Source organism: Pyrgilauda ruficollis, unplaced genomic scaffold, assembly GCF_017590135.1.
Source record: "Pyrgilauda ruficollis isolate IOZ18807 unplaced genomic scaffold, ASM1759013v1 scaffold127, whole genome shotgun sequence".
NCBI classification, from domain to species: Eukaryota; Metazoa; Chordata; class Aves; order Passeriformes; family Passeridae; genus Pyrgilauda; species Pyrgilauda ruficollis.
The window spans coordinates 254088-314317 of NW_024511099.1; the positions used below are offsets into that span (position 1 = coordinate 254088).

General features: G+C 54.6%; 2 protein-coding genes and 1 long non-coding RNA gene across 13 annotated transcripts; 2 read left to right on the forward strand and 1 right to left on the reverse strand.

Moving 5' to 3' along the window:
* Window positions 1-8840: 8840 nt before the first annotated feature.
* On the forward strand, window positions 8841-34938 carry ZNF512B (zinc finger protein 512B). Of its 5 annotated transcripts, XM_041458365.1 has the most exons (16): window positions 8841-9213; window positions 10196-10275; window positions 11029-11157; window positions 11508-11680; window positions 11845-12098; window positions 12868-12939; window positions 14523-14657; window positions 15980-16104; window positions 18508-18600; window positions 19401-19499; window positions 20195-20482; window positions 21054-21245; window positions 27488-27589; window positions 28576-28638; window positions 30633-30731; window positions 31082-34938. In XM_041458365.1, exons 1-16 carry the CDS (start codon window positions 9093-9095, stop codon window positions 31373-31375), a joined length of 2319 nt encoding a protein of 772 aa, XP_041314299.1. In that variant the 5' UTR covers window positions 8841-9092; the 3' UTR covers window positions 31376-34938. The 5 variants fall into 5 exon arrangements, with proteins under 5 accessions (XP_041314299.1, XP_041314301.1, XP_041314300.1 ...); XM_041458367.1 differs by lacking the exon at window positions 20195-20482 and having other exon boundaries at window positions 9093-9213; XM_041458366.1 differs by lacking the exon at window positions 19401-19499 and having other exon boundaries at window positions 9093-9213.
* A 1053-nt stretch (window positions 34939-35991) lies between these two features.
* Window positions 35992-58327, forward strand: UCKL1 (uridine-cytidine kinase 1 like 1). 7 transcript variants are annotated; one of them, XM_041458372.1, is made up of 15 exons: window positions 35992-36091; window positions 43723-43916; window positions 44437-44543; window positions 44936-45106; window positions 45349-45420; window positions 46899-47088; window positions 47904-47965; window positions 49235-49251; window positions 55343-55441; window positions 55781-55874; window positions 56158-56220; window positions 56533-56655; window positions 56973-57080; window positions 57248-57404; window positions 57956-58327. In XM_041458372.1, the coding sequence occupies exons 1-15, from the start codon at window positions 36042-36044 to the stop codon at window positions 58030-58032; spliced, it is 1584 nt and encodes a 527-aa protein (XP_041314306.1). In that variant the 5' UTR covers window positions 35992-36041; the 3' UTR covers window positions 58033-58327. The 7 variants fall into 7 exon arrangements, with proteins under 7 accessions (XP_041314306.1, XP_041314304.1, XP_041314307.1 ...); XM_041458370.1 differs by lacking the exon at window positions 49235-49251 and adding an exon at window positions 52990-53009; XM_041458373.1 differs by lacking the exon at window positions 49235-49251 and adding an exon at window positions 52990-53009 and having other exon boundaries at window positions 36027-36091; window positions 43726-43916.
* Window positions 38041-39286, reverse strand: LOC121348631. The gene is made up of 2 exons (XR_005954380.1): window positions 39193-39286; window positions 38041-38374 (listed from the first exon to the last, which is right to left on the reverse strand). It is a non-coding gene; the product is annotated as an uncharacterized LOC121348631 (long non-coding RNA).
* Window positions 58328-60230: the final 1903 nt, after the last annotated feature.

Sequence of the window (60230 nt, forward strand, 5' to 3'; positions counted from 1 at the left end):
GCACAGGCTGCCCCGAGTAGCTGTGGCTGTGTCATCCCTGGAAGGGCTGCCTGGGTGCTGCCCCAAGTCAGAGCATCCCAGGGAAGAGTGAGGTGCCAGCATGTGGCACGGACACAGTGAAACAGCCTCTCCTGGGATGCTCCAAGAGCCACATCCCAGCTCTGGCACACCTCTCTGCCTCATCCCATAGCCCTGGTCCCTACCCCACTGCCTGGTGCTGGAGGACAAGACAGGGCTTGGGAGCACACACAGAGTCCTGCAGCAATGGCAGCAGAAGTCTTCTGCTCCAGTATGTTCTTGCTGCACATCCAGGACTAATCAATCTTGATTTATTGCTAATGAACTTGAAAACAGTGTTGGGATGGATCAGGTGCCACTCAGGGTGAGATGGATAATATAATTAAGATTTCCTCAAAGGTCCCGTTTTTCTTACCTTGTTAATTAAGCTGATGTGGGGCCCTCCATGCAGAATACGTAATGAGAGGCTGTCAAGACAGAGCTGCCTGTTAATGGGAGGTGATGCAGGAGGAAATGCTGGCCTTGACCGCAGGGCTGGAGACATTTGGGCAGCTCTTTGGTGGCTTGGGTGCCCAGAGCAGCCAGGAGCTGATCTCTACTGAGAACTCACCACATGCTTTCCACAAATCCATTTGGAGCCCACAGGGCAGAGCGTGCAGGCACAGGTGGAGGTGGATGCGCTCATCCCTGTTTGGGATAGGCTGAGCATTGTGGCAGAGCACACCAAAGCACAGCCCAGGGTGTGGGGACAGGGCATTTCCTGCAGCAATCCATGAGCAGCCCTGTGGCCTCAAGCAGCAGCTCTCACCAGGGCCGGAGCCTGTGGTGTGAGGAGGAGGGGAAGCTGCTCCACTCCCCATGGCCCAGGCACGTTTTTGGTACTTGCACTGGTGGTGACTTATGACAATGAATTAATGGCCTCTTAATAAGGGTGACACTTTCCTTAATTAGAAAGTATCAGAGCAGGGATAATTGCTTCATTTCATTTTGTTCCCCTATACTACTTCCTTCATTTTTGATCCTCATTCTCAGCTGCTGGATGCCCTCTGAATGCTCTGCTTCCCCAGAGCCAAAACACTCCCAGGGGCTGTGGGCATGGCACAGAGACAGGAAAGATGAAGAGAAGTGAGTGTGAGTATGGCTGTGGAGCTTTCACTGGGACAAGGATGGAGAGGGGTGGGTACAGCTGCAGCTGCAGTGCTGCTGCTTCCACCAGGGTGGTCCCAGGCTTGCAGCAGTGCCAGGTGCTGGCAGCACCTGGGCAGGGTCAGAGCAGGGACCTGCCTGTTTGCACTGGAGTTGGTGGCACATGGGACTGCCTTGCAAGGCTGGAGTAAGGGGGAGGCAGCATCCACAGCCTGGAAGCCACCAGAGGGAAGACAGCAAGAGGTGGGAGTCAGGCCCAAGGAAGGCAACAGAACTGAGATAAAAGAATTGATCCAAAACAAGTATCAATTGGGTTGACCAGAGCTGTTCCCCACCTGGATGCAGTAGGTTTGCTGCAAAGCCAGTTGAATGTCCACAGCATTTCAGTTGGGCCTTTTTTGGAAAGGCAAGTTTGGGGTTTGGTTTTGGCACAACACTCCCAAGCAGCACATTTGCACAGGCTGTTACTGGGGCAAATCCTTCACACCCCCCACAGAAAATTAACCTCTTCACTTCCCATCAGAGGAGGCATTTTCTAAAACAAGGAAGGATTTGATGAAGCCACATAACTTCATCACCAGCTGCATCCCCATGGCTCCCACTGCCTCTGTGGGGCTGATGGGTCCCCATGGGACATGCCCCCATGTCACCACAACCCTGTAAATCATAAACAGCAGCCTCAGGGCTGGTGGGAGCTTTACAGCTCCAGCTCCTCCTTGAGGCAGGAGCTTTTCCCCCCCTTAGCCTTCCCTCTTTGCACTGCAACCATTTTGCTTTGTCGCCATATCTAAAATTGAATCTGTTTGGATTTTCTCTCGCTCTTCTTTTTTTTTTTTTTTTTTTTTCCCTTTTGCTTATATTTGCTGAGTGCATTCAAGCACAGGGAGGGGGAAAAATAATAAAAAATCCATCAGCATAATTCCTGGCTGTCGGAGTGATGGCAGGCTCGGGTTTCCAATCAGCGGCCCGGGCTGCGGAGCAGGAGCGGGAGGAGGCTGGGGTTGGCCCGGATGCTGCCGCACAAACCAGCTGCAAATCCCTCTTTGTTCGGGAATCACTCTCTTCCAGCCGGACCAGCCTCTGCACAGCCTGTCCTGTGGATGTGTGAGCATGCGGCTGCTCCAAGGGGCTTTGTCCCCCTGCCACTCCAAGGATAAAGGGGATGCAGCAGCTGGCTGTGATCCTTTATCCCAGGATAAAGCCTGGGGAGACAGGGAATGCAGAGTCTCCCATCCTGGGTCTGGGCATCAGTCATGCTCTTTCCCTCACCTGTCTCTGTGCCTGATGCACAAGGCTCAGCAGACATGGGGTGAAGTCCCTGAAGTCCCAGTGCTCCCAGTCCCATGCATTAAGCATCTCACCATTCCACCAGTGAGATGCTGGCCCTGCACAGCCCCCCATGCACAGCCATTAGTGGGAGTATTTGGGATGCCTCCAGAGCAGCGACACGTGGAAGAGGCTCTGCAGACCCAGCACACATTTTATTCTAACAGATTTAAGGGTCTGAAGGGTGCTGCTGCAGCCCATGGATCAGACACTGGCACGGCCCCAGAGAAGCTGTGGCTGCCCCACTCCTGGAATGTTCAAGGCCAGGCTGGATGGACTTTGAGCAGCCTGGTGTGGTGGAAGGTGTCTAATTGCGATTCTAAAATGTGCTTTTAAGTGACTTTTTAAAGTGTAAATGCCTCATCAGCCAGGCCCATTCTGGGCAAGGGGCATTGTCCTGCCTCCAGATCCCAACATCCCAAGAGGATCTGCATTCAGAAAACCAGATTATTTCCTGCCTTGTTAAAGGGTGGTTTTTACATTTGTGGAGCTTTGAACTCTTGTCCAAATGTCTTTACAAGCCAGAACTGACCCTTGTCGGGGATACCCAAACTGCTGCTGGTTGGGGTGGAGGTCTCTCTGTTGGCTGCATCCTGGCAGGCACAGGACAGCTCCAGGGAGATCTGCTCAGCAGCAGCACGAGAGGCTGGAGAAGCAATGTCAGAACTGCATGGAGGGTGGCAGCACTTCGCTGATACAGGCTGTGTAATTGTTTTTTCCCTCATCACCTCTTCCTGGGGTCCGTATCAATTTAATTTACATGCTCAATGGCTTGGACTGTTTCATCCCTGCTGCCAAGCACCTTCTCCAGCAACTTGCAGTTGCAGTGTGTGCCTGGGTACTGCTCCTGGGCCTCCTCCTGCCTTGAGTGATGGGAAGGGTGGGGACAGTGGGGACAGTGGGAGCAGTGACCAGGGGGCCAGAGCACTGGGCAATCACCATGTGGCCCCCTCCACAGCATCATGCCGGTTTGCAAGGATCAGCTCTCCTCCACAACCCACCTCTGCAACAAAGCCACAGTGCAAGAGGAGATGTGATGGTTTCCTGTGAGCCCATGGAGGAAGGCAGCACCACTGCCCCTGTTGCTCTTCTTCCTCCTCCTCCTCCTCCTGCCTTTCCCAGCACAGCTCTGCCACAAAGCATCTGCTTAACATTTGCTGCTCTTTTCAAGTCCATCCCTTGGCCCACTCTGCTCAGTAGAGCCTGAAAATAACAACAGTGGGTGCCTTTATGTTGCATAATTTCAGGGGTTTGTTCCTCACCCAGCCTGTAGCTGCCTGCTCTCCCTGCCCCTGTCTAACCCAGCACGGCCAAGCTCCCCTATCTCCCTTCACCCTCATCCCCTTCCTGGAGATGCAAAACTGTCCTTTGTGGGTGCAGAAAATGGACATGGTGGCACATGGAACAGCTGTCAGGATGAGCAATGGGCACCGTTTACAGCGAGGAGGGGACCTCGAAGGTGCTGAAGGTGCTGCCTGGTCTCACGAGCACGTGGAGCTGCCCGACAGCCACCCCCAGGCAGCCGAGCTCTCCCGGGAGGCAGCTCCTCGCCGCCTGGGAAGCGAGGCCGCCTCGGATATGCCTCATTTTATACAAAGAAGGTGGGCTGTGCCTGTCCCTCCCACCCTGCTGAGCACCCTCCGCTCCACCGATAATCATACCTAGCAATTACACCGAGCTTTCCCTGCTCTCTGCAGACGTTAATTAAGCTCTTTTCCCCGCAATGGAGACAAAGAGGGGAAAACCGCGGGGAAACTCCCGGCTTGGGTTGGGCTTTTTTTTTTTTTTGCACAACTGTGCCACAGGGCCTCCCAGTTCCCGGCAGCACCGCAGGATCACGCACTGGTAATGGCAAGCAGAGCGGCCCTGACAGCAATGGTTGCTCTGGGTTCTGCTCGCACCTGGCAAAATTAATGTGGTTTTCCCTAATTTCTGGGCTGCTGGTGGATCCTGGTGTGGCTATGCATTCCTGCAGCCGGTAACCAAGGCTGCCTGTGCCCTGTAGCCCCTCCCCAGGTGCCACCAGCTCTGCAGGGGTGACATCCCAAGCCTGGGAGCTGGGAAAGTGCCCCATGGACATTGTAACAGGCTCGCAGCCAGCATCACTCCCAGGGGTTGGGGTGGTTTTACAAGGGGACCTGGAGCACTCTGGGTTTAGATGTACTGATGAATAGGGAGGGCATCGTACCCGCACCTTTGCAGGCAGGATGATGGACAGGACACCCTGGAAAGAACAGTGACATCCAGGACGCTGCCAACCTTGGAAGGTAGAATGATGGGCAGGACACCCTGGAGGAAAGGATAAGGGGCAGGGCACCTTGCCGAGGAGAACGACAAGCAGGTCATCCAGAGAGAACAGGGTAAGGGGAAAGGCGTCCTGCCTACGACCTGCAGGGCAGGACCGCAGGGAGGGCTCCCTGGAGGGGAGGATGACAGGCAGGGCACTCAGCACCTACACCCTGGAGGGCAGGACAACAGGGAAGGTACCCTGGAGGGGAGGATGACAGGGAGGGCACCTTGGAGGGGAGGATGACAGGCAGGGCACTCAGCACCTACACCCTGGAGGGCAGGACGGCGGGCAGGACAGCTGCCCGTACCCCGGAGGGTGTGACGGAGGCCAAACAGCCTGGGGGTGCGGAGGGCAGCTCGGCACCCTGCCCGCATCCCGCAGAGGCAGCGCAGCGCAGCCCTGCCCGCACCGGGCTCCGGCCGCACCTGCCCAGGTCAGCCCGGTCCGGGGGGCGCTGCCCCGTCCCGCCCTCCCGGGGCGGCGCCCCCGCCCGTCCTCCCGGTGCCGATCCCGGTGCCGGTCCCGTCGCCATTTTGCCGCTCGCTCTTCCCCTCCCGGAGCGCGGCCGGGCCGGGCCGGGCCCTCCGTCCCCTCCCTGCCGGGCCCGGCCCGCGGGGAAGCCCCGGCCGCCTCACGGGGATGGGGCGCGGGCCCGCGGGGTGACAGGCCCGGGCGGCGCTGCCCGCGGGGTGACAGCGGGGAGGGGCAGCGAGGGGACGCGGGTGGCACGGCCGGGCCCGGAGGTGACAGGGCAGAGGTCTCCCTGCTCGGGCGGTGACAGCGGCACCGGGCAGGGCAGAGCTCCCCGCGCCCAGGAGGTGACAGCGGCACCGGGCAGAGCTCCCCGCACCCACTGACCCCGGGACAGGGGGCACCCCAGTCCCCGCGGCTCGGTGCGGACCCATTGTCTGCAGGCATGTGCGGGCGCTTTTCCCTTCGTGTCGGTGCCCGGGGACAGAGAGGGGAGGGACGGGATAAGGCGCCTCGAACAGAAACTTTACACCCTCAAAAGCCTCGTCTGCGCCTGGTCAGAGCCATGTGCGGCAGGAGCGGTGTGTGCGTGCCTCGGGTGAGGATCTCGCTCCTGGAGAGCCTCGATGGGTGTCACTCGGTTTGGGTGATAGCAGAGGGATGTGCCGTGTCCCTCTGGGGCTGCCCGGCTGCCAGCCGTGCCCAGGGAGGCAGCGGCTGTTAGGGCTTCACCCACCACATGCTTCCCTCCCAGGGAAACCTCCAGCGAGGGCGATTCTTGGAGAGGAAGCCTCTCCCTCCACTGCCTTGTCTTCATTCCCTGCAAGTTTTTCCCAGCATCTCTGGTTCTGCCAGGAGTTCACGGGAGGGAGCACAGCTCCTCCGACAGCTACAGGGATGGCAGTGCCCTTTGGCATCCATCATCTGTGCTGGTCTCATTGCACCTCTCCTGGTACATGCCTTGTCCTGGGACAGGCAGCTCCCTTGGCTTTTGGTGTTCCATACCTCTGGAGCTGTTGGTAAATTATTGATGATTAGGTAGAGCAGATTGACAGGTGACCGGGCAGTTGTCATGCAGCAAAGTCCATCCATAGTGATGGGACTGGGGTGGGAATCCTGGCAGGAAAACTTGGGGTCATGATCTGCAGGTAACTTTCCCCTGGTAAGGGCATTGTGAGAGGGTCACAGCCATCCCTGACTACTTATGTGCTCCTTCAGGCCTTATCCAAATTAATGGACAGGCATTTCTGCGTGGAATTATTTCCACTTTCCCAATTTCCTGCTGCGCAGGGCTGCCAGTGGCTTGGGAACAGTGTCACTGGCACTGGCACTTTCATTCCCAAATGTCACTTCCCCCTTCCCACAGCCATGGGTTTCCTCCTTACCTTTGATCCCAGCAGTGCCAGCTTGGCCTTCACTCATCATGTTTTGGTGCCTGCATTCACAGGAGGGTTTTTTTTCCAGAAGTGGAGTGGGATGTTTCAAAAATGTTGCCATAAAGTTCTATAAAGTTACCTACCAAGAGCTGGAGACCTCAAGATGCTACATGGCCCAGCCTTCCCACACTTCATCCCACCCCTGGCTCGTGGCCAGAACCTGTGCATGCTTTCTCTTCCCATTACCAGCTGCAAAAGAGTTTTCAACAAAACCTTAAGGAAAGTGTGGAAGAGCACAGGCTGTTGCCTATTTTCAGTGTGTGTTACTCAAAACTGAGTGAGAAGTTTGAACGTTACCAAAAAGCCCCACAATGGGCTGATTTTTGCTCTGTATCTCCAGGACAATTCCTCTGTGATCCCTGGGGTTGTTTCAGTGTCCGGGCAGCAGATTTTGGCTCTTGCTGACAGGTTTATGAGATTTTTATTTTTCATTTGGTTAAAAAATAATGGGAAAAATGCAAAGGAGTATTTGGTGTGGAAAAACAGAAGGTTCAGAACCGCTTAAGCTGGGCAGAGAGGATTCCTTTGAGGGGACAGATGTGCTCAGGGGATGAGAGGTGTCCAGCTGCTGAAGCAGGGCTGAGCTGAGCACTTGGGATGTTTTGGGAAGGGAGAGCTGGGGTGATGCTCAGTGGTGTGCAGTGTCATGAGATGCAGGAGGAGAGCACCAGAGATGTCAACAGGGTCTGTCCTGGCTGTCACTCTTTGTGTGTCACCTCGAGCTGGGCAACAAGGCAGGCAAGGAGATTCTGTGCTCCATCCCCTGTTGTGTTTTGGCACTAGCCCTGGCTGCACAGAGGTGTCAGTTGTGTGGGTTTCCCCTCGGTGTTCACCCCATTGTAAGCTCAGAAATCTTGTCTTCAGCTTTCACTTCACTTTTTCTTGAGTCTTTTTTTCCCCTTTTTCCTTTGAGCAGCTTGAGTGAGGGTTGCTCAGAGGTGCCAGGTCACAGCATGGGAAGGAAGGGGACTGGAACATTTGTCCCTGGAGGACTGGGGACAGTAGCAGTGCCCACACTGGTGGGAGTGGAGCAGTGATTTGGGAAGGAACCACAGGGACCCCTCTCTGTGCCTGCTCCAGAAAGGAGCTGCTGTCAGGCAGGCTACAAACTCCTACCCAGCTCTCCCACCAAAAGAGCCCAAATTAGTCGAATCAGCGATCCCCATGTTCAGCACCAAATGCCACAGAACCAGTTGCCAAGCTGGAATTTCTCACTTGATCTGATTAACCTTTGTGCCCATGCAAACAACCACATATGTGTCACCAGCCAAGCACATGCTGGAAGCTTTTGCCAGCTCTTGGAGCATGTGGGCTGCATCCCACATGGAAAGTCCCTGATCCTACACGGAAAGTCCCTGGGGACACCTCAGAAAGAACTTCTGGACCTTCGTGTCCCACATGTTGGTGGCATGGTTGGCAGTCTGGCCACATCCTCCATCCTCCAGGCATGAGGACATACAGGATGAGTGTGGATGCTTTTGGAAATCAGCTCCTTCGAGTTAAATGATGCTAAACATGTGGGAGGAATTGCAGGTTATGAGTCAAATCCATGTTTTAAAAAACGCATGGGTGAACATCAGCATCCCGTCCCAGCCAAGGTCTCAAGGTCATGGTGGTCCAAGGAATCCCTTCCCAAGGGCCTGATGTTCTCATTGTGGAGGCATGGAGGACTTCTTTTCCCCAAATCCGTATATGGATATCCATATCCATCTCCGAGAGCAGCCCCCATCCTCAGATGTGCCTTTGCTTGTGCTCTCAGGAGGGGAAGAAGGAACTTGAAGCTGGAGGCAGAGCCAGCCATGTCGTGGGCTTCCTTTTGGCACTGCTGAATGGACGGGTGTCCTACTGCCCACTTCCATCAGGAGTGAGAGTGGGCCTTGTGTGATAATTCCTGACGTTCATTATTTATAGAGAAGCCAAATTGAATTATTAATACGGAAAATTCAGATAACATTAACAATTCTCAGTTTATAACAGTTTCCCATTAATAAGGAAAATTGGAAATTTATCATTACATCTGTTCATTAAAACTCACTTTTTTTTTTTTTTTTTGCTTTTGGTGTCTTAAATGAAAGCGGAGAAATAAACGAAGAGGAAAAGCCATTTATTCACTACTTCTCTGGGCAAAGTCAGCCCATAATTTTTAATAAAGTCTTTGCCATTGTATGTGAAGGGGAAGCCAGGCTGTAATGAAAGCAGCTTTCCAGCCATGTCTGTGGCGTTCCTCAACTGTAGAACAAATACTCGGAAGCACGTCCCGTTTCTTCTCTTTGTGGAAATCTTGAAGCTGCGTGATGGTTTTCTCATTTCCCTCCCTCCCTCCCCAGCAGCTCTCCTTGCTTTCACCATGTGTTGCTCCCAGCTCCGAGGAGTGAATTTTAACGCCTCCCCTGCTTCTTTCAGAGATGGCGGATTCTTATACCTGTAAAGGTGGAAGGAAAACTACAGGCTCTAACAAACCCACTGCCAGCAAAGAAAGCAGGACAGAGACGAGGATAAACCCACCATCAGAGCTGCCCAAGCTGGGTAAGGAGCTGAGGTGGACGGGGCAGAGAGGATGAGCCCAGAGGCAGGAGTTGGGGAGTGGCTGCCAAAACAAGTGGCCTGGGTCTCGATGTGTCTGCTCCTCACTTTGACTCACCAGTGAGGGCTGTGGTGGCCAAAAAGCCCCATCTCTGAGAGCTGGTTGCTGGGAGCAGGAGGGGAGGGATAGAGATGGTCTCTCCCTTTGGAGAGGCGTGTGTCTGGCTTAACGAGATGGGTGTCTCGCCGCCTATTTATCGTGTTGGTAGCTAAGTGTTACATCAAAGGATGGAAAGGCTTAAATGAGTTCAGGCCATCTGCTGCCTCCCGTGTCGCGGCCCCCGGGATGGAGGCTTGCTAGCATACAAGCCCCAGGGGACTCTCACACTAAGGGCTGTCATGCTGATGGATGGCTGATTTCTCTATCCAGGAATCTCCAGGCCCAAGGAGATTTTTCCTCCTGTCTCTTTATGCTGGGCAGATCCCCTCTATGAGAGAGGGTCCCACTGCCTTTACCTTGGTAAGGGCAGCTCTGGATGCCGAGGGGTGCCTGCACCCCTGGAGAGGGTTGGACCCCGGCGATGTAGCTCAGATGGGGCTTCCAAAATCAGTGGCTTTGTGGGGAAATGCGTGTGCCCTAAATGTTTCCCAGATGCCATTGTTACCTTGAGGGGATTAAAGCCATAATTGCAAACAGAGGAGGATAACTTATTGCTAAAGGGAATGAACTCCAGCTGTCCGCAATATGAACACGCCTCTGTTCAGGAGACCATTTTTCCCTGTGTCACATCTTATCAGCACTTCATTTGCAAGGGAGCTGCCATTGCCTTCCAGAGGGGCATCTCCATCCTTGCTAGGACAGAGAATGGCCAGCCTAGAGCTGAGGGCACAAGGCAGGCAGCAGGAAGATGGGGCTGGGCAGCAGAATTACTGAGACAGCGGCTCCTCCAGCATGGCTGGTGATGTGTGCTGTGTCTGTTTGCAGGAAATGCAACCAGTGACAAAACCGAAGGCAGGAAGAAAGGAAGACCCAAGGCTGAGAACCAGGCGCTGAAAGACATCCCTGTAAGACCTCACACACTCCCTGGGCCCTCCCTCCTTCACTCTGTCTGATGTACCCTGCGCTGTGCACTCCAGCCAGCCCATTCCACCATTAAACCTTCCTTCCCTGTGGTTTAGTCTTCAGAGCAGCCTTGTCTTGGGCTGAGCAAGATCTTGGTCCCTCAACCCCTACATGCAGGCATCCATTATCTTCCAAAACCCTGGTTAAGGAGCTGTACCCCTTTCCAGCCTCACTTTCCCAGGGCCATGTCCAGATGACTGGATCCTGTCACAGCCGTGTCAGGCTTGGCTAATGAGCCGGCAGCAATGGCAAGGGGGTGATTTATTCCCTGCAGAGTTGTGCAGTTTAATTCCTGCCTGGTACCATGGACAACACATGGAGCAGTTTGTCATGAGAGCAGGGGCATGGGGTGATTTACGGACTAGATGAAATATGGGGTGATTAAACCAGCTGGGTGACTTCAGGCCTGATTTATTCCCCAGCCTGGTAGGAAGTGTGTGTGTGCTCTGGGAAGCACAGCAAGGTAATGCCTCAGCAGGTATCATTAGCCTATGATGCAGCATCTGTCCCAGCAGCTCTCACTGGAGTGAGCACTGCTGCACTGAAACACACCCCTGGGGTCCACTTCATGACTGTGTGATGGAAAGGATGGTTGGGAATATCAGAGGTCCCATGTGCCCTCCCTTGGGATGCATCAGCACATACAGGCACAGGGTGATCTTCATTCAGCTATCTTTTGTTTCTCCTGTTCCCAGCTCCCCCTGATGAACCAGTGGAAGGACGAATTCAAAGCCCACTCTAGGGTGAAATGTCCCAATTCAGGCTGCTGGCTGGAGTTCCCCAGCATTTATGGCTTGAAATACCACTATCAGCGCTGCCAAGGGGTAAGGAGACTGGAGAACTGTCTGTCCTTTCCAGTGTCTGGCTCTTCCATTACCATCTGCAGGGTAAAGCTGCTCTCAGGCCTTAAACACCAGGAAAAACGTGAGGTTAAAATGTGGAAATGGGGAGGGCAGAGGTGGGCCAGGAGCGGTTTGTGAGGTGCGTGTAAGAGAAGGACTGAGATCTCTGCAGCTCAGTGTGAGGTCTGGCCCAGGGGGATCATGGACTTTGGGTAACCATTTGGAAGGGCAGAAGGGTATCACACGTGATTTATGTTCATGCCTGTGTCAGAAAAAGCCTCTCTCTTGTGATCTAACATCTGTGCTCACCTGCCTCTCCCTGTCCCACTCAGGGTGCGATCTCAGAGAAGCTGACATACTCATGCTCATACTGCGAAGCTGCCTTCACCTCCAAAACCCAGCTGGAGAAGCATCGGCTCTGGAATCACTTGGACCGGCCAGTGCCAACCAGCAAAGCAGAAAACAAAGTGCCCAAGGCCATTGGGAAAAGCAGTGGAAAGAAAAGGTACCAGGCTGTGGCTGGGCTGCATGGCAGTGGCACAGGGATGGTTGGGAGAAGGGGAACGTGCCTGCCTCCATTCCTGCAACCTGGGCTGGCGAGGGGGGAGAGGTGTCAGGACACTTGTCTAACAAGCCCTCTTTAAACAAGCCCTCTGTGCTTTGCCCTAGACCTGCTGAGAGTTCAGCTTGCCCCACCATCCATCCCAAACAGGCAAAGACGGAAAAAGCCGTGGCCCAGGAGCACGCGGAGAATGGCGAGTGCCTGGCGGAGAGCCGGGAGAGCAAGGAGTTCCAGATTGCAGCGGCTGAGGCGATGGCAGCTGCCACTCCCACGGCCAAATCCTCCAGTGGCAAGGACGTTGGGCAGCAGCGAGGCAGCCAGGCCTCACTGCAGGAGGAAGACCCCGAGAGGATGAAGCACAGTAAGATTAGAGCCCAGGGCTATGCTGGTTTAGAAGGTGTCCCATGGGAGGGGGATCTGCTGCAGCCAACGCTGCTGAGAGTGTCTCTGAATCCAAGGGATGGCCAAGCCTTGTTTCCAGACCTTGATAACTTGCTCTGCTCTCCAGTTTCTTGCAGCTTCACTGGGAGTTAAAATCTTGTTGTAGCTGTGGTGGAAATATTTCTAAAGGACCTGCGTGATGGTTGGATTCAGTGATCTTAGAGATCTTTCCAGCCTTAACAATCCTATGATAGGTTTGGAAATGAGTTGAATTCCCGGCAGCACAGCAAGCTGCTGTGTCAGCCTCTCTGTCCTCTCTCTGAGGTTAAACCAGGATGATTCTGGCAAACTCATCTTCCTGAAGGATTGGGACAGAATTAAAGGTCTCTATCTGTCCATGGCTACTGCTGAGTTGATGTAGGGCAGTGGTTGTCCCCATCATGGTTTCCACTGCTTGCAACACCAAAGCAAACCACCACAGCCATATGTGGGAACTGCTCAGCTTTTGCACTAGATACAGCCACCACTTTCACTCATTGAATTAATCTTGAATAACAGATTTATCCTGGCTTTGTGGAGTGGGAAGCAGCAGTCTGTTGGTGTTTAGTGAGTGGGTGCTTCATTTGACAGCCTTTGACCCACTCCTAACATGGAGTGTGTGCCCACCCCATGCCCCAGGACTGGTGAATCCCCCTGGCAGTACAGTTATTTGACCAAATCTCTCTCTCTGTTTCTCTCTTTTGAGTCAGGAAGGAAACAGAAAACTCCTAAGAAGTTTACGGGGGAGCAGCCGTCCATCTCGGGGACATTTGGACTGAAAGGTAATACAGGACAACTCTGGGCAGCTGTAGGTTGTACCTTCTCCCCGGGGCATTGCAGGGAAGTCCCTTCCCCAAGATCCCTCCCTGTGGTGGAGCCAGACCGAGCCTGAGGATCTCACACTGGAGAAGCTGGCACCTTTTACCACGCGAGAGTCATAAAGGGAGTGAAAAGCAGCAGCAGAGCTGGGACTGATAACAACCCTGTCTGCTCTGCTCCGGAGCCTGGCGCTGGGAAATGAGGGAAGAGAGGAAAGGATCCGGGTATGCTCATCTGTAACACAAGAGTAACGAGCTGCTGACACCAGCGAGATATGAGAAACATCATCTCCTCAGCATCCCACCATGCTGGGTGCCGCAGCATTCCCAGCAGCCGGGAGGGAACTCTGCTGCGTAGAAAGGCTCGTGACGCACCCATCCCTCAGCCTCCATCTCCTGGGCTGGTCGCCCACATTCAGGAGAATGAATCCAAGGAAGAGGAGACATGTTGCCGGGATGTTTGCTGAGAGGAGGCCCAGGAATTGGCTGCTGCAGCCTGACAAAGCAAGAGCAAGTGGGACTTTGGTCATGCTCCATAAATACACCCAAATGGGCTGGGAAGGAGGGGGAAATCCTGGAGCATCCCTGGAATGAGAGCAACTGGATTCAGGCTGACTATGAGATATGTTCAGCCAGAGAAATAGGAAGCAGATTTCCAGGCACTGCAGGAGGCAGCACCTTCCAGTATGAGGCACTCCGGGGAGAGGCACTAATGGCTTTGAAGGGATTGAACACTGACAAGCAGGCTGGATTTGGTCTCTGTGATTTCCTTTCCTCTGGCTCCTGGGAAGTCTGGGCTTGTTTCCCTTATCCTCCCCACAGAGGCGCTGCTGGAGACTGAACCATCTGCTGTGGGTTCCTGGAGAACAAGGTGTCCCCATGTCCCAGTGCCTCAGATGGAAGGTGAAGATGGGGCAGGTGTTTGCCTATGCTGCCCAAGCTGCATGTGGCAGTCACTGCCCAAAGACGGGAGTGCCCCAGCACGTCATGTAGTGCTGTCTCCATTCAAACCCTGGGTTTACAAGAATCACAGCCCCCAGGTTTAGGGGGATGTGGATCTGACCCTGGTACTCACCTCATTGCCTCCGGCACCTTCTGTGGAAATGCAGGCACAGGGCTGAGCTGCATGTGGATTTGGGGATCCAGGGGAGTTAAACAGCCTTTCCAGTGCAGGAACATCAGCAGGAACATCCCTTTTACACACTGAACTTGGCTGTTCCAATTCCCTCTTTCAGTTTCTTGCAAAACACCCTATTCCCTTCTCCCCAGCCTGTCTTCCTGGCTGGAGGCATCCTACCTCACTTTGCAATGGAGTTTCCATAGCTCATAAACTTGTGTTGGGGAAAATTATGCTGTTTGTAAAACACCACAAGCTGTTAGAATATTGCTTGTCATAATTATGGACCTGAGCCTACATGTACAGCCTTGGCAGACATGCAGCCAGCTCAGTGTCCCTGGTTTAGAGGGAGAGATTTTTTACCTGATAAATGTGAAGTGCTCTGAAGGCATTAAAGCAAGTAGTGAATAAAAATCCTCTTTCTTTACAGGTCTTGTCAAAGCAGAGGACAAAGCAAAAGCTCATCGAGCCAAGAAGCTGGAGGGAAATGCCAACATGGAGGAGCTGAAAAAGAAACCTCCAGGAGTTGGTGTGAAGAAGGAAACATCTGTGCATCCACCAGCAGGTGAGGCTGGTGGGGGCAAAGCACAGGCAGCAGCTCTGTGTGCAGTGCAGCTCCTTTTCTGTGCACTACCCCAAGCCTGAATGGTCCCTACCTTCATGCCTCCATCCCCACCTTCTCCTGCAGCTCATGGTCCCCCCATCCCTCTTGGCCCAGTGGGGTTGTTTGCTGGGTGAATTTTCTGGCAGGTTTGTCAGGAGAAGCAGCACACAGTCAGAGGTAGGAGCACACAGCTCCTGCCCTTTAGAATATAACACAGATGTGGAAACAGCCACTGCTGCTAAAATGTTGGTGCCGCCACAACTGACATCCTGAGGGGCACCTTACCTTCAGTTCACTGCCAGGTCAATGTGATGAAAGTGCTGGGAGTTGAGAGCCAAGTTCCACCTGGCTTCACTTTGAGTCAGCATGTGACCCATGTGATGATGGCATTTTTCTAACATCATTCCCATGAATGACACCAGTGCATAACTCTGGGCATAATTACGCCTTCCCTGAGCCTCGAGGTGCAGCCTACACCCAGCACAGGTTGCTTGCTTTCCCTGAGAGCTCTGACAGCAGGAGGAACGCAGGATGTGCAAGATAAACACAGCTGCAGTGCCTTGCACTGCTTTCAAATTCAAATAAACGACTCTCTGATCTCACAGCCATGCAAGAGCATCCAAATAAACAGACTTGGCGGATTTTATTCAGCCCAGGCTTCCCTTGCTGGAAGGCCAGCACTGCTCTGCTGAGAACACGGCGTGAACTCTGGGCCTGGGAGCTGCTTTTGGCCCCACATATCTCTTATTTTGGGTTTTTTAAAGGCCAGTCACAGCCAGTCAAATAAACAGATGCTTGGAAGCCAGCAGTCCCCCAGCTTCCTCTGTGTCTGTTGGGAAGAGGATTGCCAGAGAAGCTTTCCAGGCACACGTCCGGATGGAGCTGAGACGCTCACCTTTGTTTCACTCCCGCTAATTGTTTCATTTGGCAGGGGGAAGTTATTCCAAGCAGGGCAGGATCAGGTGGCTGGGGGCATCATCATCATCTTTTTATAACTCCCAGAGTGCAGGATACCAGAATGGTTGGAAAGACCTGGGTCTTTCCCCAGGTCACCAGGTCTGGTAACTCCACATAAAATTGACCCAGTGACCCAGTTTACTTGGGCAGCTGCAGGAGAGTGGGACAGGGAGAGCTGCATGGTTCATGTCCGATTTTGGCTTTGCCTGGGAGAGTGTATCTCTTTTTTTAATATCAGGATCTTTCCCACTTCACTGCTTTTCAACTTATCAAGTCAAGCAGCCGAGGCAGGTTGGATGTAACAGCTCTCTTCTCTCCCTCACCAGCAAACCCCGAGGACCAGTGGCAGCGGGAGATCAGCGAGAAGGGGGAAGTTTCCTGTCCAACCTGCAGTGTTATAACCAGGAAAACTATTGTGGGACTCAAGAAACACATGGATGTCTGCCAGAAAGTAAGGCCTTGCTTTATTCAGTCAAACACGTGGATTTTGGGGGGGAATGGGTGTGTATGTGTGCCTCTCATAAATGTGCAGTGTTGCTCCTAAAACGTTTCTCAACTGTATTTGATAGAACACTTGCTGGTCATCTTCAGCTTGCTGGCTGGCTTGCATTGACCCAGAGGGATTTGGACACTAATTCTCAGCAATTCTGAATCCCTTTGCCCCAGTGTCTCAACAGAGTCAGGTATTTCTAGTGGCTAAACAAATAGTTTTAAGGCTGGAGAGATTGTTGGGGTTGTCTCTAATCTGGCCTCCTCTGGAGCCCTGGCTGTGGGGTGTCACTGTGTGCTGTGCCTTGTATCAGACCAGATAAACTGATTGCATGAGAGTGTGTCTCAGGGAGACTCCAAGCCTGGATGTGCTCAGGCAGGCTGTCAGGATGCAGGAGTTCAGTAATGGTGCAGTGAAAAATTGTCTCTGTGCCACACCACCATCCATCAGAGCGCACGATTACATCTTCATCCGTCACCTGGAGCCGTCGCCACAGAAAGCCAACGTGGGATCGATGCCTCCTGCTTTGAAAATATGTGGCTGGGCTTTGATTCCACATTCATTTGCTGTAAATGCTTCCCCAGCCATTGCCTTGCTGTTTATACAGCAGTGGGAGGCTGTTCTCCCTCCCAAACCCCATCCTACAGCAACGCTGGGCAGAATCCTGTCGCCTTCGATATCCTCCTGGCCTCAGTGGAGTGGGGATCCTGGCCATCACTGGTCATATTTCCTCCACTTTGGAGCATCTCCCAAGCCAGGCTGGCTGTGTGCAGGCTGCACAGCCAGATGACCTGCTGAGCAGGGCTCTGCTGGAGCAGTCAGCGGTGTCTTCCCTGCTGGCAATATGCCAGCCCTATATTTTGCTGAAGATTTTGGGCTCCAGCCCTTGGAGTGGGTGTTCTGTCACACTTCCTGAGAGGTAGAGTCCTTGCCAGAGCTGGCTGTGCTGCTCTGGGAGGTGGGATGCTTCATGGAAGCCCAGGCAGGACAGTCCCTAAGCTCCAGGTGTGTGACCAGAGGTCCAGCTCTCAGCATTCCATCTCTGAGATGAACCTGTGGCACAGCCTTAGTGAGACCCTGCTGCTACAGCCACGTGGGATCCCTATCAGAGCCAGCCTGGGGTTGAGGCACCCCCTCTTTTTAATGACTGCTGTATTCCTTAGCTGGACAATGGGAAAAGGATGTGCAGGCTCCCAAAACTCTTATTAAAAAAAAGGAGCAGTCTGCACTAAGCAGTCTGTTTAGTGACTTGTTTCCTTTTGTTTTGGAAAGGAAGTAAGGGATGGAGAGGGTTGCAACATGCTTGGGCCTGAAGGAGGCAAGGACAGTTATATCTGCTGGTATCCCAGGTGGGAGGGCTTGTTGGAATGTGGACATGCTATGTTTTAAAGTGTTGACCAGAGCAGTAAATCCCAAGTTAGCTGCTAGTGGCATCTAATGAGTGAAGGAGCTGTTAGCATCCACCTTGTTAGGATGAAGTGCTTGGGTCTGGGACAAGATTAACTGATGGGAGTGCAGGTACCATGAGTCACTCCCAATTGACTACAGTGAGTCTATTCTTCATTTTCCCAGAGTTCCATAATGAGGAGAGATTTGCAGATCCATCTTCATTGCCTCTTCATCTTTTAGTTCAGTCTTGCTTCACCTTCAGCACTCTCCCTTCAATCATCTGGCAGGAGAAGCAGGAATGACCACGGCTGGCCAGGCACAGGCTCCCTGTGGAGATACTCTGTCTCTTGGTGCCCAGAGCATGAACCTCCCAAATCAGTAAATTCTGGCTCCTGCACCAACAAAAGTCAAGATCTGTTCACCCACTGTGCAAGTGCCCCTTGTACCTCAGGGTGTGCAGTTAATGCATCTCCCCACACACTCAGGAGGCCAAGTTGGGTCAAACAGCAGGGCAATGAGAGGTAGAAAATATCCTTCTGTGATTGTGCCCTTAATTTCACACAGCCCAGGCACCCAGAAATTGCACTGTATGCCAGCATCTGTCTTACTTAACAGGACTGCAGAGCACAGTCCACTGGCATTGGTAGATCAAAGCTTCTTCTCTCTCTAACCCTTTAACAGGAAGAGTAAGACACCAGATCCAGATGTTTTCAGCCAGTGAGGCTTTAAATCTAAATCCAAAATGGAATGTTTTCCAAAAATTGAGGCATGTGGGTTTGATAATAATATCCAGGACAACAGAGAGAAAGCTCTGAGCTGCAGGCAGGGCCTGGGATGGGAAACAGGGGTGCAGTGTTGCCTGCTGGGTCCCACCACTGGGTAGTGCTGCAGAAACAGACACCCATGGGCTTATTGACCAGCAGCAGCCCTTGGAAAGATGTAGCCTGTCTGGTGACTTGCCTTTAATTCCTTCAGCTGCAGGATGCCTTGAAGTGTCAGCACTGCAAAAAGCAGTTCAAGTCCAAAGCTGGGCTGAATTACCACACCATGGCTGAACACGTCAGCAAGGTAAGGGAGCTGGGCTGGGCTCGTCTTGTGCCTCCTTTCTCCATGCAGGTGAGGAAGCCATCCATCAAAAGTCCTCTCTCCATGGTCTTTGTAAAGGAGGGATCCACCTTTGGAGCATCTCACACACTGCTCAGCCTGAATGGTGGCCTTCCCTCTTGCTGCCAAGGAAAGCATTTCCTCCTCAGGTAGTGAGTTAGGCTCATGTTGATCCTGATAAGTAGAGCTGAGGACTGAAAAAATAAAACAGGGTTTCAGATCCCGACATGGGGAAGATCTGGTGAGTATGGTGAGGTGGATTTTGAGTGGCAAAGCTCTGCCTCCAAAACTGTGCCTGCAAATCTGGGACTGATGGGTTCTGCCTTGCACGAATCTCAAAATCTGGTCTTTAGCTCTCCAATGTGCATGGGAGAAGCAGCCACAAAATTTATCATGAATAAATTTTGTACATCTCTGAGATACTGGGGCAAGGCATAACTACATTTCTACATGTCCCATGCTTACCAGTTGTGACTTGTCTTTTACCTGTGCCTTAATCTCCTGCTCTTCAGTCTTGCTGGTGAATCCTCTGTGCAGGAACTGCTCCTGGGTTTCTCAGCTGGCCCTTTGGGTGTAATCACAAGAAAGGCCTGAGCAGATCCAGCACATACCAACGAAGCAGTGGGAGATCCAGCTCTGCTAATGAGAGGTTCCCTCCAGCCCAGGGCAGCTCCCTGCAAGGCAGGGCTTTACCATCCACTCCTGGCACAGAGGACATGAGTAAATGGTTGACTCTGTCGCTTCTGTTACTTCCTTGTTTCCAGCCTGTTCCTGTGGAAACCGCTGGACTTGGTGAACAGGAAGAGCGGGAAAGGCTGAGGAAAGTGCTAAAGCAGATGGGAAAACTGAAATGCCCCAATGAGGTACGAGAACAATTCTTGTTTCTCGTTCTGTGAAAAAGTGGAAGGAGTGAGTCCCATGCAGAAGGGGACATGTACTCTCCAGGCATCCCTTGGCATGTGCTCAGCGTTTCCACCTTAGCTCAGCCATCCCAATCCCTGTACCCAGTGGCTCTGTGCACTCCAGCAGCAGGACAGCCCTGCAGGAGGGTGGGCACAGGGCAGACTGAGGAGTGCTGGAGGGCAGGTTCTGCCTCCTGAGCTCAGGAAGGAGCACAGCCTGTCCTGGGCACAGCGTAGAACCAAACCAAACCACACCAAAACCAGAGCCGAGCGGGTTGCAGACAAGTCACGAACAGGTAAGGGAGGCGTGGGGCAGAGGTTTGTCCCGCGGGTGCTTTGCTCTCCCTGCAGGCAGCGCCTCCCCAGTGCCTTCCCCTCCCACTGCCTGCTGTGTGTCTGTCCAGAGAGCTCTGTCCGTGTGTTGGGGCAGGGAATGCCGTGGCAGGGACAGCTCCTCCCATCCTTCCAGGGCATTGTCTGTTGTGCCTGTGCCTGGCTCTTTGGGAACTGTCAAATTCCCCAACACTTGGACAGGAGGGGTTGGCAGAGCTGCTCTTCAGAGTGGGCTCCTCGGGAATGTTCCTCCTCAACATTTTCAACGTGGCCACGTGAAGCCCCAGCCCTCCTTAACCCTCCCCTTCTCCCCATCTCCATAGGGTTGTGTGGCCAACTTCTCCAGCCTGATGGGCTACCAGTACCACCAGAAGCGGTGTGGCAAGCAGCTTGCCGAGGCTGACAAGCCCGTGTTCAGCTGCCCACACTGTGGCAAGAAGTACAAATCCAAGGCTGGCCACGACTATCACGTGCGGTCAGAACACACGGCCTCGGTGAGCCCCCCGGACGCCTCCGCAGCCCGAGGAGCGGGGCCATCCCCCCCCGGGGGGGACTGCAGAGCTGCGGAGCCCCTGGGCAGGACAGAGCCGGGCAGGGCCGGGCCGGGCAAGGCAGGTGCAGACGTCGGGCCGGTGTTGTTTTCTCCCTCAAATCACCATGCGTGTGTGTTGTACCGTGCAGTGTTGGGGGGAACAGGGTACACCCTCCTCCACCCCTCCAAAAATGCTGTTTTATGGCAGTGGTCAGCAGCATTCCCTTTCCCCAGTGCCCACAGGGCTTTGCTCCAGCCCACCCTGCATCTATGCTGTGCAGGAAAAAAAAACCAGACCTCAGGCCGCTCCCTCACAAACGCCCGCTGCTTGCCAGTGCTGGGGTGGCAGGATCTATCCCTGGGGAGCATCCCTTTCTGTTCTCTTGATCCCTACTGACAGTGCATCCGACACTAATCACTCCCTAAATCTAATAACTAGAGACATTTATACTCGTGGGAGCATGGAGGGACGCAGTCTGTGGCTGCTGCTGGGCTGAGGGAGGTGGGTGCTCCCCTTGCTCCTGTGCTCCAGTGCAGAGGCACAAAGCAAGCCTGGAAACACACAGCCCAAATCCCAGCATCCCCTTCCCGGGGCTGGAGAGCTCACTTGTTCTCTAGTCATGCCCTCCCTGACTCTGTCTCTCTTGCAGCCTCCGGAGGAGCCAGAGGTGAAGCCGGAGCCTGCTCCTGTAGAAGATTTTGAGAGGACCCCGAGCGGCCGCATCCGCCGGACGTCGGCCCAAGTAGCTGTCTTCCACCTCCAGGAGATAGCAGAGGATGAGCTGGCCAGGGATTGGACCAAAAGGAGGATGAAGGATGACCTGGTGCCTGAAACAAAGCGGGTGAGCAGCCTTTAGTTCTCATTTTGGTTCTGCACTAGCTGTACACAGAGATTCCAGGATTCCAGCCTGGCCCCAGCTGTTTGAGGGCTCACATGTCTCACTTGCTGTGCCTTAAATTAATTAGCTGTGATGGCAGATTTATTGCTGAAGAGCCCACCCAGCGCTGGCTGAGCCGCTGTGGTCTGGAGGCTCCCAGCAGCAGGCAGCTGTGCCCTTTGGAGGAAGAGGTAAAACACTGGGAAGAGATCAAGGTCTGGCCCCGAGAGTGTTGGGGTGGGAGATCATTTCTGGTCCATGCTGAGCAGGGAAGTAGAGGCTGGCAGCCAAGAGGAGCACGTGAAGGGAGCAGATCAGATCTAAAACCATCTCCCTTGTGCTGTCAGAGAGCAAAGATGCCCCAGGCAGAATTCCCTCCCTTCCTGTCTCTTCCTTAACTTCTGGGAGATGCTTTCCTGGAGGTTAAAGGCCTGCAGCATCCCAGAGCTGTGCTGCTGGGAGCAGAGGAAGGCAGTGAGTGGAGACAGGACTGAGCCCCCCAAGCTCCAGCAGCAGTGCTGTGGGGTTTGCACAGAGCCCCAAAGGCTTGAGCGTTTTGTAGTCATTGGAGTGAGTACACATTAAACCAAACCTCCCTTCTGCCTGTGGGAGGACGTGATTATTCCTGGGGGTGTACTAAAGCTGAAATTCCCTCCAGGTATGCTCCTTCTGGACTGTGAAAGGAATGAAGCAGCAGTAAATCATAAACCATTTCAGTGTAAAGGGGAAAAAAGAGAGGGAATACGAGTTCTTTTTGTTTGCCAGGACTCAATGCAGAGTCTTTGCATGAGGTGCAGCCTGTTTCCTGAGCAAGTGACTCTGCAGGTAGATGCTAGGCCTGTTTGCTGCTCTGAAGAATTGAGCATCTTTCAGAGCATTGCCCAGTGCTCTGAAATTTACTCTGGCAAGATACTGGGCTCATGGCAAAGATAAAAGTGAGGATCAGAGGGCATCAGGAGAGTGTGAATAGTTCCAGCCCACAGCACCTACCCCAAGCCATGAGAACAGCCCAAGTCTCAGAGCCAGCTTGGAGAAGTGATGGTCACCCCAGGAAAAGGAGTGGCAGGAGAGCAGAGCTTGCACCAAAATGCCTTCCTGCTCCCACAGGCTGTCCCACGCTGTCCTGGCACCTGTGTGTGCTCAGCAGAAGTGCCACCATGGTCCTGCAGAGACCCAGAGAAGCTAAGCCTGGCTCACCTCTGGTCTGCATGTGGTGGACAGCTGGAAAACCAGCACAGAAACAAGCCAGCAGCTTCTTTACCCCCGTTGGCATCCCAGTGAGGCATTGGCACAGAAGGGGATCCAGCTGCAGCACTGCTATCCACCTTGAGGCAGAGCTGAGCATTTCAGGGCCAGAGCTGCTTGCAAACGTTTTATTTCCCCAGTGCTTGATGTAGCCATTGTTGGTTTCCAGATACTTCAGCTGCAATGCATTAATAACTTTAAAAAAACAACCCAAAGTAGCTGTTTCATTTCAGATACTGTGGGAGAAGAGGTGTGCTGCTCTCTTTTCCCCTGTCCTGTCTCAGCTCTTGCATTCTTCTCTTTCCACTTGGAATTGTTCCCTTTACTCATGATTTTGGGTATTTTCTTTTTGAATTGAGGGAGCAGCCAGGACCCCAGGCCTGGACCAGGGGCACACGCTCAGGCTGACAAAGGCATCATAAAGGTCCCAGCACTGTCGTAATTGCTCCATGAAGTGCTGGTGGGCTTTTTTAATGAGACATTTCTTGTGTTCAGAGTCTGATTGTTCAAGTTTAACTGAGCCCCATCTCAGTGCTAAAAAGCAAAGAATTGCTGTGAGGCTGGCAGAAGCAGTTTTGCATTAAAGATGGGAAAGGGGGGAATTGGATCAGCTCCCAGATGGCAAAACAAGGCTCTTGAGTTGGAGGATCAAGAGACCTCAGGCCCTGCATGAAATCCCACATGAATTTTGGAGGAAGTCAGTGTAGTGGGTGAATCCGTGCGTGTGCCTGTGGGTACGTCTTGCAGAGACTGTCACGTTCCCTTGACAACACTTTATAATCTGTTCAGTCTATGACATTTTTTCTTGATGAGTGTTGCTGGGAGGAGGTGGGAGGCAGGTTCTGCCCAGGCAGGCTGGTGGGAGCTTGCTGACTTCAGCACGCTCTGAGCTGCTCTGCTCAGCCACAGTTTGCATTGCTCAGGACTGCTTTGGCTTTATGAGTTGGTTCAGTTCAGGGTGTAGAAAGAAACCTCCCAGCAAGTGCCCAATTTGACCTCATTACAGCCCCAAAACAGAACTGCCTGTGCCACATGGGACAGCCTTGTGCCACATGGGAGGCTCAGAGCAGCCAGCAGCGTCCCCATGTCCCCGTGCCACCACCCCACCGAGCACGTGTGGCAGCCCTCCCTGAGGGAACTGCCAGCCCAGAGCCACTGGAGCAGCAGGAAGATAAAACACCAGTTCACCTTGACCAGGGCACTGGGACTGGTGGGAACTGATGGAATTCCCAGAAAAGCCTCCACATCACCACCTCTACTTCCCCCCGAGTCATGCCCAGCCACTGGGAGTACACTGCTGGGCCTGCAGACCCTGTACTGGACATGGAGAGAAATGGGATGTCAGGGATCAGCAGCAGATGGCAGCTGCTCTGTCACCTTTTCAGCAAGCCCTAGGGATTTCCAGGATTCCAGAGGGACAGATGCTTCCCAGCTCAGGTCTGTAGCCATAGGTGGTTGGATACACCCAAACTTGCTGCAACACAGAACAAGCTCCATCCCTGAACTCTCCAGTTCCCCACCATGGTCCCAGCAGTCAATGTAGATTACAAGAAAGCTGATGAAGAAAGCCACCCCTCTCCATCCCTTTTCCAAGCAGCAAAACCTTTTCCCAGGGGAAGGCACAAGCTGATGGGACACAGGGGTTCTCAGCCTCTCGGCAGGAACAGCCCCACTGCAGCCCCTGCTCTGTGGCCACGTGGCAGCCGTCCCAGCTGGGGAGAGGGATGCTGGGTTTGGATCCCGCTGGTGGCCTGTGGTGGGATGCGTTCGCCTTTCCCGGGAGGATGGATTCCTTCACACCAAAGCAATGGCATCAGAATAAACGATTGCTGCTCGATCCCAGGCCCTGCGCTGCCTTCGGTCTCTGCTAACCAAATCCAGCATTTCTAAATATACACTGGAGTCTTATTTTCTCGCTCCGATCTTTATTTGCCTCCAGATAAGCTGAAACAGATGGGGTGTTTCACAACAGCCTCTTGCTGGGGATGTCAGATGGGGAAGGGCACACCCCTGCTGCTTTTCTGGGAAAAATCTCCTCTGCAGAAACTCCATGAGGATGATGCCGACCCTCCTCTGGCCTTTGCTGGGGCTGTCGCCTGCCCATGAGCAGCCTTGAGGCTGCAGGTTCCCAGCTCATGGTAGTGGGCTCTGGGATGTAATGGGGGATGAGAAACAACCTCCTTGAGCAGAGGGAAGAGGCATCTAAGAGGCAGAAGAGGAGAAAATGCTGTGGATGTTCCACTGTTTCAGAGTGTGACACTTTCTTGGTAGAGCTTGAGGTGGGGTTCCTTGCTTCAAGGTGCTGGAGGTTGTGGTGGGCTCCTGCAGCCCAGGCAGGAGCTGTACCACACAGGGAGGGATGCAGAGCTCCACTGTGGGATACATGGACACTCCATTTCCCTCCCCGCAGCTCGGGGTCTCAGTGTCAATAGGTACAGCCATGGAGTCTGCGCATCCCTGTGGAGTCTGGTGCCGTGGGGTGCCAGGGATCTGGAGCAAGGGGCAGCTGTAGGCCAGTCATAAAGCTAAAGGGGAAAAGTCATCTCCAGGCTTGAGGTTTTATACTGGAACCAGGATAAATTCCGGAGCAGAAGAGGCTGGCTTGAGTTTGTCCCCCAAAACAATGGCCCTGCATGCAGGCAGGAGCCAGGCTGAGCCCTGCAGACTCATGGCACTGTGGGCCAAACCGGATCCCAGCTCCAGCTGTGGGGCCAAGTTCATCCTTCCTCCCCTTGCTCAGCAGACCCTCCAATGGGACCTGGCTGCTGCCCAGCACCCCTGGGTGCATTTTGCCTTCACAGCATCACCCATACCTTCCACAGGATGAAGGGAGAGCTGTACCTTGTGCTGGGGACTTGGTGAGGCTTCAGGGGCGCTTGTCAGCTGAGACAAGCCTGAGACCATCCTGCATGGTTCTCATTTACTGTGATATATTTTGGGGAAGGGGAGAGCTGTCTAGGGAGCAGAGAGGATTGAAATATGAAAGTTAATTAAATAAAACCGTCAGTCAAAGGAAACAAACCTTCCCAGCCCAGCATCCTTCGACTGTTCAGAAGAGATGGGCTGTAGCCAAAACCAGTTGTAGTCGTTTAATGATTTGGCCATGAAAATTTTCACTTACAGGCTGTTTGAGGAAAATAAATGGAAAAGAAAAAAAAATATAAAATATTCCATGCCTGGGGCTCCCTCTTAATAGAGACATAAAGATGACTTTGACATTCCCAGAACCGCAGCGCCCTGGGAAGACATGGGATTTGCATGTTATTGTGCAGGACTGTCGGAGGAGAGCAGGGAGGGATTTTTCTCTGGAGTGGGAAAGCAGAGCAGCAGAGTCCACATCTCTGAACATCCCCCCTCGCCTCCTCCCCGGGGACACGCAGAGGGAGAGGTTGTTGCTGGGGCTGTGTGCGGTTACCGTTAATGTTTGCTCATTCATGGGATTGATTGGGTTTTAATTATGGAGGCTGTTTGGCATCCTGGCTCTCAGTATCAATGGCAAAAAGGGACTCCTGTGTTCTACCCTGGAGGTGGCATTGCCTTCCCTGGGCTGGGGACCAAGCTCTTGGTAGATGCACCATCCCAGAGCTTCAAAGAGCTCTGCTGGCATCTCCCCCAGCCGCGAAGCACGACAGAATTGCAGCACTGGGGCTCAGGGGAGTTTTCCACATCCACATCCGTCCTTAGCAGTGTTCACAGAGCTGTTTCACAAGGCCCTGTGCCCCTGCCCCTCACATGGAGCCCAGTGCTCCCTGACCCAGCCATGCCCCGCCACGTGCCAAGGGGTAGGCTGCAGGGGCATGTGGATCACTTCAGTTTGGGCAGAAAGGAGGGGCTGGCATCTGAGCCTTCAACATCCCGAGCTTCCCTTTCCAGGGAGGTATGGGAACAGCTGGGGCGAACTGGCCAAATGCAGATTTGCAGCTTTATCAGCATGTTCAGGAAAAGTCACAGCTGGAAAAGAAATCCAGCCAGCTTCCTTCTGCCTCCAAACCACCAGCTCCAGGTCCTCAGGGAATGTTTGGCCTGGGTTTGCACCTCTGCAAGCACCTTGTGGCTGTTCATCTTCTCCATGCAGCATGGATGCAGGGATGCAGTTGCATCCCGTGCTCAGAGGAGCCCATGGGGAGTGGCAGGTGTTCAGGTACCCACACCTGCACCGTGCCATCTGTGGGCTCACCCAGCATTGCTCCCACTCGGAAGGTTTGGGGCTCAGAACCAGAACATCCACTGGCTCTAGCAGAGCTCACCAGGCTGGGCTGGGAGTTGTGCTGGTGTGGTTGTGCAGCCCGGTGTCCCTTGCAGACCTTGGCACAGTGGCTCAGTGTCAGGCTGGGACCAGCCCTGCAGGTAGGGCCAGGCACAGTGGCTGGGAGGCCTGGAGGTGCCTGGAGCTGCCACAGCTGCCTTGGCTTGTGCTGAACAGGCAGAACTGGAGTTGGGAAGGCCAGCCTGCTATGCTAACCCTCAAAGTCGCTAATAAAGCGCTAATTAAAAGCACTTGGAAGGAGCAGCCCTGCCAGAAGGAGAGGCAGAGACACAAGAGCCTTTCATTGTTTAACGGGTTGTGCCCATTCATCCATGGAAGGCAGCCATGGAGGCTCCTGGCCCCTCTGCCCAGTGTGCAGGGTTGTTTATTCCCCTGGTTATAAAACATGGCAGAAGGGCTGTGCCAACACCATGCACCAAAAAGGCAAGGTCCAGTCCTGGCCCTGTGGGCATGGACCCGGGAGCAGGAGCCTCTCCTCTCCTGTTTGCCAGGGACTCCTCGCTGGTGGCAGGGCAGTGGGCAGAGCCACCTCCCTGCTCTGTGGTGCCCAGGGGGAGAATGGCACCTCAGGAAGCCTCCCAAGTAGTTTTCAGCTCCTATTCACTTCGGAGCAGGGCAAGACCCATGTGAAGAGGCAGGACCGTGGACTGGGCTGGGGTGTGCAGCTCTGCTAATCAACTGCTATTGTTCACAGCTCAACTACACCCGGCCAGGGCTTCCAAAGCTCAATCCCAGGCTGCTGGAAAACTGGAAGAATGAAGTGAAGGAGAAGGGCCGCATCAACTGTCCTAACAATGTAAGGATTGTCTGTTCTTCTGTGGGCTGGCTGGTCTCCATCTGCAGGAGGAAGGGGAAGGTTTTGGGGCAGAAATCACCAAAAATGGTTCTTATTGGGCTCCTGATCACAGTGATGCTCAGACACTCATTTCACCTCCTTTCCCTGAGCTTGCTGCTGTGTCTGGTTAAAGTATGTCCCACTTTTGTGATCCTCCTTGTGTGCTCAAGCCACCAGGCTTGGGGACAGGGCCACCCTTGGGCTGATGGTGCAGCATTGCCCAATTTGAGCTCTGGAGCTGCCTTTGGGAAGCTTCCAAGATCCTGACTGGGTGAAGACTGCACATCCTGCACAGCTTTTTGATGCAGAGAACCTGCTTTTCCTAAGTGAAGATAGATTTAAGCCAAGCTTTTTAAAGCCCTGTGACAAGCACAGACCTCAGGGCATGGTGCGTGTGCCTCATCTCCCTGTGAAACACAGCCCTGGCCCGAGCTGACAGAGAGGTGAACCCCACCCTGGTGCTGAGCCTGGATTTATCGTCCCAAACAAAGCCTTGCTAATGGGAGTTCTGAAGGAGGCAGTTCCCACAAGGCCAGGGGAGCGGGGCTGGCTAATTAATGTCATACGCAGGCACTTGGAAAAGACGTTGCTCAGAAACTGGTCATGCTGCTGCCTGGGTGATTTCTCCTCTCCATTAAGCCTCTGCTGTGGCTCCAAGAGCTCCTGTAGCCCAGCAGGACCTCCCGACAGCTCACAAATGTAGGTTTTCCACGGAGACATTTAGGGGAGACGTTTTTCAGCCTGTTGCAGAGGGATGTGGCCACATGACTCCCATTAGCACTAATGGGAAACGTGTGACCAGAGCCTTGGGCGCCTCGCAGAGCATTAACCTCACACTGCTCAGCCTGGACCGGTGGCCGTGCTGGCTCAGCAGGCTCCTGGCCACAGCTCAGGAAGGCAGGGGATGAGGGGGATCATGTCTAACCCTGCTTTGTTTTTTCCTGCAGTGCTGTGAAGCCATTTACTCCAGTGTCTCGGGGCTGAAAGCTCACCTGGCCAACTGCAACAAGGTAGGTCCTGCTTTTTACACCCTTTTCTCAGAGATTGCTTTGGTGTTGGGTTTTCTCTTCCTCCCCAGCTGGTTTGGAAGGAACAAGGCAAGGGACAATGGCACAGGTTAAAGGATGGTGGCTGCTGGAGGTCTGGCTGCAGTGCAGCTCCTAGTGAATTGTCACCAGGCAGATGGAGGCAGAGAGGCTCAAGCTGAGTAGATGGGATGGAGGGGATGTAGCTGCTATTTCAGTTATAGAGAAAAGGTCCCACAACACAGGCTTCTCACCCAAGCCCAGACTTCTGACACACAAAGTGTCACGGGGAGCTCCAGACACACTTAGACCCACAGCAGAGGGTCTGAGTCCTCCTGCCTCATGTCCTCCTGTCCTACAGCAGCCCCTGCCCAGCTGGTCCCTGCAGCCCCCAGGTCATTCACAAGCCCTTGGCTAAGCAGCATGGCCAGCATGTCACACAACCACGCATCAGCCACGGCAGCTCAGAGCCAAGAAGCTGGGTGCTGGAAACTGAATGTTTCCTGAGGCAGGTGGGAATCAGGAGTCTTCTTCCATCAATTTGGGCAGCCCTACAGCCCCTCTGGAAGCCCAGCTGGAGGGATGCTGGTGTGGTGCCTCCTGGGATGAGCTGAGTCTGGAAGAGGCAGCTGGTCCATGCAGAGACCAGTGCCCTCCTCCTGGATGGATGGAGCAGCCCTGAGCTCCAGTGCCCTGCAGCTGCCCCAGGGGAGGGATCAGGAGCTCTGTGTAGGTCCCTCAAATTGGAACCAAGTAAGAGCTGCTAAAGCTTTATACCCTGAAACATTTCCAGCTGCAGCTTTCATTGAATGGAGCTTCCAGGAGGCAGCTCCAATACATACCCTGTGGTTATTAAAAACACCAACTCCTGCACTCCTCCAGCGCTAGCTGGAACAGCAGCCCTTAATGAGATCATTTAGAAAATGGGCTGCAGAGATCCGGCAGGAGAAGCTGGATTTATGCAGGATAAAAGAGCAAACACAGAAGACTAGGACAGCTCCTTCTCTGAGAGAAAATGGAGCTGGTTTCTGTTTGGTTCCATGCACAGGAAGCAGCCAGGATCTGCATGAACATTTCCATGAACCACAGGGCTGCACCCTCTGGATCTGGCACAGGTGGGGCCAGGTATTGGGAGTCAGCAATGGGGAGTTGCTCTGCGACCCCCACCCTGCCATCAGCAGGATTCTTCCCCTTAGGGGAGAGGATTTGCTTTGAATACATGTGCCAACAAATTTGGCATAAATAAATCACAGCCCCTCCAGAACTGGTCTGTGATTCCCACTGTAAAATGCTGCAGAACTGGTTGCAATACACAGAGCCTTAGCAAGAGCAGACGTAGCACCCCATCCTCAGTGGGGATTGATGCACCAGGATGATTTTGCACAAGGATTCCTGAAGCCAGGCCTGTCCTCTCCCGAAATGAAAGACCTGTCTAACTCAAAATTTACAGCTATGGAGAAATTCCCAGGGAGGAAATATATGGCCCAGAGGGGCCCATCCATAACCCCCTCATCAATAGAGAGCACATTATCTCCCACATGCCATGACCTGCAGCAGAGCCAGGAGATCTGTCATCCCACCAGGGCGCTGTTGACATGAATCCAGCACTCACCCTGGCTCTTTGACAAAGTAACAGGAAAATCAGGTGATTGTTGGACGTAAATCTGATGGTGGCTCAGTCCCAGGGGATCACAGATCTGCTGATAGCGAGGACACGGGGTGATGGCCCCATCACCTGATGGTGGGGACACACAGGCAGCAGCACAAGTGGCATGGACTAAAACTCAGAAAGAGGATGTGGCTGTGAGCTCCTGGCTGGAGCACAGAGACTGGCAGAGATCTGCTGGTTCAGACATGAGTATCTGAGCCACCTGTGTCTGTTTATTTTGTGTCACTTTGAAGTCATGGGAGGGTCAGGGCCAGGGGAGGGCCACCCCTTGGGGTGCTTTGGGCTCTGCAGGAGCTGCTGTGTCTTGCAGGGGGACCACTCAGTGGGCAAGTACCGCTGCCTCCTGTGCCAGAAGGAGTTCAGCTCCGAGAGTGGCGTCAAGTACCACATCATCAAGGCTCACTCGGAGGTAAGGAAGCAGCTGGAGCTGGGCTGGGCTGGTCCCTGCTCCAACACATGCACCTTTGGGCTGTCCCTTTCCATCCATCCGTCCATCCATCCATCCATCCATCCATGTCTGTTAAGAGTAGGGCTGAGTAACAGCTCCTAGTCAGCCTGGGGTGTTCTTCCCTGTCTCCCTTGGTGTCCCTGATATCCCCAGGCTCATTGCAGCAGCTCAGCACCGAGCAGTTTGACTTCAGGTGATGCCCATGGGGTGAGGGGTGGGTCAGGCTCGGGGTGTGTGTGCTGGTGCTGGTACCGGTGCCAGTGCCTGCCCCCAGGACTGTCACTAACCCCCGTGTCACCCCACGGACACAGAACTGGTTCCGAACCTCCTCAGAGGCCAGCCGGAAAAAGAAAAACAGGGAACAGCTTTCTTCCAGCAAAGAGGAGAAAAAGAAAAGCACAAACGGGAAGAAAAGGGGGAGAAAACCCAAGGAGAGGCCTCCGGAAATGTCCCCGAAGGGCAGAGAGAGCGTGGCAGCAAAGACTAATCACAAGAAAAGCCTCGAGCACTGGGAAGGCTCCCGGGGCAGCCCCGAGGGGGACGAACTCGCCCTCAAGCCCCCGAGCCAGCGGAAGGGAGGAGCCAGCAAGATGCCCGAGAAATGAGCAGCTCAGAGACTCGTCTCCGAGGATTCGTTTACAGCCCAGGGTAACAGGGTGGGGGTCTCTCCCAGTTTTATGTCCCTTCCTCCCCATCCCACCTCCTCTTGCCCCACCCTCCTCTCACCCACTTTTTACAAAAAGAAAGGAAAAAAAAAAAAAGGAAAAAAAAAAGAGACAGAAAATACCAGTTAACCACTTTAAACAAATCACGGACCTTGTTTCACACTGGAAAACAAACAGGATCAAGGAAGCTGGAACGTTCTCCACCCCCTGCCCATGTACATACCCCTCGGTGGGGCCCCGCTGCCTCCCCCGGCCCGTGGCTCCCCTGCCCTGCGCCCACCTGGTGACGCTTGAGCGAAAGAGAAGTGCAATAGCAGCGGGGTCCGTGGACCCTCCCCAGCGGCTCCGTGCCGCTCCGGGGGGAGCTGCCCCGCTGCCCGGCGGCTCCCAGCTCCGGGGTGATGTTCCAAAGATGTTTGACCCGGGCGGGCGGGGGGTCCGGCAGAGGATGCTGCGGTGCGCGGGAGCTGGCAGCGCTTTCCCTGCAGCCGCGGGTGGAGGGGAAGGTGCCGGGCAGGGAGCGGCTCTGAGGGCTCGGCAGGGTTTGTGTGCTGTGAGGCACGGGCAGAGCAGGGAGCGGGACACACGCTGGCGGTGTGGGAGATGTGAGCGGGAGAGGGGGTGCTCTGCGGCTGGGCAGGCTGGAGGGTTTAATGGAAAGTTGTGGGAATGCTGTGGGCACCGTGGAGAGCGGCATGCAGCCGTGGAGGGGGTGCAGTGAGGGAGCTGTGCCTGCGTGCTTGGGTTGTGTTTGCCGAGCCTGGAGTGCTGTGGTGGCAGAGACATGATGGCAGTGCCAGGGTCAGGGGGAGAGGGCAGACAACGAGCTGTCCCCCGGCCTGGGGTCATCCAAGGGTGATTCAGGGTCCCACTGTGCTCCATCCCGACGGTGCCGATCGCCCAGCAGGGAGGAATGGAGTCTCAGTTCCCCAGCTGTGGCCACAGGAGGTGTGTGACAGAGACAATCACGGGTCCTGCTGTAGGATGAGCTCAGTTGCTGCCCAGGCACCTCACGTTCCCCTTGTCCTTTTGGGCTGGGACCCACCATAGGAGTCGTCTCTGCTTCCAAAGATGCATCTGAGCCCCTGACCACCCTCCTCAGGGTGGCAGGTCCCTGTGGTGCCATCCCTGCTTGTGCTCTTCCCTGGAGCTCTTCTTTGCTCCTGTGCTGACACTGTCATCACACCTTGCCCCTGCCCGGGGGAGCCATCCCTGGACCGGGATGTGCCCGTCTCCAGACAAAACCAGGCTACCTCGGTCCTTGGGAAATGGGCACGTTTCCTCTCAGTAGCACAACAGAAAACTTTAAATCGATTTTTCCCCTATGCAGAGCCAGGAAAGAGGCATCAGAGGGGGAGCTTCTGCTTTTGCTTTAATCAGTTCAAACCTCAGTCCTTGCTTTCCTTCACTGCTCCTTGTTGCCCACCAGAGGCTGGGTATCTTTCCCTGCTGCGAGCAGCAGCTCAGTCACAATTAACATCCTCCACTGGCAGGTTATTCCAGCCAGGGAGGGGGGACAGTGGTGGCTGAAGCCAGGGTGGCTTCTCAGGGAGCCCGGGCTCTTGCTCTGTCCAAAGCTCTGGCACCTGGATCCACCCTCTGCATTGCCCTGCGAGCTGGGCACGTGCCTGCGGCTGGGGGAACTGCCTGAGCATTGCTGGCTGCTGGGCCTCCAGGCAATTAGTGAGAAAGCTTAATTAGTCACTGCAGCTCAGCCTGGTCGCTGCTTGCACTTCATCAGATTGTGTTTGGATGGTGTCACTGGGGTAGATCCTGCTTCCCTGGGGAACAAGGAGAGCTTTGGGAGCTCTAGGACAGCTTGGAACAGCTCACAGGCAGCAGCAGGAAAGGAAATGCAGGCAGAGCTGTGGGCCTGGCACTGAAATCTGTGAGGGTGCAGAGGGAGCCTCTGGATCCCAAAATCATGTCCTGCCATGGAGAGAAGCCCCCAGGAAAGCTCCACGTCCTGACCTAGGGAAGGGAGACCTGGGTAGCCCAGGCTGCTGGCTTGGATGGTCATCACACAATCCTCACTGTCTCCCCTTGGGCATCATGCCCTGGGACTCTGTTCTCATTAACATGCAATTAATTGGCTTCTCATTGATTAAATTAACTGGCAGCACTGTGCTCCACAGCGGAGGAGCCCTGGGAGCTGCTCAGGGCAGGGTAGACGTGGGAAAGGGCCGGCTCAGGGGGTCATTGTGAGGTCCAGATCAAAATCCACCTCTGCTTCCATAATGAGTGTCTGGCAGGAGCAGGGACAGGAGCAGGGACAGCTGCAGTGGCCTTGCAAAGTGACACCAGCCTGGAGGGGACCCCAGGGACCATCTGGGGTCTCAGGGCACGCAGTGGGAGCAGCGGTCCTGGTGCTGGGGCTGTCCCTGTCACCCTCAGAGCATTCACAGCTCCAGTGAGGGCAGCACTATGGTCAGGAGGGAATTTCTATAAGAAAGTGAAATCTTCAGGGTTTTTCCCCCCAAAAAAGGTGTTTTCCCCACTAGTCATCACTTGGAGAGGAACATATTCCCCCCCCACACACCTTCTCCATGAGACATCCTTTACTCTCCTGCTTGTCCAGGGAAGGTTCCAGAGCAATGCTGGGATCACCAGCACCTGCCAGTGCCACAACAGGTGAGCAGGCAGTGTGACACCATAGTGGCACTGCTGGGGGCCAGCAGGTTGTGCTCCTTCAGCTGCTCCCAGTGAGGCAGTGCCAGAGGGGAAACCACTTTGATCCAGAGGGACAGGCAGAGGCTGTGGGACCAGATGGGGGACGAGTCGTCCTGTCCTCTTCCATCCCATCACCTTGGGAGTTGGGGATTTTTCATCCTGGGCACTGTGACACTGTGGTCCTGCACCTCCAGTGTTGGGGAAGCCCGCCATCCCATCACCCATGTCCCCAGGGAAAGGGTTAAATCTCCATGGGAGCAGGCATGGACTGCAAGCCTGTGGGAAGACCTCATGGAAAGCTTGGATTGTGGGGAACCCTCGGCACCAACACCTGCCCTGTGAGGTTGGCTGTGTCACACCAGCTCTGGCCACAGTGGATGGAGCTGCCCAAGCCTGGAGCATCTCCCACCCCCAGGAACCTTGAGAGCATTTTGTTCTTTTCTTTCTCTCCTCGTGACACCCATCCCACGGCATATCCGAATGTTTCTCGTTGATGCCAGTTATTAGTGCATAAGTGTATTTTGGGGAAAAAATTAAAACACAAAAAAAAAACAAAAAAAAAAGGAAAAAAATTTTCAATTTATCACTTGTAACCATATATATAAATATATAAATATATATATTAAAAAGTGTTTATTTGCAAAAAATAAAATTGTTTTAACGGTAAACTATCTTATAATAAACTCCCGATTTGTGATGATCTGTTCTTTTGTTAATCATTGACAAATCCTCAGTTGGAGAGTACTGTCCGAGCAGCTCCGAGCAGCGCCGAGGCGCTCCCTGTACTGTATGTATGAAACAGCTGTATCGAATAAATGGTTATTGATTTTTTATTAGCACTGTCGGCACCGTTATTGGGCAGTTCGGTGGGAGGTTGGACGTGGGATCCAGGGGGTTTGGATTTGTCCTTCTTGGCAGTGGCTGAGAGGATCCCCCCAGCTGCTGAGGATGGAGCGTGTGGTCACCAGCCATGGGGTGCCCCCAAAACCAGGATGGGGAAGGTGGGGGCACAGCCAGCACTCCTGATGCCAGGGGGATCCCCAATGCCCACAGCCTCACTCCCATGGTAGAAATCCCCCTAAAGCTGTTTCCCATCCACCCATCCCATCAGCAGCATCCAGCGTGTCCTGGCCCCAGGGACCACATCCAGCCCAGGACTTCTCCTCCCTGGGGAGCTCTGCGGGACCCGGGGCCACCCCCCGGCTCTCCCAGCGTGGGAATAAATCCTCTTCTGCTCCCTAATGGCTTTTTTGGCACCGAACCCAAGGCAGGGACGGATTTAGACTGATCTCGCTGCTGGCTGAGAGCGCAGCCTTTCCCCACGGGCGCTCTCGCCCCCCAAGGACGGCTGCGGACCCCGGGGCGGTGCTGGCCCCCACCCCCCGAACATGTGCTACCACGAACCTCAGCCCGGCCGGGATGGTGCCGAGTAAAACCAGATCCCAGCCAGCTCCCCGGGACCCCCACGGGGCGGGGGTCCTCCCAGCTCTCCGCAGTGCCCAGCGACATTGTCAGAGCCCGGCTCACACAAACCGCGCTTCCCCCCAGCTGCAGGATGATGGGGGATGCTGTGTGCTGCATCCCTCAGCGTCTTGGGCAGGGATGCTACTGCGGAGCCGCCCACAGGTACCCACAGCATCACTGTGAGCCCCGCAGCACCCACCCATGTCCAGAACACCCACCTATACCTCCGAACACCAGCCCCCACAACTCACCCCCGTGCCCTACAGCACCCAGCCGTGCCCACATAGACCCATCTCCCCGCACAGCCCTTATGACCACAGCACCCCTCCGTGCCCCATCAGGGTACCCATCGGTGCCCAGATCCCCCCGAACCCCGCGCTCCGGCTCCCGCTCCCTCCCAGCCCGCACTACAAGTCCCGGGGATCCCCGCGGCAGCGCCGCCCCCGCCGCTCCCGCCTCTCCCCGCAGCACCATGGCCGCGGCCCCGGTGCCCGAGGGGGCTCCGGGACAGCCGCACGACAGGTAAGACCCCGCTTGCTTTTCCCCGGGATAATCGCTCCGGGACGGGAGCGACACCTCGGCGCCCCGGAGCCGCCGTTCCCGGTTTGCCGCCGGCTCCGGGGGTGGCGGTGCCGCTCCCGTTCCCCACGGTGCCACTTCCGCGAGTGGGGCCTCCCCGAGCCCATCGCTCCATGAAAGCCCTTCGCTTTCCCCACCAACCATTTCTTCCCACCCCCGCTTTATCCTTTGTTTATTTTCATCCTTTTTTCCCGCTCCCTTTCATGTTGTTACCTTTTCCCTTGTTTACCTTATTTTATGGTTTTTGCCCTTAATTTCCCTGCAGATAAACCACAGCTTCCCATTTTTCAAGCTTGCTCGCACATGTATCCTCTCCATCAAGATGAAGAGTGGGACAACCTAAACTTTTCCACCCAAAACCCCCATACAGGGTGATTGCCCTCAGCCCCCCCACACACACACTCGTGTTTCTCCTTTATTTTCAACCCCCTTTTTCAGAACAAACCTGAGGGGACTGACTGCTCCCAAACATCAAATATCTGGGAATTGCATTTGGAGCATCACTGGTGCTCTGGGGATGTGGCAAAGCTTACAGGGATGGAGCATCCCTGTATCCCTGCTTGTAGGGTACCAACACCCCACAGCACCGCCCCACCAACCCTGGAGTCAGTGCCAGAGCATCCATCCTGTTCCCATCCCTCCTGTTCCCGTCCCTCCTGTTCCATCCTCCATGTTCCAGCAGCTAAGCCCATTGCTGTACCCTTCCTGTGAGTCAGTGGTGGATAGTGGGGAGGACGAGGGTGAGGATGGGAGGAAGGAGTCTCCATGATTTGTGCTGGTCGAGTGAGGGATGAGTAACTGGGTTGTGTAACAGAGCCCCTCCACTGTGGCTCCCACTTGCTATAAATAGCAACAGATAATTGGGTTTGCAGAGGGAATTGTTTGTCCTTTTGTGGTGAGGGAGCAGAGACCATAGCAGAGCTGGAAGCTCTGAGCGTGGAGCTGCTGAGATGAACCATCAGCTCCAGGTGGCTCCAGCCAGGACAGAGCTTGGTACAAGGCTGGGTAAACTGGGAACGACGTTCCATGGGTTCCAGGATGGGTATGGGCATGGCATGTGACAGAGGGATGGCAGCCAGGTGCCTCCATCCCTTGTGTGGGCTCCTCCATCCCATGAGCAGGTTCTTTGATCCCTTGGACACGTTCCTCCATTCCTTGGCTGTGTTCCTTCATCCCTTGGGATGGTTTCTTTGACAGGGAAGGCCCAGCCAAGAGCTGGCACACACGGATCCAGCCCAGCTCAGCGATGGAGGAAACAGGTTTGACCTCCACGCTCCTGTGGGTGCTGCTCCCAGGATGGGATCTGGGAGCAGGACCCTCTCCTGGGAACATCTTCCATTGGGGGCTTGGTGTATCTGCAGCTCTTACACCAATCCAGTGACAGCACTTGTGACCAAACAAGGAAAATCCACATGCAGTCCAGCTTCCATCCTTAAATCCCAGGGGAAACCCACCCAGCAGCTGCCAGCACCAGAAGGAAAAGGGGACCCCAGGCCTTCGTGCCTGCTTTCCTCTTTTGCTATATTTAAGTCTGCCATTAGAGGAGGGATTTGCTTAAAAATCACTGGAAGAAAAAAGTCCAAAACCCAGAAATTTTAACTTGTGCAAGAGCTCAGAAGCTGGGAAGGGGCTTGGGAGGCAGAGATTTGTGCCAGCAGGAAGGCTCAGTCACAGCTGGCCTTTGGAGCCAGGGTGTCCCACCTGGGAGCCCAGTGGGAATGGTGGGTGGGATGCTGGGAGAGTTGCTCCTGTTGCCTGGACGTTTAACAAAGGCAGGAAAAGTGGCAGCAGGAGCAGGCGATAAGGAACAATATCCCTGGGCCAGGGCTCCTCACCCGTGTCCCGCATCCCTTTGCTTTTTTGCTTCTTTAATGAGAAGGAACAGAAATGGCTCCGGAAGAGAATTTTATTTTTAAACTTCTGAGAGAGCTTTTACAGCGAGAGGGGAGTCCAGGCAGAGACCAGGGATGGAAAAGTTCCTTTGATCATTGCTTGCTTCCCTGACGTTGGGGCAGCAACTGCAGCTCACGCTGGGGACAGGTTACCCCAAAACCCTCCTGTCCCTGTCCCCTGTCTCAGGACCAGCCCCTCATTTCTGGTTCCCATCAGGTCTCCTTCTTTTGAGATGACGCTCTACAGGTCCCACTGGTGAGCAGGAGCAGGAGGGGTTTCCTGACAAGTCTGGGAGGCAGTGTGTTTCACCTGCCTCTGGAATAACCTTGGTGGCTCGAGGAGGAGGAAAGGGTCTTTTTCCATTTCTGGCCCCATCTCCAGGTGTTGGTACTAAGCAGGAGGGAACTCCCTCCCCAGAACCCCTCAGCAGTGGGTGTGCAGGGGCCAAGCTCCTGTCTCACCATGCTGGCGTCTCACTTGGTGGCCACCGGACTTTGTCCGGGTGCTCTGTGCCCCTGGCAGAGCCTGGCTGCCCTCCTGTGCCACCTCCTCCCTTCCTTGGCAGCCAGAGGCTGTGGGCTGAGGGCTGCTCTGCCCCAGTCTCTGCCCCAGGGCTGGCCTGGACCCCCCTGCCATGGTGCCCAGCATCTCCCACCCTTGGCACGTGTCCTGCCCTTCAGCAGCTGCCTGGCTCCCTGGGCTTCCCGTGTTTTGCCCAGGCTCCCTGCCCTCCCTGGGGAGGCTGGTGCTGGAAGAGGAGCTGGCTGGCCCGGGGGGGCAGGGGCAGCTGGCAGGGGTGCTGAGGGAGCGGATGGCCGGGCACGGCCAGCGGGATGTTATTCTTAGCCACCGGCAGCCCCGGGGTGTTGAGTTTCACCCACTTGTTTACTCCAGGGCTGAGGGGCAGCTCTTGGGGAAGCTAAGTGACCAGGGGGGACCCTCAGCCAGACCACCCACTGATGGGAGCCAAGGGAGAGGGGTGGGAGTCCTGGACCAAAAAGCCCTACAGGGGAGCAGCCCCTGGCCCCGAGCCCCAGCTGCTCCACCAGCTGCATGAGGGCTGCTGGCTGGGTACCCCCTGCCCGGGGTCATCCCCTCCTGCCCACTGCAGCCCCCTCCCCAGTGGTGTGGAGAAGTCCCTGGGAACTCACCAATGCCGGGGGATGTGGGTGTCACTCTCCAGGTGCCCTCCCTGCTGAGCCCACAGTCCAGGACAGCCGAGCACCCCCAGTCCCAGCAGCAGAGGCACTGGGGCTGGTGTTTATTGCCTGTGCTGGGGGCGGTGAGGGGAGGTGTCACCTCATCCCCAGCCCCCCTCTTTTTCTTTAATCAAGCCAGTGCTATTAATATCAGGTAATGAACGTAATCTGGAGGTTAAGCTATCCTCTTATGCTGCTGACCGCCTCGCAGCTCCCGGGCGCAGACACTCCCCCTGCTCTGCTCCCTTCTCCTGCTGCCATCTTCCAGCCCCCGGCTCTGCTGGGGCTCTGCCTCACCCCGTTCTCTTGGGACCCTTCAGTGCCCATTCCAGGGGGACACTCCCCACATGGCTCTGTGCCCCAGGAATCACTCTGGGAGCCCCGCTGGCATGGCCCCTCCCTCACCCTGGTAGTGCCAGAGGTTGTGGGACAGGAGCCGAAGTGTGGACAGGGACAGGGGGTGACACCCTCAGTCCAGGATCACCCCTGGACCGGCGGCAGGGGGACATGAGCAGCCCCCCAGCCTTCTCCAGTGTCCGCATCTCCGGCTGCTGGGCCCTTGGGCCAGATGGCGGGTGAGTCTTGCTTTGGTTTTGGGTGGAATTTGCCGTTTTTTGTCTGTCTGTTTGCTGGAGTGAACTCTTGGTGGCTCCTGTCCCAGTCCCTCAGCCCCAATTCCTGTCTGAAAATATCAGCTTCCCACGGGACGTGGCTGCAGCCAGCCAGGCACCTCAGCAGGCTGTGGGGGGCTGCTGGGGGGTCCACAGGGCTGGGAGCTCAGTCAGTGGGTTGTTTACGGGGCGCAGAGCCCAGGACATGCTCTCCTGTCTGCTGCCAAGTTCAGATTTGGGGCTGTGCCATCTTTCCTTTTTGCTGTGGGTGATTTTGGGACCTGCTGCCTTTGCTCTGCCATCCCAGCATGGATCCAGGGTGGTCAGGGGTCTCTGAAGGCAGTGGGATGCAGAGAGCCTGAGCACAGGGCACAGGGATGGCGATGGGAGCGCAGTGGGGAAGGAGAGCACCTTGCACCTCAGTAAATCTGTGCTTGGACTAAGCAGGAGCAAAATGCTTCCTTCATTTGTTCTGGCACAGCAGCAGAGCTGGAGAGCCCTTCCCAGGAGCAGGACCCCCCCAGGCTTCCTCTGGGACACTCTGTCACAGCAGACCTCACATTAGAGATAGAAATGAGCCGAGACACACACTCTGGTTCATCAGCATGTGCCAAGGTCCTGGTTTATTCTTCCTCACAGCTCAGCCAACAGACTTCAGCTACTCACAGACTCTGACTACAGCAGGCTCCCACTGTGGGCTTCCCTTGCTGGCTCAAACTGAGCTCACAGCAGACCCCTCACAGCAGCAATTCTTTCTCCTGTTTGGTCAGACCTCCCCCAGCCACCTAACCACTCATCCTTACTGGTCACGGCTGTGACCATTAGGGGCAAGGCTGGTTTTGGTAATTAGCACATCTGTGGCTTATCCAGGTACAAGGTTGCCTGTAATTCATTCTCCTACAACACTCCAGCAAGGATGCAGCAGCCATAGGGAAGGCAAAAGCATCCCCAAAAGCTGGTGACAGCCTGGAGAGAGCTGGTGGCAGCCAAGCCCTCCAGGAAAGCTTGGCAGGAGAGGGGTTGCCAAGCCCAGGTGATGTTTCCTTTCCTATTTGCGTGGTTTTGGCACCCCAGAGGTTTGCTCTGCTAGGGAGGGTCCACGTGGGACAAGGACCCTCCTCTGGGCAGAGCAGTGGCATTGGCTCCATCTCTAAACAGAGTCCCATTCTCTGGGGCTTCACCTTGTGGTACAGGGCATTGCAGGGGCTTCAGCACTGCTGCAGGGAATTTCTGAACAGGAGCAGGGAGAAATGGCCAGTGGAGATGGCTGAGATCAGCCAAACCTTTGGAGCAAGAAGAGTCCCTTCCTGGCAAAGGCAGCCATGGAAAACAGCTACAAATCTTGCAGTGTAACATTAGGAGAAAAGGCATGACCTTTGGAGAACTCCAGGACAGCCCTACAGTCCCACAGCCATACTTGTCCCAAATAAATCATGGGAATTGTGGATTTGAGAGGTGTAGAATATCATCTGCCTGTAGAAGATACAGACATAGATGAGGCATAGATGTACAGCTTTAATGATACTGATAAAAATGTGTAGAATTTTGGTGAAAGTTCAGTATTATTTGGATGACATAAGGCAGAGCACCAACTCTTGGGATGGGATTCAGGTGCTGCATCCCAGAGCAGCCCCGGGTGTGCAGGGGGAGGATGGCTCCACTCCTCTCCCAGGGACATGTCCCTGCTTCCTGCAGCAATGTTCCCTCTGTGCCAACACCCTGGGTGTGCTGCAGGCACCCCGGAGAGTGGAGTGGAGAGATGATGGGAAAGCAAGGTGGGGCTGTGGCTGTAATTCTGGGCACTGGTGGAGCTCTTGGAGTCCAAGCCTCTTCCTCCCTGGAGCTGGCTGATGTTGATGCCGGTGGGAGCAGAGCTCAGCCTTGCTCCAGCTCCGAAAAAAAGAGCTTCATCCAACTGGGAGTCACTTTGGGAATGGTGGCCTGGGTCAGGATCTGCAGGCTGGCACAGCAGAGCTTGGTGCTGTGTGACACCAAGGAGCAGAGAGCCCCTCGGGCTCTCCTGTCTCATGGAGACTGATGTGCAATCCCAGGGGAGAAGCAGCCTGAGCAGCACGGCTCTGGAGCGAGCCCCAGGAGAGGGGCTGGGATATGGATGAAAGGACCCGCTTTCTCCTGTGGTAAACAACTGTGTTTGTGTCACCTCTGCTTTAATCCAGCCGAAAGTGACGTTGTTTGTGCCCCAGCACCCGTGGCTGCTGTCGGCCCCGCTCTGGGAGCAGCACTGCTGGGTAGCGGCTGCTGCAGCATCACCCGTGGCAGAGGAGACCCAAACATCCCGCCTGGGTTTGCTTCTCCTCGTGCAAGGAGCCATTTTTTCACAGGAAGACACCCCAGAAGGTTTCCTGATGGGTGTCATCTCCTGAGGTTGCTTTTAAAGAGTTGTAGTTGGGGTGTTTTGGGCTCCTGGCTGAGCCTGAGCCTGGCAGTGCTTGGAACTGGCTCTGTGTGCTGATGGGATGAGGTGTTGGTGTCCTGAGCTCTTGGGGGGAGTTCCATGAGTGCACAGCTTAGGGTGGACATGGGTGGGACAGATCCTGTCACAGGGGCAGGAGCTGCAGCCTGGCTTTTGTTAGCAGCAGTTCAGCAAAGCCAGGCCAATCCCTGTCTCCTTGCCTGCTCCACAGGGATGTGCCGGAGGTAGGGATGGTGTGCTGTGGGCATCCTTTGCCAGGGGGATCCCACCATGCCCAGGGGGTTTGTTTGCCATGCAGGGGTGGGGGTTGCCATGTCATTTCACACGCATATGGCCCTTCTGAAATTTTGATCTTTATCTAAAATTGTTATAAAAAGGGCTGGGGGAGGGAAGGGAATTAATCTTCATACTGAAACAGCTTAAAATCAACCCAAAATCTGTAAAGCCCTGCAGTTTAAGCCCTTTCAAGAGCAAGCCATAACAGAGCAGCAGCAAAGCCCTGCTGGCTCGGCTGGGCTGTACCAAACAGTGACAGCTTGGAGCCAGTGGTGCCCAGATCTCTTGATTTCCCTTCCAGCCCGGTCATGGCTGGGGTGAGGCACAGCATGAGCCAGGAAAGCCCTTTGCACTTTCTCCCAGACATCTCTCTGGGGCAGCAGAACAGGAGCAGGGAGGAGCAGGCACTGGTATAAATAATCCTCCCTGTCCCTTAGCTGGCCAGGCAGTGCTGCAGCTTATCTCCTGGCCAGAGGCCACTTATCACCTCCCAGCCACAGCTCTCCTCCTGCCAAGCTGGAAAGGGCTCTGGAGGGTGCCTTGTTCCTCTCCCTCTCCAGCAGCGAAGATAAGGGAGAGTGTTCAGCAGCTCCAGGGCTTTGGGTGAGCTCAGAGCACTCAGTTCCCAAGGCAAAGCTGATGGCTCTGCCCAGCCTGCAGGCTTGTCCCAGGGGGCTTCAGGACAGAAGGTTGGGAGAACAGGTCTTGGGTGTGAGTGGAGCACTCAAAGTGGGGAGAGGGAAGGGACTGGGGATGGGGGGACGACGATGGTTGTGCTGTAACCCATGTGTTTGACTGCTATCCCCAAGAAGGGTCCCTTGGCACACCAGGGTGGGCTGTTGCCCCCTGGAATACTCCTCAATGCTCTGAGAGCTCACTGGGGGATTTATTTCACACAGACATTCCTCAGACAGCAGGACTTTTGGGGATGGATATTTGCACAGCACCTCTTCAAGGTTCACATTGCTTCTGTGTGTGAATTCCTCGCTGTTGTCTGTGGCTGTGGGTCATGGAGATGTGGGTGCTGGTAGTGCTGCAGCGGGGCTGTGCTTGGCTGTCCCACCCTTCACCTGTACAACACGGGACCCCCAAAGACCCCTCTCCCACACAGGCACGTGTGTCCTTCCCCACCGGGGTCACTGTGCCCCTTCCTCTCTCCAGCAGCAGCAGTGCTGAGTCCCTGGACCGGCTGTATCCCGCCGTGGGCTCCACCAAGCCCCCCCGCAAGCGGACCACCAGCCAGTGCAAGTCTGAGCCCCCGCTGCTGCGGACCAGCAAAAGGACCATCTACACAGCAGGCCGGCCCCCCTGGTACAACGAGCACGGGACACAGTCCAAGGAGGCCTTTGTCATAGGTGGGTCACCTCTGCATCCCGGCCACCTGCCCCGTGGCTCTCCCGGAGATCTTGGTGGGAGTTCTGCCCACCGCCTCCTTGGAAGTTTGAGGTTGGCTCCAGCCTGGACAGGAGCAGGGGGAGTCCCTGTGGTTAGCCCTGCATTGGCTGGGTGGGCTGAACCTGAAAGTGTGCAGGGGGTGATGGGTTGTAGGAGACACACTCTGCTTCTTGTTCCCTCAGCTCCTGTTGCCTGGGCTGTCACAGGTTCCTAGGGATTCGGTCTGGACTGGTTCCTATGCCAGCACTCCCCGTGTTACATAACCATCTAACAATGGGTTTCCCAGCTTTTGCAGGGCATGTTGCTGGCAGTTCCAGTACATGCCATTTGACATTTTCCAGGATAATCTCTTGGAGTGCCTGTGACTTCCCTCTTTGGAGGCCACTCCAGCTTAGTGCAACAGCGCAGGACCTGGGCTCCAGCCTGTGGTGGGAAGGGCTGTGCCTGGGCTTGGTGGCTTCATCACCTTTTCCCTGGCAGGCCTGGGAGGAGGCAGTGCCTCTGGGAAGACCACGGTGGCCACCATGATCATTGAAGCTCTTGATGTTCCGTGGGTGGTTCTGCTGTCCATGGACTCCTTCTACAAGGTGAGGCTTGTAGTTGTGTTTCAACAAGTGTTTCAACAAATACCCTGTTGGCCTGGCCAGGCTCCTCAATTTGCTGTTACCCAGAGAAGCTGTGGTTTCCCCGTCCCTGGAAACATTCAAGGCCAGGCTGGACAGGGCGTCAAGCAACCTGGTCTAGTGGAAGGTGTCCCTGCCTATGGCAGGGGGTTGGAATGAGATGAGTTTTAAGGTCCCTTCCAACCCATACCAATCTGGGATTATGTGGTAACTCCTGGTAAGGAAACGTTATAGATTTAGGGACAGCCATGTGGTTTTCCCTTCCAGTGGCTCTTGTGGGGCAGGGAAGAGTGACTGGGCTCAGCAGTGGGGAGGGAACTGCCCAGCCACGTGCCCTAAGCTCTGCTCTGTGGCAGGTGCTGACCAAGCAGCAGCAGGAGCAGGCAGCCAGCAATGACTTCAACTTTGACCACCCCGACGCCTTTGACTTCGACCTCATCATCGCCACCCTGAAGAAGCTGAAGCAAGGCAAGAGTGTCAAGATCCCCATCTACGACTTCACCACCCACAGCCGGAAGAAAGAATGGGTATGGCACCCTGAGGGTGTGGGACAAGCTGGGGGATGGCCAGGGCAGGACAGAGGGGGAGCCAACTGCACCCCTCCAGCCCCTGGCCCTTGCAGATTGGTGCTGTCACCCTCTGCTCTGTGCCTGGCTCAGGGTGTGTTTTTTGGGTGAGCTGTCACAGTCACAACCCAGAGAGATTCCCTGGGGCAGGGCACCTCTGAACAGAGGTTCTGTGCCTAACCACGTCCATTTTGACTCCACAGAAAACCCTGTATGGCGCCAATGTGATTATCTTTGAAGGCATCATGGCATTTGCAGACAAGGAGCTCCTGAAGGTGAGGAAAGGTTTTGAAGCAGTTCCAGGGAGAGATGGTGGGAGGATGTTCTCTCCTGAGGTCCTGCAGCAGGGAGGTTACTTTCTCTTCCAGATTACACCAGATGCTGCAGCACTTCCCCGAGTAGGAGAAATAGGCTTTGACTCAGCAGCCAGGGAAAAGCCCCTGGCAAAGGTCATGTATTTCAACAAATACCTCAGTCTCAGCCATTCGTGCCCAGGGAACAGGAGCTGAGTAGTAACCTGGTTCCTGGCAGTGCTGGTGCATAAACACAACTAGAAATAGCCCACCTCCACACTGCATGCTGCAGTTTGCACAGCCAGAGGCAAAGTCTGCTGAACTTCTGCTGCACAAAGCCTGGTGTTCCTAGCTGGAATCATCCAGCACTTCAGGCTCTCTTGGGGATTATTTGGATATATCATAGGATCACAGAATGCTTTGGGTTAGAAGGGACCTTAAAGCTCATCTTGTTCCACCCCCTGCCATGGGCAGAGACACTTTCCACTCCAAGCCCCATCCAACCTGGCCTTGGACACTTCCAGGGATGGGGCACCCACAGCTTCTCTGGGCACCCTGTGCCAGGTCCTCAGCACCTCCACAGGGACAAAATTCCTCTCAATATCCCATCTAACCCTTCCCTCTGGCATTGTGAAGCCACTTCCCCTTGTTCTGTCACTCCCAGCCCTTGTCCAAAGTCCCTCTCCAGTTCTCTTGGAGCTTCTTTGGACACAGGAAGGGCTCTAGGGTCTCTACAGAGCCTTCTCTTCTCCAGGCTGTACAGCTCTCTCAGCCTGTCTCCATCCTTCAGAGCATCTTTGCAGCCCTGACAAATGCTGCAGCAGGCAGTGAGCCATACACAGACTTAGCCAAGCTCTGTCTGAAAAGTTTCCTCCCCTGCCAAGTGAGAGCTTGGGTTGCACTTTCCTGGAGCAAGGATGACCTCCAGTGGGCAGCTGGGTGAATCCCCCAGGAGACTCCACTCAGCATCCCCACTCCTGCCTCTTGCAGTTAAGGACAGTCATGAGCTGCCCCGCTGTGCTGGGCTCCTTTCCAGCATTAATTCCCTGCCGGTGGGAGAGGCTTGGAATGAGATGATCTTTAAAGTCCCTTCCAGTTCAAACTGTCCAAGGATTCTTTGATTAGGAAGCCAGTGCTTGGTGTGTGTCACGGACAGTAACTCCTCATCTCCTCCTCGCCTTTAAATGACATCCAGACAAAATGTTGGAGCTGGTTAGCAGTAGGGACAGAGTTTGGAGCAGGACAGGTCGCAGGGGATGTGGGAACAAGGTGGCAGCAGGGGGCTGACAGCAGCACCAGGCAGGTTCCAGGGAAAAGCTCTGCTGAGGCTGGAGCAGAGCAGAGCCAGGCCTGTTAAACGGGTGCTGGGCTGGGCTCAGCCCCGCTTGGGGCAGCAGGGGAAGGTGGGTTGAGTCCCACACCTGACCAGGTGGGATTTGTCCCCTCCCCTCTCCTTTCAGCTCTTGGATCTGAAGATATTCGTGGACACGGACTCGGACATCCGCTTGGTGCGCCGCCTGCGCAGGGACATCAGCGAGCGAGGCCGGGACATCGAGGGGGTCATCAAGCAGTACAACAAGTTTGTCAAGCCCGCCTTCGACCAGTACATCCAGCCCACCATGAGGCTGGCAGACATCGTGGTGCCCCGAGGTACCTGCCCAGGGCAGTCCACACCGCTCAGAGACCCCCCCTCTGCCCTCAGCTCTGGGCTCTGTGGTTTTCTGAACCTTAACCCTAGGAATAACCCTAGGCAGAGCAGTGGAACCCTCGTGGGGGTAAGGCTGGTGCCAAGCAGATGGATGTGGGGGGAGCCATGGTGTGGCAGTCCTGTATTGTATTTGCGGAGTGCCCTCTTGGAAGGAAGGAATGATGAATCTGATTTCATGTTCTCAGAAAGTTAATTTATTATGATATGATATGATATGATATTATATTATATTATAGAATGCTAAACTATACTATACTAAAGAATACAGAAAGGATACTTACAGAAGGCTAAAAAGATAATAATGTTTTATTTCATAATACTTTCCAGAGTCCTGATACACTTTGGCATTGGTTGGCCAATAAGTTAAAACAATTTACAGCAACCTGTTGGATAAACAATCTCCAAACACATTCCAAAGCAGCAAAACACAGGAGAGGCAAATTAAATAAAATTGTTTTCCTTTTTTTCTGAGGCTTCTCAGCTTCTCAGGAGAAAAATCCTGGGCAAAGGGATTTTTAAGAAAATATAAATGTAACAGTCCTGTGTTCCCCTTGGCATGCCTTTTGTAGCTGCACAGTCCCTGGAACTTTGGGCTTTGTGGTTTTCTGAGCCCTAACCCCAGGTGTAACTCTAACGGACGTGGTTTAGTGGTGGGCTTGGCAGTGCTGATTTAATGGTTGGACTCAATTATCTTAGAGGGCTTTTCCAACCTTTACAATCCTGATTCTGTGATTCTTTTGCTTTTGGGTCTCTCCAGGGAGTGGAAACACTGTGGCCATCGACCTGATTGTTCAGCACGTCCACAGCCAGCTGGAAGAGGTGAGAGCTGCCCGGTCCGTGGGTGCTGAGGGGGGTTCACAGCCTTGCTTGGCAGGGAGCTGTGCTCTGGGTGCCCAGGTGGGAATGGCCTGGCTTCTCCTGTGCTCCAGGTGTGGGAGTTCCTGTGAACTCCTCCCAGCCCTCTCCCTCAGTCCAGTGAAGGAAACTGCCTTCTCCCTGCTGGGTCCTGGCTCCTCTGCCAGCTGTGGTCCAGCTGCAGCTTCCTTCCCTCCCTGGGACAGCAAGTCATGAGGGGACAAACCAGCCACCCTCCCATGACCTGAGGGATGTGTCCCCCGTCTGCAGCCCTCCCAGGGCCAGCATTGCCCCAAACTCTCCACTGCTCCTGGTCTTTTCCTCTTCCCTCCCATGCAGACACTGCTGCAGTCTTTCCAGTCAGGAGCCCACTTCTCTTCTGTGCTGCGTGCAGCTCCTGGGTTTCAAAGCTCAAAGTCTTGTCACGTTTGAGCCCCAATCCAGGCCCATGCTCCATCACTTCCCCACTGCTGGCTTTAAGTCTTCTCCTGTTGGTCCTGGGCCAGTTCTGACCAATGGTTTGGGACCCTGCAATGAACTGATGGCATTTTGTGTTGCTGTCCCTGAGCAGCACAGTGTCCTCCTACCCCACGGTTGTAGCTTTGGTGATGTTTCAGTCATGGAAATGCTCAGAGTGATGTCCTGGGAAGTGCAGGGAGTGTGACCTGTATATAGATGCACTGGAAAACAAAGGGCTTGATTCTTTCAAGTCTTTTTTTGGAGCTCCCAGGTGGCAGGAGCTGCTCAGCCCTGGGATGGGAGCTGGCACGCCTTGGCATCCAGCTCAGGATGGACTGCTCAGGAGGGATTGCTCTTCAAAGGTGTCTTGGCAGTTTCTTCCTCCTGGAGTACCTGGCTGCCTGAATTCCCAGCACTAAACTCTGGTTGGGAAGGTGATTTCTAAACCCTCGGTCACAGGAGGAAGGATCCAGCATCTCTGCTAGTGCCAGGCTGAGGCAGAGCCCAGGAAAGGGGAATGGCTGTTTCCCTCAGCTCCTGGGATCCAGCCAGGGAATACCACAGCAAACCCAGCACCCCCAGGGTGCCACTGTGAGCCAGGCAAGGGGTTGGCTTGGGGAGGGCTTTCCTGACCTGGGGAGGGGAAGAAGGGCAAAAGGCTGCATGTGAATTCAGGAAAATACTCCTATTTTTCCTTTTTTTCTGTCTTGAAACGACCCTGGTGTTGACAATGCTTAATACCGGTTGCGTTGTGTCTTTGTGTTGCTGCCGCAGCGTGAACTCAGTGTCAGGTAAGAGCCCTCACTCTGTCCTGTCTGTGCAGCCGAGGCATTTCCAATGCCAGGCACTGCTTGGCCTCACCCCGACCCACGGCGGGACCGGCAGCTCGCCTAGAGCACGGCCCTGTCACCTGCACGGCGGCAAAAGGCCACCTTGCCTTGGCTTTGGGATGGCAGGGACAGGGCTGCTCCCCAGGGAGGTACTGCCAGCCTGAGTGCAGACCCCTGAGGCTGGGACAGGGCCAGGTTTGTGCCTGGGGATCCCCGGTCTCTGCAGGAGGGAAGGCTTTGCATCCTGAGGTTCTCTTTTATTTCTCTTCGTCCTCTAAAATGAACGATTTTCAGAGCTGCTCTCCATCCCTGATGATTAAAGATTGTTAAACATCAATTATTAGATTAGTCAAAGCATCTTGCAAAAAGGGTGGAGAGTGACTTTTTAAATGGGCAGATAGTGATAGGATGAGGGGGAGCAGTTTTAAACTAAAGGAGGAGAAATTTAGATTGGGTAATAGGAATAAATTCTTCCCTGTGAGGGTGGTGAGGCCCTGGCACAGGTTGTCCAGTGGTGCTGTGGCTGTCCCATCCCTGGAAGTGTCCAAGGCCAGGTTGGATGGGGCTTGGAGCAACCTGGCATAGTAGAAGGTGTCCCTGCCTGTGGCAAGGGGTTGGAATAAGATGGTCTTTGAGGTCCCTCCCAGCCCAAACCAATTTGATCTTGAGGGTGGTGGGAGCCCTGGGCCCCTCACTGCACGCAGGGATCTGCCTGGAGGCACCCACAGGAGCGTAGCACCTTTGCATGGCCAGAGGTACCAACTTTCCCTCAGCTTCTGGAGGATGCAGAACCTTTTCTGGAGGACTAAGAAAATCCTGCTGCCTAAGTCCAGCAGGATTTCTAAATTCTCAGTATCTGCAGGTGGATGCTATAACATATATATTGAATTACCTTAACCTCTTCAGCATGGGGCCCCAGATGGGATTTCAGCTCTCCTGCTTCCATTAAGAAGCCACCTAGGCTTTCAGGTATTCTTTCAGGGAGCAGAGGGAATGCATTACTGAAGATGGGTTTCCATTTAGATCTCCATCATTGCATGGAGACACTCAGCTCAAGTAACCTTAAGATTTACATTTGGCATACAATGAGCTTTTAAAATAACTGAGATGAGCAGGGAAAAGGCTCTGCTTTACTTATTTCTGCCTCAGTCAGTCACTCCCTAGACTAGACAAGTGGATGTTTTATTTTATTTCCCTTTGCTTGTTTAAAACCCTGGGGCCTGATATTTCCATACAGACACGTAAGCTTCCCTCTGTGTCTGGAGGTCCAGGTGGCAAAGTGCTCTTTAGTATGAAGAGAAATGTGTGGCTCTCATAATGGCAGGAATAACACTAGAGAGGAGACTAATACGTGTGCAAATATATATGTGTATATAGAGACAGGAAATTTTATGCGTGTATAAGTATCTATCTATCTTTCTCCTCCTTAATTAAAGAGTTGCTCAGTACGGGTGATCTTCTGTAGTTAAAAATTGGGTCTTAATATATCCATAAAGTATTAGAAGTTTTATGATAGCAAGTTCGGGAAGGTAACTGTGACCTCTGAAAACACCTCCATGATCACCACACCCACAGGTGGTTTTATCTTCTGTTTAAAGCTTCCATTTATGCCTTTGACAGAAAATCTGGAAAAAAATTCCTGCAAAAACCCAAATCTGTTGCTGCTGCTGGAGCCCCAGTGCTTTACTGCTGCCGTGGTCTCCCCCAGCCCCGCTGTCTCTGTGCAAGAGGAGTGGGGTGGATGGAGTCACACCGAGTGAGATGTGCCTGGCAGATACAGGCTTTTCATCACAAACAATTCCCCATCCTCTTGTCTGGAATGGCTTCATCTAAATGTCACAGTTGTTCTGGAGTCACTGCTGTTTGGCAGTGCTGGGGACACAGGGGGGCTTTGTGCTGGTAGGATAAAACCTGAACGCTCCGATCTGGCCCCAGTCCCAGGTGTGTCTGTGGTCCTTGTGCCCCGGGCTGCATCTCCTGGCCAAGTGACTGGCTGGGACAGGCAGGGAGTGCCTCTCCCCACTTACATGGGTGAATTCTGGGGGGTTTAAAGCCTGTGGTGCCTTCCTTGGACATGCAAGGCTTGTTTTCATTCTGAAACCACTGGCTCCTGAGGAGCATGCTTGCCTTCCCAGTTAATCCCTCAGAGCACAGCTTGGACCTTAGCATTCTTAGGACATTTCTTATCCAGCTTCCCCCTTGTTTGAATGTGCTCATGCTGGAGATGTGGTTCCATACAGCACTCCCAGGTGGGTATTCCTCCTGGAACCTGGCAGCAGGAGCTGGAGCAGCCAGCCCATGCTGAGGCACACTGCTCCCAGCCCAGCCTGTTCTCCTTCCCTCCTGCCACACTCCTGGAGCCGGCTCTTTCCAGCCCATTCCCCTCACCAATCAATATTCCCCACCCCCAGGGTCCCGATCAGCTTGGCGTGCCCTTTGCCAATTGTGTCTTTAAATATCAACCCGTGGCGCAGTTTAATAGCCCTTGTTTGAAATGTCAGCCCTGAAAGGCAGCCGTGTACGTGTTTGAAATGCCTTGACTGCATCATCTCCTTTGTAGCTGGATGTCTCTTGTCTGCTTCCTGCTCGATAGCATGTTCCACAAAGAGCCAAGGATGCTCCCTGAAGCCTTCCTGGGAGATGGTCACCCCTTTCTCTCTCTCTCTTTCTTCTTCTTTCCATTTTATTTTCCCTTTAAAGCCTTTGTTCTCAGGGGGAAAAAATACGTTTCCAAAATAAGACGTTTTCTTGACGTGCTCATGGCTGCCCGTCTGGATGTTCTGTCACAGTCCTGTGTTGGCAGGGGGGGACAGGAGGCATCACAGTCCCTCCTTCCCTCCCAGGATGGGCAGGGTGTGACACAGTGGATGGCTGCTGGAAGGACTGAGCTCTTCCCTCAGCCTGCAGGCTCTCTCCAGTCATGGTGAGCCCAGGGGAGGGAAAGTCATCCCTGCAGGTTCAGAGCCAGGTTTCTCTCCACATTTCCAGTGTCTGGGCTTTCAGTGTTCTCCAGGGCTTGGAGATCATCATCGTGCAGGAGGGGAACACCCCTGGCAGCCCACAACCATTTTGCCTGGGAGCAGGGCAGGTTGGATGAAGGATTTTTACGTTGGACAAAGGTTGTTGGCCTTGAGTGCCTGTGCTTGTTCTTAGCTTGCATTGGAGCCCTCAGTGAGACTTGGCGTGAGCCCTGGAAGTGTGGAGAACCAGGCTGGATGGGGCTTGGAGCAACCTGGTCTAGTGGAAGGTGTCCCTGCCTGTGGCAGGGAAGGTGGAAAGAGCTGATCTTTAAGGTTCCTTCTCCTCCAAATCATTCTAGTGTTCTATGGTTCTACATCCCTCCAAACTCCAAGAGCCACCATTGCAGTGTGGAACTACCTGGGACACAGGTGGGACAGTGTCCCTGCTGTGGCTCCAGGACAGTGAGAGGAGACTCCTCTTGGAGCCAGGAGTGGAGGCAGTGCTGTGGAGAGCAGTGGTGCCATGCCTTGGTCGCCGAGGGAGGAGTGTTGTGTCTGCACAGTGATGGCCCAGGCACCAGGCAGGTCCAAGAGCCATTGATCAATTAGGGGATTTTTTCCCCCTCTGACTAACGACAGTGCTTTCTCCTCTGTTTCATGTCACGTTTGTCCCTCTTCTCTTAAACTCTCGTGTCTCCTGTCTTGTCTCCCCTGAACATCCCTCCCACCGGGTGACCAGAGGAAGCTGCGCTGGGATATGTGAGGAGACAAATGCTTATGGCAGTGTTTTGGTTGTGACTAACGGCGGGGAGTGGGCGAGGGCTGTGCAGGGTGAGCTGCCTCACTAACCCGGGCAGGGGGTCTTGGGGCAGACAGCTCGTGGGGTCCTGCTTTGCTGGGGCTGTGTGGGCCAGACAGAGGTGGGGGCACTTGAAAGAGAAGCTTTATCCCAAAAATGGGACCTGTTTCCCCAGAAAGTACCATGGGGAGACCTTCACAACACTGAGCGGCTTCCAAGCAGGGTGGTATCCAGACCTCCTGTCCCCACACTGCGTGGGTGTCAAAGGAAGGTGTGGAAAACTTGGTGACAGAATGCTGACAGCATTTCTTGGGGGTCTTTTGGCAGCTTGGGATGCTGGGGAGGTGTTCCCACTGCCCGTGGAGGTTGGAAAACCCTTGGTACCTGTGGCAGGGAGCAGGAGTCAGGTCACACCGTGACTGGAGAAAGGCTGCCCATTCCACTGGCATGGTGGGATGCTGTGACATGGACCTGGCAGTGATGGAGGGGAAAAGTGCCAGTGGCAAGCTCAGTCCTGTGCTCCTTGGTGAGCTGTGATGATGGGAGATGACCCAAACAGCTCCTCTGGTTTAGGCAACAGCAATTTGTCACCTGGGCAAACCCAGCCAGGGCCATGTGAGGATGTGTGGCTCTGTGTTGGGGGCCTGTCTCCGCCCCATAAAGCAGATGAGCTGGCAGCCCCCATGCCAGCACCAGCGTCTGCCAAGGCCCTCACCACCACGTGTATTGGCATCCCAGGGGCTGAGAGGGGTTTAGGCAGGGCTGTGCCCCCAGGATCTGTCCCCAGGCCAGCTCTGGCAGGAGAGGGAAGGGAGGGCTGTGGGGGCAGAGCTGTGGGTGCTGCCAGCAGGGAGCATCTCCAAGGACTTCTAACTCATGGGACAGCGACTAACGGAGTGAGCTCGCTTCACTGACAGCAGGGCCAGGGCCTTGAGGGCTGCTTGTCCCAACCAGCAATGGGGTCTGTACACAGCAGGCAAGCCCACAGGGGAACCACAACCCATCCATGCTCTCTGCATGGCTGCTAGCTGTCCTGGAGTGTTCCCTGCATGGGGCTCTTGGCTGCTACAGTGGAGTGGAGCTGGTAAAGCAAGAAGGAGCCCTTAAGTACCCACAGGCCTTGGGAATGTCTCATTTGGTGTTGGTTGGCCAAGACCAGAAGATGGCTATGTGGATGGAGGCCTCAAGCTCTGCCCTCCTCCATGCCTATCCATCTTCTCTGTCTTCCTCTCTGCTTGCCTGCCTCTGTGTGCCATTAATCCAGGTTTCTGCTTGATTTGAAATCTTAATCGTGCCGTGTTTTCATTTGCTCTCTTCCCTGCCTCCCTGACATCTCTGTGTTTTTTGCCGGATGCAGCTGCTGGCACGTGTGTGATCTGACGTGTGGCTTTCCAACCCCAGCCCTCCTCCCAGACAGAGCTGCTTGTCCATCCTGCCCAGCCTTGTGGAAGCCAAATGTGACCTTCTTCTCATTACTGCCACTCTCCCAGGGAGAAGTGACTAATGGGGCTGCATTGTGTGCTTCCCCGTGAATGGTGTTCCCTTGATCCCAGAATAGCTCCCAGCCCTATTCGTTATGTGGAATGAGTCACACAGAGCCAGTCCTGTCCAGCCATAAAGTCTTGAAGCTGTTCCCAATTTGGAATGGGCCAAGTGGTCTCTGAAGTAGTCACATTCCAGATATGTGCCAGCCTGGCTGCCTGTCCAATTCCTCGTGACATCTGGCACTTGTAGGTCAGAGACAGCCACAGCAGCCCCTCCTCACCCCATGAGTCCAAGATCTATCAATAGATAAGATTCTGGAATAAGAGAAGGTTTTGATTTTATTTACTACTTTCTTCCTAAGCAGTGGAAACCAAGATGGGCCAGCCACCTGCAGAGAAGCTGTGGCTGCCCCATTCCTGGAAGTGTTTAAGACCAGGTTGGATGAGGTTTGGATTAACCTGGTCTAGTGGAAGGTGTCCCTGCCCATGGCCCAGGGCTGGAACAAGATGGTCTTTAAAGCCCTTTCCAACCCAAACCATTCTGTGATCCTGGGTGAGCTGTCCAGCAGGAAGGGCAGGTCCTTGGGCTGCAAGGTCACCCTAACTCCAGTGGCCCTGGTTTGTGGGTGCAGGTCCCTTTGCCATGGCAGGGACCAGGCAGGGCTGGCTGCTCACTCAGCTCAGCTGGATGGCCTCTGTGTGTGTTTGCAGTGTGAGATGGCATCTGGGAGGATGGCTCTGGCCGTGTGCTGTGCTCCAGCCTTCAGGCAGCCTTCCCCAGACCTTCTGACCATGTGTTTGGTTTTCAGGGCTGCCCTGGCCTCTGCCCACCAGTGCCACCCCCTTCCTCAGACCCTCAGTGTGCTGAAGAGCACCCCTCAGGTGAGGGGCATGCACACCATCATCAGGTAAAGCCCCTGCTGTGGCTCCTGGGGTGGGATGGGGCTCAGCTGCTGATGGGATGGGCTGGCCTGTCTTTGGGCTTCCCAATCTCACTTTTGCCTGTCAGTATGGCTTGGAGACACAAGATAGGGCAGATGGTGGTGGCCCCTGCGTAGAGGAGCTGTGCAGTTACTGCTCAGTGGTCTTGCCAACAGTTTTTCTGCTTTTTACCTTGAAACAGCACAGTTTCAGGCTCAGATGGTGCAAACAAGAACTAGGAAGGGGCAGGGACTGCCAGACTTCTGGCAGCATCTCCTGGGACACATTTTGGTCCAGAGCTGATGTTGCCTTTCCCTCCCCTCTAGAAACAAGGAGACCAGCAGAGACGAGTTCATTTTCTACTCCAAGAGGTTGATGCGGTTGCTGATTGAGCACGCGCTCTCCCTGCTCCCGTTTCAGGTGGGTTCAAGGCTGTAGGTGCTGGGTTTCCTCTCTGATTCCTGACCCTCAACTGCTGGGGAGCCAGGACTGTTCTGGTGCTGCTCCTCCTACCTTCCCCATGGACCATTGAGTTAAAAAGTGCCAGGACTCCCCAAGGCCATGGAGCAGTGCTGTGGCCCTGGGTGACAATTCTTTGTCGAGCCTTGGTGTCCAAGGGTCCAGCCCCTTGCTTGCTGACTCCAAGGCTCCCATGAGAGCCACATCAGAGCCCCTGGTAACTCTTCTCACATGCTTTTTGTAGAGTTGCACAGTCCAGACCCCTCAGGGACATGACTACGAAGGGAGGACATACAGCGGGAAGCAAGTAAGTGGAAGCCGTTGAGACCTGCCTCTTGGGGATGCACTGGAAGCCCTGGCTGCCATCAGGCTGGGTTTGGTGCCTGCTGTCATGAGTATGACACTCTGTACTGCCAGGAAAGGCAGGTTGGTGCCCTAGGGTGCCATCAGCTGTGTCACTGTGCCACTCATGCCCTCTCACTGAGGGTGGACTGGGAGGGCACAGCCCTTTTGGAAGGGATGTGCTTTTAGGTTGCCACTAGAGTCCCCCGCTGCTGAGACCCAATGTGGGCTGGTGGCAGCTCCTACCCCATGCACCCACCCTGGCCATGTGCTGCAGATCACCGGGGTGTCCATCCTGCGAGCAGGAGAGACCATGGAGCCGGCGCTGCGCGCGGTGTGCAAGGACGTCCGCATCGGCACCATCCTCATCCAGACCAACTGCAACACCGGCGAGCCAGAGGTAAAGCCTGGGCTGCTGAGGGCATCTCCTGGTGTTAACCTGTGTGCAGGGTGGGGCCGTGGCTCGGGTGTTTCCTGACACCCCTTCAGCGACCCAGCAGTTTGTCTTGGCAGGGGTTGAGTGCTTTGAAAGCTGCTCAAGTGGGTTTTGCCAGCAGGCTTGTGCCCACAGGGGCTGGTTTGTGCTGGCTCCTCTGAGCTGACAGCCAGGGTCCAGGGACAGAGGGGCAGGAGGGATCCTTCACTCCTCAAAGAGAAGGGCTCAGGTCGCTCCATTTTCCTGCAGCCTCTAAGCTGCTTTCTCTTTCCTCCACCCAGCTCCACTACCTGCGGCTGCCGAAGGACATCAGCGAGGACCACGTCATCCTGATGGACTGCACGGTCTCCACGGGCGCTGCGGCCATGATGGCAGTGAGGGTGCTGCTGGTACGGATGGGTCAGGCAGGGGGATTGCTCTGGAGCAACCTGCAAAGCACCAGCCACAGCCGTGCTGAGGGGATGTGCCTGGAACTGGCTCCTCTGCGGGAAGGAGGGTGTTAGGGTGCACAGCACAGGGTAACTCACCCTGAGCTATCCCTGTGCATTTCCTGCAGGATCATGATGTCCCAGAGGATAAGATCTTCCTGCTCTCCCTGCTCATGGCAGAGATGGGTGTCCACTCGGTGGCCTATGCGTTCCCCCGGGTGAAGATCATCACCACGGCTGTGGACAAGAAGGTGAATGACCTCTTTCGGATAATCCCCGGCATCGGTGAGTGTCCTGCTAGGAAGGACTTGTGGTGAGGGGATTTTTAGTGCTTCTGGTGGGGAGAGGACATGGTTGTCAGCAGCACTTTAGGTCTGGCCTTACGTTACCCAGAGCCCCACTGCCCCTCGTGGGTCCTGCTGCCAGCTGGGTGTCAGGATCACCGTGCTGGTTTTGGGGGCTGCGGGGCAGCCATCGCCTTGTCAGCAGCAGGAGCTATTCTCTGCCATGAGCCTCCTCCAGCCCCAGGCAGAGAAGTCAGGCTGGGACAACTAGAGCAGCCTTGTGCCCACCTCCTTCTCTCCACCTTCTACAAGTTCACCCAAAATAAGCTCGCAGTGTTCTGTCCTCACCTCTACTGTGCCAGGAAACACCTTCCACCGGGTGGTAAACCAGCCTACAGGCTGCTCCAGTTTTGCTGCCACTCAAGTTTTCCTGCTGTTCAAGCTGTCAGATAAACCTGCTCTGGTCCCCTTGCCTGCTCTGATGAGGACAGGCACTAGGATGGGTCTCTAGGCTCTCACAGTGCTGCACTCTGACTCTCTGTCTCCCCACAGGGAATTTTGGTGATCGGTACTTCGGGACGGACGCTCCTCCTGACTGGAGCGATGATGAGGATGCTCTTAGCACTTAGCTGGATGTGGAGGTGCCACTGGCACCAGGCAGCTTCAGCACCGCACCTTAACCCCTCTGTCCAGTGCAGATTTCTCCTTCCTCTCACCAAGCATAGATATTTTTTTCAAATCTTACATCGGAGATCTAGGGCATATTTTTTCAGAGAAACGTAAATCCTAGTTTGACTTTTTGGGCAGTCACGTGTCCCAGCATAGAGTGGAGTTAATTTATTTTAATTTAAATATTTGCCTATATAACTTATTGGAGATATTTTATAAAGAACAATAATAAATTTTTTCTCTGGTTTTCTTGAACTGAGCCATTCTTTGTCACTTCCCATGGGTGCCTAGAAGGATTTGTGACCCTTCAAGACTACAGTCCTGGGATGGGAGATGCCGTGGGCAGTGGTGGGAGATAAAGAATGCCACACCTTCAATCCAAATGAAGACATGGTGCCAGAGTAAAGGCAGTTCCTCCTGCCTGAAGGGAAACCAAAGCTATTATAGACTGTCCAAAGGAGCTACACAAGAATGACGAAGGATCTGGAGGGAAAGCCGTATGAGGAGCAGCTGAGGTCCCTTGGTTTGTTCAGCCTGGAGGAGACTGAGGGGAGAAACTGTCAGAGTCTGCAGCTTCCTCCTGAGGGAGGTGGAGGGCAGGCACTGATCTCTGTGTATGACCAGGGACAGGACCTGAGGGAACATCTGGATCTGTGTCATGGGATGTTTTAGGTTGGATATTAGGAAAAGGTTCTTCCTCCCCAGAGGGTGGTTAGGCACTAAAACAAGCTCCCTAGGGCAGTGATCATAGTCCCAAGGCTGACAGAGCTCATGGAGCATTTGGACAGCAGTCTCAGGCACATGATGGGATTGTTGGGGTGTCCTGTGCAGGGCCAGGAGATCCAGGAGATCAGGAGATCCAGGACTCAATGATCCTTGTGGGTCTCTTCTAACTCAGGCGATTCTGTGAGGTTCAGCTGGGATCATGAAGAAGCACCAAGTGCCTGTTGTGAGTTCAGCAGCCAAAGTGAAACAGAGCTCGCCACAACCGCAGCTCTTACTGAATCAGATCTGCTCGAGACATGGAGAGCAGCAGGTCCCGTACCTGACCCAGGCACAGCGAGCAGGATGTGACCTGTCACACAGCAGGGTCACCTCAGTGGAAGGGGAGCTGGCCCCACATGAGGGACGTTCAGCCAGAGGAGGCTGTGACCTCCAGGGCTGAACATGGAGCATTTTCCTTACCTGCAGGATTCAAAGTTCCAACCCAACACCTTTGTGCAGGAGATGAGCATCCCAAGAGGAGCAAATCTACCTCATCTCTGGGAATCCCTGGCCTGGTGCCAGCTCCTGAGGGGTGAGGCAAGGCAAGCAGGTGCTGCTGGCAGCATGGGATTGGGAGGGGGGTGCTCTGCCAAGCCCTCACCAAAATGGAGAGTCACCTGGTGATCACTCAGTGTGGGCTTGGGTGTGACGAGCCCAAAATAACTGCCCCTGTTCTGCGGCACATTGTGCAAATTGTCAACCAGATTTAAAAGAAAACACACCCGAGTTCCTGCCAGCACTTGGTGAAAGAAGGAGCCCTCCGCTGAAAGCCACACTCAGAGCCAACACTGACACTTGATTAGTGTCTGCTAAAAATAGTTCCCTGTGTGGGTGGAAGGAGAGCTCATGAGCACAAACACGGGGGGACAGGCAGGCATGGGGGGGTTTAGGCTGGAGCAGCAGGTCAGCAGCAGTGGGTCACCAGGTCCATGGTATGGACAGGGTCACCTTCACCAGACCAGGTTGCTCCCAGCCCCATCCAACCTGGCCTTGAATGCTTCCAGGGATGGGATGTCTACATGTCACTTACTCTGGGGGGCAAAGCATCTCCTCTCCCCCAGCATTGTTGGTGTCTGCCTTCAGGTAGCATGCAACAGGGCAAGAGAAAAAAATTGTGTCGGGGAGGTTTAGAACGCATTCACTGAAAGGATGCCCGGACATTGGAACAGGCAGCCCAGAGCAGTGGTAGAGTCACCATTTTTCCTTAGCAGATCCCTCTTTTGCCTCAGATCTACATTTTCCCCCATATAGAGCCACATTTTTACTCAGATCTGCACAACTGAGTCTGTCTGAGTTTGAGAAGGGTTTGGATAAGGCTCTTGGGCACATGGTGTGACTTTGTGTCCTGTGCATGGCCAGGAGTAGGATTCAGTGATCCTAATGGGTCCCTTCA

Bases quoted from the DNA above. Each gene is read 5' to 3' on its own strand.
- ZNF512B (XM_041458365.1), top strand. From the start codon at position 9,093: ATGGCGGATTCTTATACCTGTAAAGGTGGAAGGAAAACTACAGGCTCT. The intron at 27,590-28,575 runs GTAAGGATTGTC...TTTTTCCTGCAG, and splicing joins GCATCAACTGTCCTAACAAT to TGCTGTGAAGCCATTTACTC. The intron at 28,639-30,632 runs GTAGGTCCTGCT...TGTGTCTTGCAG, and splicing joins ACCTGGCCAACTGCAACAAG to GGGGACCACTCAGTGGGCAA.
- UCKL1 (XM_041458374.1), top strand. From the start codon at position 39,748: ATGAGCAGCCCCCCAGCCTTCTCCAGTGTCCGCATCTCCGGCTGCTGG. The intron at 55,442-55,780 runs GTAAAGCCCCTG...CCTCCCCTCTAG, and splicing joins GGCATGCACACCATCATCAG to AAACAAGGAGACCAGCAGAG. The intron at 57,081-57,247 runs GTACGGATGGGT...CATTTCCTGCAG, and splicing joins TGGCAGTGAGGGTGCTGCTG to GATCATGATGTCCCAGAGGA.